The sequence below is a fragment of the Alosa alosa genome, chromosome 21 (genome assembly GCF_017589495.1).
Source record: "Alosa alosa isolate M-15738 ecotype Scorff River chromosome 21, AALO_Geno_1.1, whole genome shotgun sequence".
NCBI lineage: Eukaryota > Metazoa > Chordata > Actinopteri > Clupeiformes > Clupeidae > Alosa > Alosa alosa.
The window spans coordinates 18472717-18544805 of NC_063209.1; the positions used below are offsets into that span (position 1 = coordinate 18472717).

Genomic DNA, 72089 nt, shown 5'->3' on the forward strand with positions numbered 1-72089 from the left:
CAAGAGGCCGCCGGTAGGGTGTCATAATGGAGATTGGCTGCTGAAGGCATGGTAACCCCGATCACCCAATAGATCAGGGGTCTCAAACACCCGGCCCGCGGGCCAAATCCGGCCTGCGTCCTGCCCAATTCTGGCTCGTGTCGTATGTCAAAATAATAATGTAATCCGGCCATTGAGACTATTTTTAATTGCAACAAACAACGATACTGATTAAAATAGACGATAGTTCCAAGTACAGTGACAAATCTCATTTGTACTCTGCTCCACTATGTGCTAGACATCCAGAGCTTCATTCAAACCCAAAATCGCTGCGCAAAGTTTTCAGGAAATACTTGTATTACACGTGAGAAACACAAAGACGTGCATTTGTAATGACGCGGAAGCGATGCAGGCCATAGTGTTGCATAAATTGAAGCAGAAATAGGCCTACACCAAATGTTGAAAAACGTTTACGTGTGATGAAGTCTTAGGTAGGTTATGTTATTAACCTATTCTAAATAAGACGTCTGCAGTTACCCTGTATGAGGCTCCGCATGCCAACCAATAGATGGTGACCAACACCTCCATCTCATGGCTCCACCCATGCTGCTTCTTGCGGGGCAGCCTCTCCAGCAGCAGCTCAAAGATACGTCTGGAGAGCCGGAAGGCTGGCTTCAGGTCACCACTATCAAAAAACTTGGCCAGGATGGGCACATAAACATTCAGTTGTGCATACATCTTTGCTGGACACTGCTCCTGTTTTTTTTTTCCCGTCATCTACTTCTTTTTTCCCGTCATCTACTGAATTTTTGGTCAACGATACCCGGGACACCGAACCCACCGGGGCACATGAAATTTGGTGAGTATGTAGCCCCACTAGACTTTTACTGAAAAATGTTGTTTGGTCCCCGGGGGCCACTCCCCGCCCCCCGCGCTGGGTCCCCCGAAACCCAAAAAAATGCAGTTTTTCCTAAATAACTAAACCGTGGCACCGAGGATTAAGAAATTTGTATGGTATGTTGGTCTCAAGGGCCCACATCAACCTAGCCCATAATCACTCATTTGTGATTTGCACCCCCCGGTAAAAAATGAAAATGCAATATCATTCTGCTTTAATCCCCCCTCTCTTCAGTTAAAGGAACACGCCACCCAATGTCAGTAGTAATATATGTTCTTACCTTAACTTTCACAAGTTGAGTCATACCTCTCCCGTGTCGGTACGTGCACTCAAACGCTCTGGTGCGCGGCTGGACTGTGTTAGCATGTTGCTATGCTAGCGGGCTTTGCCGTAGCCAGCCGTAGAAGTAATCAAAAACATCCACGTTTTCCCGACTTAAATACAGTTGCACGAGTAGTTGATAGAAATGTCTTCGGCCACACAACATGAAACGTGGCGATTTTCCAAGCGAATAAACAGGAGAACTACAATGTGTGGCGCAATAGCACTGGGAGTACTTCGACCTAGCGTAGTAATATTAATTAACACCTAATTGTAGATCCTATCCACCAGAGTTTAGAATCCATGCTTGATCGACCCCTCAGCCTCCCCCTCCCCTCTGAGCGAGAGAGAGGCACACACACTAGAGATGCGCTGATGGGCTATTATTTCAACCATAACCGCATAGCAAAACTTATCATCCATCAGCCATCCATCAGCACCAAAGTTTTTGGACCAATTTTCAAAACCGCACCCGCTGGTTGTTTTAATTTAGGCTATATGGGTGATGCAGCGCTGCTGACGTGAGGCTAGAAAGCCCTTGCCTGTTCTAGAAAGACTGATCCAATGCAGCAAATATATTAAAAGGCTAAAGTCGTACATTGGCTATGTTGTAGCCTAGAATATCAGGCTATTCCCCAGAATATCAGCAGCAAACTCAGTCTCTGTCTCGCAAAACAGTCTCCAAATAAAACGCACATAGGCCTTATGCCTATTCTGCCAGCTTGTGACAATATATCGTCCAAAATGCTTGATTGCATTGCATTCTCCACATTTTTAACTAAATTTTCATGTAGGCCTACCACATCAGCATTTTTGTTCAGTGAATCTTTTTCTAAATTGCTTTATAATTACCGTCGGGCCCTTGTCAGCAGCCTTCGGCTTGCCTCTTGCCACTATTCACTCCTTGTCTTCCGATGTCATTTCTGAGTCATCTACAGATGTTTCCACACATTCACCTTCCTAAATAGAACCAACTTGATGTTGACTTCAACCTGTGTTGATGGCCAGCACAGCCCCATCACTATCTACTGCCGGTAAGCCTTGGTGTGACCCTGGTCGGCAGCATGATGTACATGTAGCATCATTCGTGTGTCTGCTTCATCTTCCTGACATGGTGACAATGCTTCTAGGTCAGTAGGTTTGTCAACATACCTCTGCCAAAGAAGCTCAATGGCAGAAGTTCCTCAAGGACAGTCAAAATAAAGATGAGCTGTTTCAGTACATCAGTGAGGAACTTCAGAAGACCACAGCTGGCTCAAAGTACCACCTCCTCACAACAAAGACTAACTTGGTCCTGAGCAACTAACCTACAGTGGGCAGTGCTTTGACTTGGCCAGCTTCACTCGTGGTCCGCGCGTGGGATCACGCGGTATCACGCGACTTTAATTTGAATTTTTCCAGTGAGACGCTGCAACAACCCAAACAACCGGTAGATGGCTCAAGTGAGCAGGGTGTCTCGTAAAAAGAAATGGAGCCTGGAAAACCCTACACAGACTTCACTAGCAGACTGGTTTAGAAATAATGTAATAGCCAGAAATATGCCTGCCCTGCCCTAATAAAGAAATATTTGGTTAACTGCGAGTGAATCCCGTTTGCAGCCGTTAGAGGCAGGGACAAATGAAACATTCTGGTTTTCTCCGAAAGTGCAACGATGATAGACAGACATCATTTGGACAAAATATAGAGTATTAACCTCCGTTGCTCAGCCAAATGCCTTCCTGTTACGTCCTGTTATCACGGGTTACAGGCCATAAACCATTTTTGATGGTCACAAGTTTACTTCATTAGGGACTGTTAGTTATTTATTTAAGGGGCTACGGAGGAGTTTTGGGAGCATTAGTCCAAAAAGACGTGACCCTCCCTCGCCAGCAATACATTTTTCTATGACCCTCCAAAGTGATTATGAAAAAATCACTGTCAACTTTTTTTCGGGTTTATCGCCTACTGTATTTTAACGTTTTCACATATTTGGCCATAAGCCGTTTATCATAGGCTATCCACGAAACCAAACTACAAAGGCGAACACTTTAACAGGGGAATTAATTGGGCATGAATCATGCTGAACGCTATTTCGCTACCTTAGAATAATAAGGTTCTATCTGCGTTTTTGAGTAGGTACAACCGGACGATTGAAACGGGGCCGAATGAAACATTCGGTTTTCTCCGAAAGTACAACGATGATAGACAGTCATCATTTGGACAAAACATGGAGCATATTAACCTCCGTTGCTCAGCCAAATGCCTTCCCGTTACGTCCTGGTATCACAGAGTTACAAGCGATAAACGATTTTTGATGGTCACAAGTTTACTTCATTAGCGGTTTATTTTTTTTGGATTATTAAAGAGTGTTTTTCATTTAAAGGTTTGACTTCGTGCTTATTCAGTAGACCATTTAGTGCTCTCCCCAATCCCAGACATTCACATTGCATGTTTGTTTGTAATGGATGCAACCGCGAGATAGGCTATGCGTTTGAAAATGAGTTGTTAACAGAACCAAGACATATAGCCCAGCAGCAATCTAGGGACTGATCGTTATTTATTGAAGGGGCCACCGGAGGAATTTTGAGTGCTTCAGCTGGAAGTTGCATGACCCTCTCTTGCCTGCTAGAAATTGTTCAATGACCCTCCGACAGAATTGTTAAAAAATACATGACCCTCCCCTGCCAATTGTCTTCCGCCCAGCGCCACAGCCACACACTTTGTGATAACGTTCTTAAATCAATCTTTCCCCGTGAGCTTGCATGCTACCAGTCCTTCCTTTTCAAATGTGTTGCCTGTATGCACAATTTCACAAATAATCATATGTGATTAATAGTATGACAAATAATCCCTGTGCACGGGGGACCCGAACAATGCATGCCAACTTTTTCTGTGTTTATCACGTATTTTAACTTTCCCCGCTGTCTTGCCGTTTTAATGTTTTCCTGTAGAATATCCCATATTTTAATACTCTCATAACAGCCCTGCCATCGGGCCTGTCTCTGTGTTGCCCTGTTGCTACCCCTTGCCCTTCCAACGAAACAGATGTCTTCAAATCATCGTTTTCCTTGCTTGAAGGCAAACTTTGAGTGATGTTAACCTATTTAAGTTTAACAGCGCGATTGTCGTGAGAGCACGATTCATTGGCGCTTGCATGTTCGGCCTTATGTCTACGTGCGCACCTGAGGCTACTCAGCTGCAAGATAAAGAATTTCTCCTGTTTGTATGTTCACTGCAGGTTGGCCTACCATAACTTACCAACTCTGCACTGTAGACTGGCTATTTATATTTTTCTGTGAAATCAGCAAATGTATTTGTTCAACTTTATGAAGCAGAATTACGCATAGGGTACTTGGAACATAATACATTTGACAAAGGACAGATGAATGTTGCTAGTGACAAAATATTAACTTTCAGTGTTTTATGATGTCTTTGTCATGGGGAAGTGTTTTTCCCCATGCATTTATTCTAGGTTACTGTCAGTGACTGCCGTGAGAGAAGCGGGTTCTGTGTTTCGCTTCATGTCAGTGACTGGCCGCCTGAGAGAAGGGGTCTGTGTTGTGTTGTGTTGCGCTATGTTAATTTATTTTCATTGGGCATACCGTGCGTCCCACAGCTCTTCAGTTCTGACAAAGCCAAAATTACTCCTTTTGAAACAATGAGTGCAGGAAGCGCGTTTGTATGGTTATATTGCTTGGATGGGGGTCCCAAGCAGCTTTCTGCCATAAGGCTACTTTGAGAACATTTCAATTCACCCGACACTAATATTCAAAATGTTGAAAACTATTTCGCATAGCCTATAAAGCAGTTTAATTAAATGGAATGTTAGTTGTAAACAAACGAGCTACTTGGTGAGGTTTGGCCTCACAGATGCGCTCGTGCCAGGAAAAATCTTCACGATAGGCCTATTAACTAACCACCCGATTCACGTTGGCTGGGGGGAAGGGGGGCCATCAGACAATTGTGCCCAGTTAATCCGGCCCTTCCCCCAAAAAATCACACCTTCCCACCTCTGACAGTTTAAAAGAAGTCAAGAGGACTCCTTACTCACAGACCTATTCACAAACCTGCGGTTTTGAAATCCTATGCAGCTACAGGAGCTTCCAATCGCGAGGAAGCAATTTTGCATTGTAGGCATAACTAACATGCAATAACGCCGCCAACAACAACCAAAACTAGGCTAATCATTGTCAACATGTAAATTAAATGTAACATTATTGTGAATCAAATTAAAATGTTCTCTTTGCAAAACGTAGGCATAGTAACAGAATAATTTAATAATGTTACAAAGATACTACATCAATCCATATGTTTCATTGGGCTACTAGGCTATTTGTTTTGCCTTGATTCATTTAGGCTAGGCCTTTTTTATTCAGGGGCCATATTCACAAAGAATTTTAAGGCTAAAAGTAGCTCCTAACTGGCGAATTTAGGAGCAACTCCTAAAAATAATGGGCGTGTCACTCCTAACTTTAGGACTCCTAATTTTTTCACAAAAAGTAATTCATGAAGCATTTTAGACCTAAAAGTAGCACCTAGGTCTGGGACAGCTTAAATCGAGAGGACTCCTAACTCACTAAGACCTATTTATAAACAGCTTTTTTGTGGCATTTTACGTTGCAATGTTTTGCAACAGGAGCTTCCAATCCCGAGGGAACAATTTTGCATTTATAAAAGGGATGCAATAACGCCACCAACAACAACCAAAACTACTCATTGTTAACATGTAAATGAAATGTAACGTTTCATTGTGAATCAAATTAAAATGTTCTCCTCTTTGCAAACATAGCCTAGGGATATGGTGACAGATTAATTTAATAATGTTGCAAAGGTAGGCTACTGCATCAATCCATAGGTCTATGTTTCATTAGGCTACTAAGCTATTTGTTTTGCCTTACTCTTTATTCATTTAGGCTAGGCCTTTTTATTCAGTTATTAATCATCTTCCGTCCTTCGCACTACTTGTGTAGCGCACGCATTCTCCAACCTGTCACCTGTCAGTCATCATCGGAAGAGAGGTGTTTGGAATTCCCGCGTTACAATCGTCAGCCAATCAAGGTGGTCACTTCAGTCAAGCTCGTGCATGAGTAATGACGTCATCCATAGCCATGAAGACTCACTCCTAGTTTAGGAGTTGTCTGAAAGGCTTTGTGAATAACTTTTAAGAGAAAACTCCAATCTAAAATCTTTAAGTGCGATTTAGGAGTAGCCTACTCCTAGTAGTAAGATAAAAGCCTTTGTGAATAGCCCACGGCCCCAGTTATTCATCATCTTCCGTCCTTGTGTGTAGCACACGCATTCTGAGACCTGTCACTCATCATCGTAAGGGAGGTGTTTGGAATCATGCCCGTTACAATCATCAGCCAATCAAGGTGGTCACGCTTGCCCATTTACCCAAATTAATGGTCGAATATTACTGATGATCATTGTTATTTAAGAACATGCAGTGTCGTGGGGTACCAAAACATCTTGCTCATAAAAAGCATCATAACGCACATTCTGGCGGGTCTGTTATTTACTGTAGGCTGCGCAAAACCACATGCCTTTATTTTGGGCAAGCCTGCATTCATTCATTCATTCAACCTTTATTTATTCTCGAGGGTCATTGAGGGAAGCCCTCATTTTCAATGAAGCCGAATTACAGAAGCCGGCAAAGCTCCACAAACAAGACAACATTCGAGGCCTTCTGTTGAAGAATTTTATATAAAGCCTGCGCTGACAGTAATCCTCCTGCCCCTGATAGGCCTACCACAGCTGTGGATTGTGTGGAATGTTCAAGTAATAACACAATCCAATGTGTGTCTCAATTGTCCCCCGCTGACCACCTCACACATTTCTTACATGACACAATGCCATAAAATATGCCAGTTTTAGGACACAGAATAATGTTTGTAATGATACCAGGTAGGCCAGGTATTGTCGAAGGTGCATGGTGAAGTGAAATTCTTACTTTGGAAAACAAACATTTGCCGATATCATCGCCAATCATCAGAATATTGCAACAGATTCTGTGTTCTGGACTGTAGGTAACTTGTTAAGCCAGTGGTTCTCAAACTTTTATTTCATTCCCCACTTTGATCAAGGGGCATGACTGATGATAGTGGAGATAACGGGTTATCCCGAGGCTTTTGCAAGTCAGCATCTTCGACTGTAGTCTATTAAAAATATAAGTTTTCAATGTCCCAAACGGAGAGCCATACTTTATTGTTTTTAACGATCTCTATGCTACTCACAAAAATGTAGGCATGGGGACATGATGAAGTAGGTTATCCAACTGTCGTGTGTTAAATTATTGTGATTACGAGCCAGTGGTTTTCAAACATTATCATTGACTTCGGACATCTAACTAAATGCAATAGGCTCATATCGTCCTCGCATTCGCAGAATGAGGACCAGTGTTTTGTCAAATTGCAAATAGCTATTCGTTTTAACTATTTTTTTATGATAGTAGCCTATACAAAAAGCACTTCATACTATCTTAATCTTGGAATATGGGGAGGGAAGTGGCGCGTCTGCAGTCAGCCAAATATGAATGTAATTCTGCGGCATAAAGCAGATGTAATTGTTTATTGTACAGAAAAATAAAAATGACATGTCAAGCAGTCAATTGACTACATTGCAGTCAAGAAGTAGGGCAAATTAATTTACGAAACCAAAACGTGGGTCATAGTTGTCTAAGCCTCTATTGCGTAGCCTGTTAAAAAACGTCGCCAGATAGTATTAAATCGGCAACAACATTGTTTTCTGCAGAAGCCTACCCAAGGCTACAGATTAATTCTGAACAGTTATTTCTCTACTGGCTCAATTATCACACCACTGTTTTGATTTATGAAGTTATGCGTTAACCCCAACACTGACAATAATGTAGAAAGCAAATTTCGATTTCGATTTTCGTGTAGTCAAGCCTTAAGCCATACCCAAGTAGCCTAAATCGAGGTAATGTTTAATTATGCATGATTTATTTTGTTATTGAATTCGTAGGCTGGGATTACTCTCAGCAACAATTATGTAAGGGACGGCAGGCAGAGCGATGTACAGTGGCAGAGCGACGCACAGTGGCTGAAAGTGGTACTAAAGCTTCACGCCGCGTAATGCGCGAATGAAGTGGTCATTTGAAAGCGATGCCCACTGTATTGCACACTGCCCTCTCCCCACATACACAGCACACTATCCCATCTCCCTTGTCATCCCCCCAACACACACACCAAGACCCCTGGCAGTTGGGTTAGCCCCTTGAGCCATGGATCTGCCCAAGGTTTCTTCCTTGGTAAGGGAGTTTATTCTTGCTCCTGTTGCTCTTGGGTGCTCCTTGTTGGTGCCCCCAATCCCAATCCTCCCCTACCTTTCTTATGCAGCCCTGGCCACTTAATCTACTAAACCCCTCTTCTACTGCACCTTGTATTTGGTATAAATCAATATTTTAAATTGGCTTAAATTAAAATAAATGCATGCATTTCATGCAAACTCTTCAGAATTTGGTGTAAACTAAAAAATTTAATTGGCTTGAATGGAAAGAAAGCTTTTTAACTGACTTGATCTTAATGAAGTTTTCTTCAATATGAAATATGTATTTATTGTAATATAAAAGGCTCTGTAATTGGCATAATCTAACCATTTAAAATTATCTCAATATTTTTTTTCCTAAAAAGTCAGTAAGACCAAACGTTCTTTTAAATATTTATTAAATGTATGAAAAGCACTGTTAAGATTACAGCCATTAACTTTTTTGGCAGAACAACAAATACATTGTTTTATAAATACAAATTCATTCAACAGTAAATTCTGTCTTACAATACAATACAATACAATACAAACACATAACATACAAATACATACAACAGTAAATTCTGTTAAGACATATATATATATATACATACATATCTACAAAAGATTAAAGCCACAGCATCAATTGCAATATCACCACATCCAGTGAACAAACAACTACTGAATTTCTATTACAAAAGATATAGTGGAGACTGGGAAACTTCTCCCATCCTGTGTGTGTGTTGAAAATAAGAAATGTCAAAGATCTAAAAACAAGTGGTCTGCTGCCCTCACAGTAATACTGATTGTGGATTAACAAATATATATATATATAAATACAAAAAAAGATTATCCTGTGTGTGTGTGTTCTACAAAGCTAACATGTTCAATAGAGGCTGTCATTGACTGTGCAGCAGAGTACAGAGGCGACCATTTCAATTATTTTGGATACTGAAGATTTAGCACATATGTCAGTCCAAATAACATTGACACAGCAGTTGCTGTTGAGGGCAAGTTATTGAGGACCTCTGTGCCCTCAATGAGAACCCTGGTGTCCGTGTCCCTGATGAAGACGGCCATTCCATCCAGCTCCAGTCCATCACCTGGCATATCCTGGCAACACAAAACATAGTAAGGAATGCTGACCAGACTTTCCAGGCACCAGGAAATAGGCAAACCAAGCAGCAGCATCCCTAAAATTCAAACATAAAAACAGTTTCAGTTTTTCAGTTTCAAAGTCTAAATGCATTTCCTCTTTCACAAATTAAAAATTTAACATACAACAAAATCCGCGTTCATATTGGCATTGAACTCCCCGAGCGGAGCCAGTATAGGAAAAAGTTACCCTAAACTCCGTGAACACGTCACTCGCATATTGAGGTGATTAATTTAATTGTCGGCGGAGAAATGCAATATACTGCAAACTTTGGTCATGAAAACTTTTTTTTACAACATTGAGAGGGTGAAACTATTTTTCCCCTTTCATAATGTCCGTTCAATCAGTCTACGACCGTTAGTAATAGGATTTCCCAGGTAGACAAATGGTGCAATAATGCCACCTAGTGGCCGCATGTGTTTACATCGCGGTGAACACAAGGCGTTCTGGAATCTTCCATGAACTTAACTATACACGATATCTTAAACATACAATAATTCAGAATCTTATGGCAAAGTAACATTACATCCACATGTTAAAATAGGATAAATGTAAACCAATGTACATTTAAACCGTTTAGAAGCATTTAATACAAAATATTAAGTCAAGATGAACGTGATCCAAGCGGTTTTGTACACGCAGGCTTACAACACTTTTTACAGCTCTTCTAGTCATGGTAAAATGAGATTTTTGGTGCATAGCTAATTTATATACACTTATGGTGTGGGTGCTTGCGGTTCTTTATGAATCCGCCGTGTTAGTGTGTATAGAAATATTAAGTGACACACACACAGGGCGATAATACGAGACGGGCGATTTATAACGTCTCGTTCAGATAGCAATCTTGGCCATAATATTATTAACAGCATTACAACTTAATCTTCTACAAACAGTACTGATACACATTTAGGTGTCAACATCAAAACTCACGTTTTATAAATTACGCACGAGGCACAAAGTCTCATTCTCACTCCACTGCTTCAACGCCTGCGAGAACATTCTGGCGGTCTTTCTAACAGTATCCGAACCTTAAGTGAACGTTAACGTTAGCATGTTCATAGCTGCTAGCTATTATTTGTTAGCTGTCAAATGGCGCCAGGTTAACACTATACCGCTAAAGCCAAAATTGACGTTATAAAAACTTAAAATCTGCGTGTCTGTTCATTTAAATTATTTGACCATGATGCTAAACAAATATTTAAATGATAGGTTGTGCTATCCTGCAAACGCTTATAAGCATATACGTTAACGGTTACTGGCATTAGCTAACCTGGCTATCAGTAAAACGGTGCCAAGGAAGTCACCTTTTAAAAACGTAACTAGTCACCTTAAAATTATAGTGTAAGTACGTTACTGAAATAAAGGGCAAGGATAACGGAGACGTGTAATTTTGGTTAATTCCTCCCTTAGCTGACAAAGTGTCCTCCTGTTCGCCAAACACAACCGTCCACTCAAGTTCTGCCTTCGGTGTCTTCTTCCAGAAGTTTCTCTCGAGTTTTCATGTGTGTGCATGCGCGAATCGTGCTTGATTGATAAAAGTCATTTGATCGAATGTATAATTTGAATTTTATTGTTATGTTATACTTTTATATTGTATCAATCTAAGAAAATAGATTGAAGGACACACACAATTTACAAAATGTAATTTTACTTAACAATCTCATACTTTTAGGCTATTGGGATGAAAAAAATATATCAAATGAAAAACAGCAATGTTTTACTTTTTACAGTGTATAGGCTTACTTCCTTGATGTGATGAGATCAAAGTCCCAACTTGCTTAAAATTAGTTGAATATAACAACCTGTGTAGGTTTTTATAGGCTGTATTGTAATATGCTATCAATGTATTATAATATAATATATTTCAAGTCAATTTATCAATTAGTTTCCACAAAATTCCCCAGAAGTCATCATTTAAGGGGTTATTTTTCAAAATTTTCGTCATGGGGAGCATGCAGGCCCAAAAGTATTTTATCACATGGGGCCCACATTCTCCAGCAGCACCCAATCAATAATTAGTATTTTTGTAAAATGTGACCACCTATTTTTGAACGGGATACCTTGACTGGCAAAGTATATGAGACAGCAAGGGTGTGTGTGTGTGTGTGTACTGCATATGGTCGTGGGCCTATTTGGAAGAAAGTCCAGTAAACCTTTTCTGATTTTCATTTGTCATTTTGTCTTGATTGAGAATGATAGTGAAAGACTGTAGTGCTGGAGAAATGGTGTGTGCTCTTCCTACACATAACAATGAAATAACTTTTTTATCTTGGGTTAGGATTAAATAACAAATAATTGCGTATAGGCCAGTGTTTTTATTGAAGCAAAAAAGGAACAAATCCAGTAACTGTAATAATAGATACTTGATTTGAATTGTAAGCATTGCTACAATTTCGAGAGGTTGCCACTAGTTGCAACTCGAAGTTGTGTTGGTATTAAAAAATATTGTGAAGGTATTAAAAGGTATTAAATTCAACTTAAGAATTTCTGTATATACCCTGTATTCCTATATTAACTCTATCTATCCTGTAAAGACGCATCCCACAATCCCCCTTACCTGTCTGTCTTACAAATAGTGTAGTAGGCATGCAATGTAGGCTATTTTAGTGACCCCCCACCCCAAGGGCCGCTGGAACTTTAAGGCCGGTAAAATGAAGTGTCCCATTCCGACCCTACTTGTCCTGGTTTTATAAATCAGTCGAAGTGATTTTGTAATTTCACAGAAGTAGCTTAACCAGTTCAGAGAACAAGTCATTCTGGAAAGTCAAGTATCTATTATTACAGTTACTGGATTTGTTCCTTTTTTGCTTCAATAAAAACACTGGCCTATACGCAATTATTTGTTATTTAATCCTAACCCAAGATAAAAAAGTTATTTCATTGTTATGTGTAGGAAGAGCACACACCATTTCTCCAGCACTACAGTCTTTCACTATCATTCTCAATCAAGACAAAATGCAGAAAATATAATTAATGTGTACATTGTTATGTCTTGATTAATGCACTCTCACTACAAGAATGGTCTCAAGTCTCATCAAAGTACTTCTCATGTGACCCAAAATCAGCTGACCTCCAATCATGTGATCCATTTCAATGTAACCAACCACAAACTATATAAACTATTTAAGTGAGGTTCACAGAGCATTCTAGTCAGAATCTCCCACACCACTCTGGTGTGTAGCCATCATCCTCTGAGCTGGTATGTTCATTCTCTGATTGCTTCATATGGTTTCCTAAATGTTCCTTTAACCTGTTTTCGTAACTTTCACATTATTCATTTAGATGTACCTTCTATAATGTATTGGATGAATATCTTGTATCTGACAAATAAATTGTTATGCGTTGACCCGCATAGGTTTCTATATCTTTCTTCTTTAGATATCCCTCAACGTTTAAGATGTGCCCCAGGAGGAACGGCTAGGATTAGTCTCCAGGGCCGTGGGGGCTAAATCAGTGAAAGTGTAGGCATGCTACCAGGAGAACTGGCCGTCGTATTATACTGTGGTGGGTCACTGATTTTATTAGTAGTCTGGGATTAGACAGCTAACCTTAGCACACCCTGAACCCTCTGTAGCTTCGGTAAGATGTTCTGTCCAGATGAGCATAGTGGTCCAGGTCAGCACTATAGCCTCTGACCGACTTTCACACTAGGATCATTACTCAAGTAAAGGTGCCTCCAAATTAATCGGCCGAGGAGGGCCTCGCACACTATTCTTGGGGAAGATGCGTCTAATTAAATAGCTAGAAGGCATTCTTGTAACAGCATTGTGGTTATGCCTACATCGGCCTATTATGGATAGTAATATTACTTTGACTGAAACTTCTCCATATCTAGCGGGGTCAGAATCATTAGGTTAACAGGGGTTCTATAATCAATTGTTATTTCCAACAGCGCGCAGACTGCTTCACGATTTCCTTCGACCACTCCCAGTTCCCTCATTGGTCCTGACGAGTGACGTCTTCAGGACGCAATAGCCGAATATAAGATAACCCTTGCCTATCCCGTTTCAATTAGGCAGCACTACACCACCATGAACAAGCTGTCATTAAGTTGTTGCGTTTAGTAGGCCTACAACTTTTATGACGTGACGTTTCTTGGGCATTTAGCTTCACCATCACGTCAAGTTGTAACGTACGCGCAATGCTCATCTAGGCTATGGATTTAAGTGGCTTAAAGGCAGCAAAAGTGGGATATAGTGCAACTGCTTCCCCAAAACAATTCCTCCATAACTGTGTATTTAATCGTTTGATATGTGGATAACTTTCAGTGGACTAAAGAAAAGGTAAAGATTTTGTTATCACAAGGCTATTGGTTCGTTATATGGCGAAGCATATAGCCAACTTTGTTTGCAGCAGTGAAGCTGAGTTTGTTGTTAACATTGTTGGTAACTGTCAGGGAATTTAACCCCAACATATAGATACAAGAACCACAACACATAGTATGGCTTTGCCCACAAACTCTGGTACCAAGAGGAGAGACTTCTAATGTAAGGAAGAATTGCTCACACCATCAGTCTCTGAGTCTGCAGCCCAAAAGCTGTGTCTTTTATTGTACAGATGCACACAGAAAATAGGAAGCAAGACATAGCGACTTTATTGTGACATACTCTTATCTCACCCGGACACACACAAGACAGGGTGCAGTTCCTGTTTGTCTGGGTGCACACTTACTGTAACTTGTACTCTCTGTTCTTAGAACTCAGCAAAACAACATTTAAGTTGAACTCTCTGTTCTTAGAACTCAGCACAACAATATTTCTGCTTACACAAATGGTTATACAATGATCAGGGTTCTCAATGGGCGTGAGACACACGCAATTCAACAAGTTCACATGCTTACACGCCACACCGTGCATTTCTCATGCAGAAATATTACTAAGGATGTCAAGGTATCGGCATAATTATTAGTGGACGCGCAGGGATACGAGAGGATATCTCGCAGGGTTCAGAACTAGCGCACCACTCACCAGCCAAATCAAAAAAAATAAATAGCCACCGACATCCAATCAAAAAAAAATGTTCGTTGTATCCGGGTAAAATTCCAAAATAGGACACCACGTTATGTTTGTGCACTTATGTGGGGTTACATGTTTAAGATGTCAAAACTGCACCAACATTATTTTTATTCAGAAATTCAACTGTCTGTCATTTTGGTAAACCAGCCTACTTATGGCACTTTAACAGTGTGAGTAAATCAGGCCTTTCTGCAAACACTTGTAAAGCTGTAGGCATAGACATAATATACATAGACGCCGCATTGGCTGCTGGATACAAGAAATGCGGCCGCCATCTTGGACCGGTCATACTCCTCGTTGCGTTGCAGCAGAAGACACAAGATGACAGCACTGTGCAGCATGTTCCTTCTCAAATCGGCGGACCATACTCGGGGGATTTACTTTTCACAAGGAAGATTTTTTGTATTTTGTGAATAGAATATTACCAGAGAGCTGAGAAGGAGCAATCTTTGATATTACTGTATGAAAATCGTAGCCATCTAGCTAGGCTATGTTTACTCGGTGTTCACCCGGCCATGAACTGAGACTTGATAAGTCATATACCATAACACTGACTTAGATTACAACTGACACAAGAAGGCTATTGTAGAAATAAATCATACTAGATTTGGCGGCTTAATTTTACACAAGTGGCACAGACTAGCCTATTGGGCAATCGCTAGCTGCTACTTGTAGCATAAGTGTGTTGGTGGTAGCCTCACTATTTCCTGAATAAAGTAACTTTTCAATAGCTCAACTTCTTTATTTATCAAGTAGCTTAGCCAGACAAGCTACACTTTTCTTGTCATGTGAAATTAGCACAATTTAAAGTAGCTTCCTATGTAGTGAACTAGCCTACTGCTGTGTTTGTGTTAGGCTACTAATACAGTTGACTGGGTGGTAGTTTTGTGTAGTGTTTTATTCATGGCAGAGTAACTGATAGTTTAGCTCACTATAATTTCGAAGTAGCTTGCCCAACACTGTATTATTCACATGTCATTTACCCTGACAAGAATAAGATGCCTCTCAAATTCCTTTTCATTCATTTATTTATTATTTTATATCTCTCCAGAACAACTGCCTTGTTCAAGAAGACTGTGAATGAACTGAACGGTCTCCTCACACCCCTGGAACTGAGGAAGGTGCAGCTCTTCATTGCAGTACTGCAGGGCATCTGCTACACTGTGACTGAATGTTTCATTTATGAGCTCCACCTTCATCACCTGCAATCGCCACTCTGTGTCCCATTTTCCCATCATCTGGTTGACTCAGTCCTCTTTTATGGAGTACCCAGTTTACTATGCCATCTTATTTGCCCACCTGCTGTCTGAAGCACTTTTGTTCTCAGCCAAAGTGTACCCAAGCAATTTTAGCAAGGTGGGAACATACAAAATGACATGTACCAGTTGTCGAAATCATAGAACCAACTGCATGACGGTAACTCTGTCTCACTGAGCCTGTGAAGACACTCCCTGATTCTTTACTGATTGCAATGAACGGGTTGATCTTAGCAGTTTCTAAAATGTTTCTTAATTCCTTTTTATTTAATCTCTTCATTGGGGCTGGAACCTTTCTGTGAACTGTAAATAACAGATGCTGTTGATGAACCCATTGACACTGTTCAAGTGACAAGTCACCTTTTTGTCTTGAATTGATGAACTGTTACACTTACTATGCCAAACCAATGTCTGTTTTTTAAGGATCAGAAACAAACCTACAAACTTGCACTTTACAATATTTATGGAACTTGTCTAACAAATGCTGTTGATTTTGAACCCAGTTACTCCATTTCCTTTATGCCACACCAATGTCTGTTCATCACTTTATTTTTGATGGCACTGAACTGAAAATGTTAATGGATTTTTTTCTGTAAATTTAACTCATTAAAACTTGTATCAAACCAGTTTTTGTCTATGCTGTCAAACGTGGATTAGTTATGTTCCCAGTTTTTATATTGGATGTCATCACTTTATAATATATCATATATCAGAATATTCTATTACTGTTAAGCCCACTATGAATATTAAAATATACACAACCATGTTTCCTGTATCATACAGCTTTTCTACTGGGAAGTTTACAACTTATTCTGAGTCAATTTACCCAAGTTTGTCACTAAACCACATAGGCCTACTTGGAATACCCCTCAGATGTCTGAATGGCACTGATCTCACTTAAATGTTTATGGAACCTTTCTGTGGACTGAATAATGCTGTTGATGGAACTTTTCTGTCAACTGTGAACTATATTTAACTCATTAAACTTGTATCAAACTAGTTTTGTCTATGCTGTCAAACATGGATTATGTTTCCAGTTTTGATATCGGACGTCAGGTCACTTTATATCATATATCAGAATATTCTATTACTGTTAAACCCACTATGAATATTAAAATACGCTAAATCATGTGTCCTGTATCATAGCTACATGTATGACCTTTGCAGCATAAAAAAACGCGTGAGAATCTGTTCGGTATTCAGTGACATATGATTAATTAAGTGCGCTGACAGCTCATCTCACCGGCCAAACAGATTACACTGAGTGGAGTGGATGACCGGTCCAAGATGGCGGCTCCAAATCTCGTCAGCGCTAGTAAGGAGTAGCGGTCGATGCGGCGTCTATGTATATTATGTCTATGGCTGTAGGCCTAGCTTACATTATGGCAAAATTATTTTCCTATTTATAAACTAAACTAAACTGTCGGTCATTAAGAAAACATAATGAAGTGTCGTTGTAGCTTTGTGTAACCCAGACATCAGCAACGTTCATTTTATACGACCTATCACTCTCGTGGCTGCCTGCATTTTCCCTGTCGTCACAGCTGCAACTTGCACTCGTTTGTGCTTTTTAGCGGCGTGTTCATCAGGTCCCGGGACACCCGTCTGAGCCTCTATGGCTGGACCATGTCAACAATGAATGAAATTAGCTTATTATCAATGAGTGTTATCAATTTGAGCGAGTATTCTACACATACATTTTTTTCTAAAGATACAGGACTGCTACAGACAATGAGCTGCCAACGAACCACCATAATAAAAAATAGAAAGTTGGTCTCGGCATGCCCATTCTTGATCCAATGGTTGTGTGGCAATAGACTACTCAAGTGAATAAAGCAATTAGCCTAATAAATAAAATATTTGTCTCACTCAGTACATATATCTCGTAAATTGGTGAGCCATAGAATATCCCACCGTCAAGATTATTATATTTGAAAATTCCAATATATCCCACCTAAATATCAAAAGTTATTTCTACTGACATGCTTCCTGGTGACAAAAACACAAATGGTTTCCCCTTGATATAAAGGCTGACATAAGAGACATAAGCTATGCAAGATACAAATCCCAGACTGTCCTGAAAAAATAAACAAAAACAAGAGGATGTATACAATGACAAATTCAAGGTCTCAAAGTGTTAATGCTTCTTTCCAAAAATCTCACCAGAAGTTGTTATTTAAGGGGTTATTATTATTTTTTTAAATGCAGGTTGTCTGAATCTCAAGCTCTTTAGCCTATCATCTTAATGCTGTAGGCCTATTCACAGCACGGTGAATGACAAACGGTGACAAAATGCTGTTGTTTATGAGTTCATAGCCTGGTTATTTATCAAGGACTATATCACGTTTTATATGTTATTATGATTACTCGCATCGCATTACCATGGGGTTACTGTAGGTAATGCTACGGTTAACTTAACATGCCCACCATTACACTGGAGAGATGTTAGAAAACTTTTAAACTTTTTTTTATTCTCCCGAGACGCTAGCTACTTAAGGTAGTTCGCTCATTATCTCAGATCAGTGAAGAACTACCAGAGAAAACGTTGGGGAGAAAACTAAAACAATGTTAATGTTAGACTTAGACTAGCTGTGTTACAGTTTCTCGTTGCAAAATTAAAATCTCCATGCGCTTTTGTAGGCTACACGCAGTCTCAAAAACACTGTTTACAGCTCTTGAGTCACGTACTAGATCATTTTTTTTATTACGATAATTTAGATAGGCCTAGGCTACACTTATGGGGTGGGTGCTATTGCATTTTCTAAAGAATCTCACGTCTTGGTTTTGTACAGAAATTAATATTAAGTGACACATACGTAAAAGGGAGAAAAAAGCTTCCGATATTTAGCAGGCTACTGCCTCGTGAGTATGGCAAGCGATTTTAACATTTACCCGCTAGACTGGATATGTATTGCAGATATCTGTAATTCAGTTTTGCCTAGTCAAAACGAACATTTTAGATATCCGCAATTGAATTCTTCCTATCCATAATTGTCATTTCAGATGTCCACAAAGACATTCTTCCTAGGACAATTGACGCCACATTTGCCATTCATTTCTATGGGGGTTATCATTAGGGATATCTACAATTCAGTTGCAGATATCCACTATGTGAATTACGGATATCTGCAATTGAATTGTAGATATAATTCCAGTTAGAGATATCTACAATTTGATTCTGACTAGTCATAACTCCAGTTGAAGATATCTTTAATTCACCTCAATTCAAGATATCTACATGTTCCTTTTCAGATATCTTGAATTAAGTTTTGACTAGGCGAAATGACATTGTAGATATCTGTAAATGGAATTATGACTAGTCAGAATGACGTTGTAGATATCTCAAACTGGAGTTAGGGATAGTCATAATTTGATTGTAGATATCTATTATCAAGTTATAGATATCTTGAATGAGTTTTGATTAGAGATATCTGAAATTGGAGATATCTATAACTTTCATTCTGCCTAGTCAAAATGTAATTATAGATATCTTGAATTAGAGTTTTGACTAGGCGAAATGACGTTGGAGATATCTGTATTGCTATGCAAATTAGGCCCGCATCCCACTTTAGGCAGGAGCAGAGCGTGTTGTTGTTCAAGTCATCAAATCACATAGCACCTGTTAACTGTTAACTTTGTAATTAGCACTAATTAGCATCATGTCAGAGCAGCCAGAGGGCGAAGGAGTTTTTAATCGTCTTTTTAATGCTGCAGCCTATGCAAGACAGGAGCTGGCAGCAAGAATTGATGATTCAATGTTGCTTTGATTTTTTCGATTAGCCTACAGCCAACACCATTATGAATGGAGTTTCCTGTAGATAGTGCTGGTGCATTTAGTAGCCTAGGCCTACTAATTTATGTAGGCTACGAAACAGAGATCAAGCCAGTTGATAACGTGCAAGTCTAATAAACCACACGGTGTCCCTGAGTTTTAGTTATTTTAGATGTCAACAAGACATTACAGCCATGACTGCTTCTTCTTCTTCCATTCATAGAAATAAGGAAATAAGCCCACTTCTTCTTCGATTATGTTGGGGAGGGGAAATTAGCCTATGGACAGAGAGTAGCAGGCTCTGCTACGGATCTAAAGAGCAACGTCTTGCACAATAATTTGCACTAGTCATAATGACGTTTGAGATATCTTCACCTTTCATTCTGCCTAGTCAAAACTGAATTAAAGATATCTGAAATTGTCATTTAAGATGTGTGACGAGTTCAATGTTTTTTTCAATGACGTGATGACAGATATCTGTAATTCAGTTTTGCCTAGTCAAAACTAAATTACAGATATCTCTATCTGACGTTTTGACTAGTCACAATTACGTTACAGATATCTTGAATGACAATTCCAACTATCCAAAATGTAATTGCGACTAGTCAGAAAAAGACGTTGTTGATATCTACAATGTTAATTCCAGATAGTCAAACTTAGCGGGTAAATGTTAAAATCGCTTGCCATACGTGAGACCATCCTGATCTCGCGAGCTTCAGGGTTTCACTCGCAGATCAGTCTGGCAACTTTTCGTTCGAATTTGGAGCAGTTCACCAAACGAATGTCCAATCAGCGTTGGCTTTGAGGCGGGTTGAGGTGTGATGCAACGAACAACATGACGGCATCCACAGATGAGATGAGCATAGCTATCGCGCAAGTTTTATTCAAATTAGAAAGTATTCCTGGGTAAGCTGTGAAGCTATGAGTCTCAGCCATGCAGCTGGGAGGAATGAACGACACAGACATCCTCCACGGCCGATTCCAGTTCATAATGGAGGAATATACTTTCTTCAGAAGTGTAGGGCCTACCGTGAAAACTTGATGGGAATTGTCGTTGATTAGGTTCATGTCACATACAAATGGTAAGTTAAAACATCTTAACGTTAGTTACGTTACCTAACTTAATTGTATGTTAAATGAAGGCATTAGAAGAACACTTTGTTCATCTAATTGGTTGATTTGGCCCGTCGATAACCAACAAAGGTGGTGATAGACAGATGGTTTATCCAATCAGCTAACCAGTATTTCCGCCCCTTCCCAAAAGTTCTTCAATAAAACGTTTCCAGATGGATATGCGGAGCAAATCCATCTGGCGGAGTCAGGTTAGCAGGCTGCGGTCTGGAATTTAATTTAATATTGTTGTAATGGTAGGATAACTACACAGTTTACACAATAATTACACTGTGTTATAAATATTGTATATCAATGCATTTATTGTCTGTCAATTGCCCAAAATTGTGGCTCTGTGTCTCATTGAACAGTAGCTCAATTTAATGCATTCTAATCCATTGTCAATCACTGCCGGGAACTTTTTGAAGTTTACATGAACCACTTGACCTTAACGAATTTTGAACACCCATTATCGCAACTCTACCTTTATATGGCTCTGGATAGGACCAAAGTTCAAAGAATTCTGAACGGAATCAGTTCAAGAACGCATTCTCTGTTGGTCGAAAAATGCCTTGAGTAGTCAAGAGTAGCTGCAAGCACAAAATGGTCTAACTACAAGAATGTAAATGACAGACACACCCAAGCCTCTACTGGCAGACACAGAGCCCGAAGCCAAAGATGGTTGATTACGAAGATACTTCATGAGAGGCCCCGCACATTTATGCAGTGATCGGGCTCTCTTTTTAACATTGAGGTCTATGGCAGAATCCAAGAATTTCCCAGAATTTGTCAAAGTCTTATTTTTCTGAGCAATGGATGCACATTTCGGACATGGTATCATGATCTCCAAACCCTCCTCCCTATTTCAGTAGAATGTCGTGATAGTATGACCCTCCAGTCGGGAGAAAATCAACATTAAAATGAAGGTGTACACCAAGTTTATTTTGTACTCCGACTTGTCTGGCGTGGAACCGAGGCGTTCAAACGTAACTCATACGTCAGTGACACGCCCCTGTGCAGGCGGGAACTGAACCAGAGCCCGTCTCTGACTGAACTCCACTTTGCCCTCATAGACATGAACTAGGACGACCCATCTTGCTACGCATTCATTATCTTTGCCGAAGCTCATTGTAGAGAGGCCAAGCACCTGTAGTGTGCTCTCATACAGTCTATGTATTGTGCCCACCACATGTATTGGCCCTCCTAAGCTGACTAAAACCAGGTATATGGACCCTTTCAAGAGAGTTCCATTATCAGCATCATAGTTGGCCCCACAAGGCTTCCTTTTTAACATTCCATATGTTATCTTAATGTAGAGGAAGTAGATTGGGGCCCAAATAGAACGTTCAAGCATTGTTTTTGTTTTTATTGATGAAAGGGTCTATAAAATAAAATCATCTTTTTGCGATTTATCTTAATCTCAGCGATGAGGAAAAATCAAACATTAAAGGGAAGCAAGGAATGAGAAAAAGGAATGTCTCATAAATATATTTAACAAAAACAAAAAGTGCCACATTTATTGGTATCCCCCAGAAAATCGTATAAACAAAATGCAACACAAGCTTTTTTTCCATTTATATTTAACCCTTACGACCCTTAAAAAAATAACTATGAATCTATGGTATTTTGGGACAAAATATTAGTAATCTTGTAGGAATACCATAGTATTTTTGGAACATACTATAGAAGTAGGCCTACTATACGATTGTAGAATTGTAGAACTCTGTAGAAGGTAAGGATATTATGGAGGTATTATACTACCATATAACTACTAAATCTTATAGTATTACTGGAGTTCTTTTTCGTAAGGGAAGTGAGGACCTAGGAATCTGAACCACCCAGTTTGAGAAAATGCTAAGAAGTGATCTAGGGGTTGGGTTTTGAGAAGGGGGCGGGAACATTCACTTAAGCTTAAAGTCATGCACTACCTGCCTCAGACTGACCCATCTTTCAGTGTTAACATTAGTATAAAGGACACAACACACATTTTACAGTCTGCTTATCATGGACAGCTTTTTGCCCCAAAGCTACTCGACCTTGCAGCAAATATTATGTGAACTTGCTCTTCCCAAGACTAGAGACCGTACTCAAAACCCTAGAAAAGGTAAGAGCTCATTTATACGCATGTACAGTATAAAACGAGGCATTGACCAATATAATTTGTAGGCTAAAGATAGTGTATTAAAACGGACTGTTTATACAAACAATGGCTTACTTTGAGTCGTTTGCCGGTCATAGTTGGTTGACCGAGTCACTTAGCTGACAATACAAACTAAAACCAAACAAAATAGCCCTATATGACATATCAGAGTCAATTGTATCGATGTAAAACATTTGCAGGCTAGGCTACTCAGCGGTTAGATGTAGGGATCGACCGATATGGATTTTTTAGTGCCGATACCGATTTTTTTCCATCAGCCTTAGCCGATGACCGATACAGGCTGCCGATTTTCTTGAGCCGATATTTGGAGCCGATACTGCTTTTATTTTGCTCCCTCAATTTACATCAAACAAATGACACATAATTACACAAATGATGATAACAAATGTTAAGTCTCAATTTAAAAAAGGAACATTTATTGAACTTATGGATGGGTGCACTGGATATGGTTAACTGTGCAAAATGCTTTCATCAACATCTTACAGCCTTGATGATGCATTGCTTGCTGACTATAAGACATAATTCAGGTCATCACAAAATGTCCTTTGTCAACACATTTAAATAATTAAAAAAAACAATAAGCCTGAAAAGTAGCTATTGAAATTAAGTGCTTGATTTGTAATTTAAGACTGCATGGTTTCAATTTTTCTATGTCTATATTTTTCTAAAAAAAGCTGCAAGATTTGTCAATCACAGAACGTTACAGAAAATAACGTGGTGTCAGATGTTTCTGTTCTAAACGGCATCAACGTCAAAAGGTATAAAACATATCTCTCAAAGTTTTAAAATCTGTTCTTCAGGTAGCGCAGCACTCTCATATCGCTGTGATGCGTGCGTCTCACAGATGCACACACAAACTTCTGTTTGGTAGCTGACGAACCACTATTGAACTGGATTGATAATGATAACGTTAGCAAACGGCTCTAAAAAAGTAAGGCATACACGGTATGTCTGGAACATGGTAAACGTTAACACGAATTAAGTCAACTACATATAACACGTCTCTCATTATTAAAGCTCTTATATCACTGCGATGGCAACTCCGCCCAGCTCGAAGGGAGAAGGGGAGGGAGACGCACACACCACACGCGTCCTCATATGATTGACCAGTGTTCGTAACAGCTACCGCAAGCATATACGGATAGCCTACAACTTAGCTATTTACAGCTCCCTAAATACAATGGCAAGCAGGTTTATAGAAGAGGCATTCAGGGAAGGAGACACACACACCACACGCGTCCAACACTCAGCCAGGTGGTCGCTGAATAAAACTCACACGGAATAAAACTCACACCATAAATACCACGGAACAACGTTGGCATTACTTAGTGACCAGTGTTTGTAACAGCTACCGCTAGCCTAGCCTACAACTTAGCTATTTGCAGCTCACTAAATACAATGGCAAGCAGTTCTATAAACGAGGCATTAAGCATTAAATAAAGTACCTATCTATCCATCATTCGCGTTTTCCATTTGGACCCACAAACTTGCTTCCACCTTCAAAGTGTATGGCAATATTTCAGCTAAGTCAAACAGTTAAAAGATGCTTTGAAAGTTTAAATTTTACTGTTGTCTTGAAGAGCAGGCTTTCAGCAGTCTGCTTGTCGGGGAGGGGCAGTCAGCACGTGAATTGCAGCTTCTCCAGCAACACAGAGCTGCCTTTGGACGCCTGTATGTAAATAATGCGGGGAAAAACTATCGGCGAACGCAGCCGCTTATCGGCTGATGCCAATACACGTAAAAAAACGTAAATATCGGCCCGATATATCGGCCGATCCCTAGTTAGATGTCCATTTCCCTCCGGTAGCCTATGGGTCTCCGGTTCCAATTAATTTTTGGCAAATGAAACGTTTCCAGATTTTGCCAGGTTTACAAGGGAGGGAAACACTTCAATTGATGCCACACAACGTGTGTCTGGAGTTTCATTGCGCAAAAGGTCCCACCCCTGGCAACAGACACTCCTGTTCAGCGGACATACACAGCAGCGGCAGGTACACCACCAGTTCCCCTAGGTTCGAGGCGGTCCGGCGCTTTTGATGCTTGCTGTAGCCTACATATCCCCTTGCAAAAAATAACTGCAATAACTTTTTCAAAGTAGCCTACAGTTCAGATATACTACAGTAGGCTACATTGCAGTATTGTATTTTCATGTCCAAAATAGTACAGTACTATGCAGTTTTTTGCCTCTAAAATACTGCATTCCCTGCATAAGAGCTGCAAATATTTTCTCCAAAACTGCGATTTTCATACTCAGAAATCTGCAGTTTGACACTTGAAGTAATGCAGTTATTTTTTTTTTTTGTAAGGGTCTGGTCCCCACTAACACATATTAAACGTAGACTATTTTAAACAATCATTTGAATACTTCATATAGGCCTAATTTACGATGTGCATCTATTGTCCATGCAGCACAGCGAATCAAAGTTAATACAGACTACTTTCCATTTTGCATAAGTTCAGTTGTAGGCTATCTATAACTAAAGCTTGACTGAAATATTGTAAAACAATTTAGTTATTTTAAAAATGTATGGGAAGAGTGAAATCACCTATTAGTTTAAATGGGTCCTTGCAAGTTTCTGCTGAAAAACTGCTAACCCGAGCTGCACGTTATTATGAACGCATTTAATGATGCGGTTATTTAAAAAAAAATGTAGCCAGTCGGCCGCATTAAAAAAACAGGATATGTAATTATATTTCACAACTTTACGAAGTACTGTGACTGGAAAAGGCTGGCAAGCAAGCCACAGACAGATCAGGGGATTCACTTCCCTGTTAGGTAGGCCTAGGCTAGGCCAGCAACAGAGATGCATGTTGGAGAGATGCATGTTGACATCAAACCATGGAAGGAACGCAAGTTTCCCCGACCGCTGTTCCCGTTTCTTCTGTTTTTCATGCCCTGAATGGTAATTCGGTTTCATGTTCACCTTCTTAATGTATGAGGCACTGTCGCTATAACTGTATACTTATCTGTCACTATAGCTTGACTCAAGGAGAGACGGGGAAGGGGGCCTTTATTAACTTGCGGGGATCTACGCAACTTGTGTTAGTGTGCGTATAGGGAGTGCCAGCCCGAGCCTTTTGGGGGCCCTATACTAAGCAGAATTTGATTTGGGGGCCCCCTCCCACAACGCGGAGTCACCTGTGCTTGGTGATTATTGACACAAATGTCACGCTATAATGTTACATTATACATTAATACAGTGAGGTTATGTATTAATACAGTGATGGATTATTAACTGTCTCCTTGGGTACATATGAATAAGGACCCTAGTGGACCCTATTTGTACAAGTGGGTATAGACGGGTCGGGGGTTCTGGGGGTACTCCCCCAGAAAATTCTGAATTTGGTAGATGTGATTTCCTGTATTCTGGTGCATTTTTGGGATGGTCAGCAGGAGAAGGGCAACACCCAAATTTGTTCAGATTCATAGCCTTTTGCTTTTTGACTTATAGAGGTAGTGACTTCACGCAACTACTTTGGCTTCTTGGGCTCGGTAGACTCATTCAATAATCCATCATTGCTCACATAAATTCACAATTGTAATTATTTAAGATTAGATTGTTGCGCCGTTTTTATGTTTGTTGGAAGATAAATAAACATATTAGGCTTAGGCTACTCGGTACATCGGTCATGCCAGTTTTTTGCTACTTGTGAGAGTCCTACTGTGTGTGCTGCCTGTGCAATAATGTTTCGGGGTGTCACTTAAGAAGACGTTTAAAGGCCGAGTAAGAAAGTGAGGAAATGTGTAGGCTTAAAGGAATTATCCGGAGTAAAATGCACTTTAGATCAATTTACGGATGATTGGGAGTACGTTGAGTTGACATCAAAATCATGTCATTCAGATGTGTTTTGAGAGTTCGATTTTACCGTTTTTAGTCAAAACTCGTTAGCCTGGAAGTGACCAGGGCATGTCATTTCGCCGCTACAAAACGCTATTTTTATACCTCTTCTACAGTTCCAAACAACATTACACTTACGTGGTAGTGAGTAGAGGGTCCCTAAAGCCAAACCGAAGTATCCCGAGGTCTTTATGTGGTCGGATAGAGAGTCCAGAATGAATTTCATCAAGCCAGTACCTTTCCAGAAATGTTGCTGCTGCAGCTAGCATCTTTAGGGGAAAGTCTGTAGGAGTCGATTGCATCACGTTGTTGCACGACATCACGTCACATGACATTTCAAAATTCCAACCTGTTAGCAAGCTAGGGTTTGCTGTTGCATACAACTTCATTTCAATTTCGAAAGAAATACTGGACTATGTTTTTTTTCTTTTTTTTTTCTGATTCATCACAAGGAAATACAATAAAGAATGGGAACGTAGTTGGATAATTGTACGTAGAATAGGAAGAATGGGAACGTAGTTGGATAGTTGTAATTCCCCTGTATGTCCTGTTGGTGACCTCAGTGAGAAGTTCCACTCTTAGCCAGTATTTATTTAGTTTTTATTTTGATCCGTTATATATCAATAACCTTAGATCAAGACCAACTAGTATGATTTACCAAGAATAATCATACTAGTTCATATCACCTATTCAGTGTAAGTAAGAAATTGTTGAATAAAGACATAATAAATGTGTAATGACAATTAATACAGATCTTATTGAGCACCAATAAATACAGACGTTACTTATGTATTAATGGTTAATATCGTGTTCCCTAAACTAAAGTGTTAAATGCTTTTTCAGTTAATGCAATACACATGACATAGCCTCACATTGGATGTATTATATGAAGTGTATTCTTTTTTTTGCAGATGTTGGCAGGTGTGATGTAATAATCTGTGTCATGGCATCTCCTGATAAATACCTCTCACTTTTGCTGGCTGGTGGCAAGAAATGCCCAGGTAATTGACAATCTACCTTAATTGCAGAAATAATGACCACATAAGGGTATAATTTCATGAATACCTCGTTTCCAATGGCATGATATTCCAACAGAATATCATGCAATTTCACTGGGGTAGATTTCTATTGTCTCTACTAGTGATGGTATCAGATTGGTATCGGTCAGGGATGGGCAGAAATACATTAACCCTGATCTTAAGTCTATCAAAATAAACCACAAAATACAGTAGCCACACCATGTATCAAAATAAAGTAGGCCTACTGTATTTTAAAAATACTAAAATACTCTTTAAAAGGAGCATGAAATCACTTTGCAAACCTTCTGTCTATTTAATCTGTTCCTTCATACCTGACTCTGTTGATTAAGTGGACAGTGTTTGAGAGCAACAGCTTTTCTCTGCCTTTTCATGCCATAAATCTGCAAACTGTCAACAAATATGTTAGGTGATACATGGGGCAACTTTTTGAACAATATTGCACATAACTGGTTGCATGTGTTTCGATTTCGAAATGAGAAAGTGCTTCCCTACCCTCTAGCCATTGTGTAGCAATATGCAGTATATTGGGTCTTGAAATATCCACAATAATCCATAGAAATATAATATTCATGTTGTTTTATCCAATATAAGTTGACAAGAAACTTCAGTGTGTTACCTTTCATTTGGGACCATGATTATGCTTCTACACCAAGGGGTTCATATACAGTAAGCCTTTTATTGTCAGTATGCATTTTGGATAACCAAAAGTCCTATGGGGAGTCTGTCGCATGGACATTTGGACATACCTTTACAAATAATTGTGTAAACCATTCATCTTTTCTTCTATATTGATCTACTTTTACACACAGCTTCACAAGACCTGGTGCTAGGGCTGAGTTGTGTTTCTCAAGTGACTCAAGTGACTTAGATGGATGAAATGTGGTCAGTTCATAGATGTTTGTAACCCGGTAGAAAGAAATTATTTTTTTATTTTGATTGTTTCCTAAGAAATTACAGGGTCTTAGCGTTCTTAAGAGGTCAAGCATTTGATTGTAGGCAAAAATAGGTGGGAACAGTGCCCTCTGAAGTAGGCACAGTGCAATTTCGGGGGGAAAAAGCCTAGAAATGGCATATCCCATACGGGGCCCTATTTTGACGATTAGAAACCTGGCGCAAAGCTTATTCTTTTCCCGACGCAAAGCTTTTTCCTACGAGTGCAGACACGTGTGGCATATACTCTGCTAGTCACAAACAGGTTTTAGTTAAGCATGGTTTAGTGGAATACCTGTTCCATACGGTCTCGTGTGCAAGCAGATTCCTTCAAATGCGGCACTGACTGTGATCAAATGCGCTACCAATGCGCTGTTTGAAGTTGTGCTGCTTGATGTTAGGAATAACATATGTCATTTTCATTGGTTTAAAGGATGTTACGGCCAAAACACATTAAAGGAGAATTCCGGTGTGACTGCACTCCGAAATCTGTGATTTATTTGCATGGCTAGGCTGATGCTCGAGGCACCCCCTTTGAAAACCTGTTGGTAGCACTGTTGGTGCCAGATTTCGGAGTGCAGGGGACAAGCCGAGATGAGCTATGAGACATATGTTCACACTCGGTATCATGTTTCAACACACTTTAGGTCAATATCACACCGGAATTCTTCTTTCAGTAACATAAGAACCTCCTTTTTGTGCCAAGCGCCCCAAGTTTGATAACAAAACCACCCTGAATGTGGACTGGACACACCCCTAAATGTATTTAAGCTTTTCTCTAGTGACCATGCGTTTTAGATCGCCAAGATAGAGCCCATGAAGTTAATTGACCTATTGATGATCAAGAAAAATGAGGGAACGTGCCAGAACAACAGCACTTAGGAACTCACCAAGACACTACCTGCTGCTCAACGTCAGCAAAACCAATGAGTTGATTGTGGAATACAGGAGACAGCAGGAAGAGCACACACCCATCTGTATTGGAGGCACAGCAGTAGAGAGAGTCAGCTGCTTCAGATTCCTTGGAATTAACATCAGTGAGGATCTGAGCTGGTCACACCATATACGTATGGTCACAAAGTCAGCAAGACAACGACTCTTCTTTCTTCGGCGGCTGAGGAAGTTTGGTAGAATTTCATCACTTATAATTAATTTTATAAGTACATGACAATAAAACTACTTGAAACATTGCCCAGCAACATGCTCAGAAAGAGAGAGAGTGTATTGTGTCTGTGAGCAACCTACACGTTACTCATCTTTCACTGGATCATCTTCCTGAATCTCAATATGAATAAGTCTGTGCAAATGACTAAGCCAGGACCAGTCAGAGGCTACATTCATTGTTTTGCACTTTTATGATGTAATCAGATTAGGGCTGGGACAACGCGTCAACGTAATCGATGACGCCGACGCAAAAAATACGTTGACGCAAAATATGAGCGTCGATTCGTCAAGCATAACGTGTGCTGCTAAATATTTTTAATTTTACACCTTCAATGTTTTCCATACGTTGACTAATCTGTGGCTGGGCACCACGAAATCAAAACCGGCCACCACACATTGATGTTCTATGTTGTAGGCCTACTATTTAAATTTCAGATAAGATAAAATAATTTCATTGACCTGCACTTTTTACTAACACAGCCTTTCCTCGCCCCGCCCGCTCTCTCTCCGTAACGAGCCTGCTGCTCCTCCTCTGCATGTGCATTTAACAAAATATTCACGACTGTTGAAGGATTGTTGTTGCCACATAGAAGCACTGCATAGAACACAGTGGGCTAAATTGCTACTAAATCCGCTTAGCATCGTGACCATGCTGCGCAAATTTGTTCAAAACTGCTGCATTAAAGTTAAAGTAAACTCTGGTCTTATCACAACATAGTACATTATCTCAAAGCTAACATTAGAATACTGTTTGGATGTCAAGTTTAGCATGCTTACTTGCAGCTGCTTGTAGCTATTCGTTACTGATGGTCATTTTATTGACTCTGAATGTTTGCAAAATCCCGATGTAAATGGAAAAGTGTTTTCCAAGACTCAGAAGTGCTTGTCCAAAGGAGAAGTACGAACCGTTATTTGAGCTAAATACGTTATGAATTGCATCCACATATCAACAGCCTTTTAACTGTGTTAATGTTAATTGCAAGGATTCCCACACAAACGTCTTAAAATGACACTCAATTAGACATACACTACTGAACTTTATTGAATGCTGCCTCTGACTAAGAATGCATTACTTTGCACTTGTATAGGCCTAGTCTTTTATTTTTGAATCTTAAGAGCAATAAACATATTGCAATGTTAAGAAATTCATGTTTATTCATTCAGATATGTAAATAAACATGTATAAGTTATTAGTGAATTAATGGGGAGTTAATCGATAATCGAATCGAGTTGAAAAAATGAATCGTTAGATTAATCGATGCATCGAAAAAATAATCGCTAGATTAATCGTTTAAAAAATAATCGTTTATCCCAGCCCTAAAACAGATCACCAAAAACTATTGGTTTTACCAAAAATATTTGGCAGCATTTTAAACAAAATTACACACCAAGTATTTTGATATTTTGAAGTAACATGTTATCTGGATTACACGGATCACAGATTACACGCCCAGATTACAATAAAAATCAGATTATAGTTACATTGTTGGGGATTATTTGATTACATTTTATCTTGCAAACGTTGCAACTTTTTTATGATAGCCTAACTAATGTTTTAATTTGACAAGCAGTCCATTCGTTTGTCCACTAGATGTCACTATCATCCAATAGAGCTGGTAAGTCCCGCCCATCCGCTAAACCCCCAGTGGACCTCTAGATTGAAAAATCGTCAATGCAAGTGAATGTGAGAAAATAATTATTTTCTGGTCCCGTTTGAATTGTGCCATGAATGTGAACATATGTTGTCTGTGAATTTTTACTATAATTTTTCATGTTATGAGTTTGACAGTATATTATGATTCTTCGGCTATCAGTTGTGGAAAAGACATAACGAGAAAGACTACATGTCGCCTGTGACGTGAGCTAGCTCTAATCGTTAACATTAACTGAGATGCTAGTTTTTGTAATGGCAGGAATAAACACACATGGTAACAAAAATATTCGAAACATGTCTAGCTTCACACACTATGATACAGTGTGATTGTAAAGTTTTATGGTTCACTGTGTTCAAAGTCGATCTTAATAACCCTCTACATCTCGACCAACTGATGGTTGTTATGGGAAACTAGTTAGCTGTCGTCTAGCGGAAAGTTGTAGTCCACAAAGTACTCTCACACAAAGTTTAACCGCATCAAACTTCTACCCGCTCAATTGTAGCAATCTTTACACGAAAATTTATATTAAAAATTCACAGACAGCATATGTTCACATTCATGGCAAAATTCAAACGGGACCAGAAAATAATTATTTTCTCACATTCACTTGCATTAACGATTTTTCAATCTAGAGGTCCAGCGGGGATAGCGGAAAGGGCGGGACTTACCAGCTCTATTGCCTGTGTAGTTTCTTGACGAAAAAGGTTCAAATCAAAACCTAAGATGGAGGAGCCGTTGACGCTGACCGATAGACCGGTTCGAGTCCAGAAAACTGCATTCAGCACTTTGCAATATCACATCTTAAATAATAAAGACTGTGGAAAATAAGAATGTGTTTGTCGTGTGCAAGTTGTGTAAAAAGTAAAGTAATCAGATTATGTTACATGTTTTGGGTAATCCTATTGATTACGTTACTGATTACAAAAATTGCCATGTAATCTGTCGTCAGTAATGGATTACATTTCAAAGTAATCTGTCCCAACCCTGGATATAAAATACACAGTCATTTTCTTCAATCCAATAAAATACAAATGACAAAATACTATTTTGTATTTGAAATACTGTCCATCCCCGGTATCGGTATCGCCAGATATTCAAAGTTATATCAGGAATGAAAAATATCTTTTGTTGCTTTTGTTCTCAGGTCGAATGTTGCTCTGCCTGTGCCCCTCCTGGGTGTGCAGATCCCCCTCCAACACCCAATCAGGCCTGTTCTCCCTGTTTATCCTGAAGGCTGTTACCTTTGAGGCTGGGGGCTATACTTACCTGGACACCTTCGGTTCTCCCTGTCGTGTCATGTACCTCCTAGAAGATGGCTCAATGGGCCCCTCTGTGGGGGAGGGGCTGGACTGCCTGACCTGCAGCTCTCCCCAACTCAATACCCTCACTGAGGATGTTCTGTTGAACTACCAGCTCTTGGGGGGGAAGGGGGTCCCTCTCCCTCCTATGCTGGCCCTCTCCTATCGCCCTCCAGAGGGGTTAGTCTCCTCTCACCCTTCCCTCATGCTCCACCCTACACAAGAAAAGGAAGATCTACAGGAATCTATGGAGAAGGTCATCAGTGACTTTCTTCAACAGCCGGAGGTACAAGGTTCTGACAAAGTAAGTTCCCTTTATCAAGATCGGTAAGTAATGCCATTGCTGTGTAATGAAGTGATACTTAAGTAACACGTCAATATATTGTTGTAGGCCGTAGCCATAAAGGCAATATTGTATGTGCCCCATATACAAATTCATGAACAGATTTGTTTATATACGTTTTCTTTTTACAATAGCGTTTAATAGTATTAGTCCTGTTCTTCCCCTTTTCGTATTATTCTATCTAATGGCATTGATTAGGGATTAATAATTACAAAAGTCACTATAATGATATGAACAAAAATTGTGCTAAGAAGAATAAGTCCAGATATTAAGGCAAAGCTTAACAAGGTGTGTTTTGTTTTATTTAGAAACGTGGGCGTGCAACAATTGCATGCTTGCTCTGCTTCTTCAAAACATTAGAGGGATTATCAATAAAAAAAATTCTTGCATGAAGTTCAGGAATGGACAACTAATACATAGCACACACTGCATGCATGAAAACATTTACTGACATGGACATGACCGTGGTTAGATCCTCATTTCCTGTATGATTACAGCCTTGCCCCCTTCTTTATTATAACTAACTAACTAACTAACTAATCCACACACACACACACATACACATTTACAGTTTGATTAGCCTGACGAGCCAGAACCACATTAAAATGTAGGGTCTGGGCACTCACCGTTTGCAGCGCTCAGTCCGAGGGGCGGGATAATCAGTTGTCTTTCAAATTCCCTCTGCAAGCAATAGGACAGCGGCAGCGCTATGAGTCCCATGCGTTTCCCACCAGCGGAGCTAGTTGGCTAGTTCAAACGTTTGCCAACTTAATAAAAGCTTAACTCGTGTCACACTGTTCGCCAGCAGCAACATCCATCTTATTTGTTTTCAAGTAGCAGGGAATTCAAGCCAAACCGTTGCAACTCTGCCATCAATCATTATGTTAAGCCCACCTAACGACTCTATACACGATTTCATTGGCCTGATTAAGTTTCGATTTCTGGAGCTCACAAGCCAACGGAGAGTTGCTAGACTAGCCCTGCCAGCAAATGTAATTTGCTGCCGCTAGGGGCGCGTCTAGATTTCTAGGCTAGTATTTGATGGTATTTCTAAAGAAAAAAACCCAACACAAAATCTGATAATCTACCAGATAATACCAGTCTATGAGGTTCACAGAGACACAGGGTGTCCTATAATCGCTCATCATCTCTGTTATGAGCATTAGGCAGGGTTCTCAATGGGCATGAGACAACACATTTCAACCAGTTCACACCTCACATACAGTACCACACCTTGTATTTCTCACACAGAAAAACAGTGTCTAAGCACTCACCAGCCAATCAAAAAATAAATAGCCACCCAACAGCCAATCAAAAAATAGCATTTGTTGTATCCAGGTAAAATTCCAAAATAGGTGATCCCACTCCCTGCAACCACATTATGCCTACATCCATGCAAAAACACACAGAGTGCTGTCATGTTGAAAGTGAAAGAGCCAGATTGGATGACCTTAATTTTGTTAATTTTGATTTTATATTTTCTGAACAAAATTACTCACCAAAAGAATAATGAGAACAGACTGATGTGGAAGAATATAGCCAAATTTGTGCTATTCTTTTCGCAAAAATAAATCACGCTTGTCAATTATGTCTCTGTTATGTACCTGTTGGTAATTGATCGCCCCCTACCGATGAACGGGTTATACATGGAAAAGTAGGCTTCTATCAGGTAAATAGAAACATAGAAACATGTAGTTCAGCAAGTGGTTTGACTCAGTAAGCAACCTACGGTCACCCGCGGGTCGGGCGGGTGCGGGTAAGCTTCATCAGAAAATATTGCGGGCGGGGCGGGTCAAAAATTGACAAAGCACTTCTTCTCACAAAGTTCTTACTTAGTTATTAGTAATGTATACTACAGAACATTAAGTGCAACAAACCTCCTCCTGCATAAAATAGGTTAAGATACGATTAGCCTACAAGACCTTAAGGTTACTCCCGTAACCCCCGGTTCTCTGATAGCATGAGTGAGGTATCTCACTATGGGACACGCCCCCCTCGCGGGTTCCCCAGAAGCCATATTTCATCCTTCCTCCTCCCTTATATTCTACGGCGCAACATCATTCAGTCTAGCTAACCAACCAATGGAACCAAAGCTGTTCCATTTTTTGCAATGCTCTAACCGGACAGAGCGCATTCAGCCGCTCCTGCTCCGGGGAGGTGAAAGGCGGTGGGTTAAAAGCAAATACTTTAATCGGCCGGCACGACAGTGACGGATTGAAAACCTTCGGAATGAACGCTGGGTTGGGTTTTAATACAACCCTCAAGTCACCCGGGAAAAATTGCATACAGGCTGTATTCACAGATAGGGCATGAATATCGCTTACGCATTTAGCCGTAGCCAAAGCCACCAACAAATCTGTCTTGAGTGAGAGCACTTTAAGATCCAACTGTTGTAATGGCTTGAAGGGAGGGCGAGACAGAACATCCAAAACCATCGGCAGATCCCATGAAGGGGCCAGTGGTTTAGAAACCAGGCAGAGGCGTCGAGCCCCTTTTATAAATTGTCGTATGAGAGGGTGCTGGCCCGCTGTTTTGTCTCCAAAGCCTACATGACAGGCAGAAATGGCAGCCAGATAAACTTTGACAGTGGAGAAGGACTTGTTTTTATCCAGTAAGTCTTGCCGAAACGTAAGGATAACGTCCACAGAGCACTGGAAGGCTATCATCCCTGTTTTAATACACCAATCATTAAATACACGCCATTTGCTATCATACAACGTCCTAGTTGATGACGCCCTAGCGCTCTGAATGGTCCCTATGACATTGCAGGGCAGTCCTGCAGCTGTCAGATTCAGCCTTTCATGGGCCAAACTCAGAGGGCCAGGCGCTCTGGATGAGGGTGAAATATTTCCCTGTTCGCATGGGACAGTAGGTCCCTACAGATGGGCAGCGGCCACGGTTGGGAGTGGATTAACGGGATTATCTCTGCAAGCCAGGGTTTCCCTGGCCAGCGCGGGGCTATGAGAATGAGTGAGAGGCTCTGTTCCCGCACCTAGGGGTGGGCGATATGGACAAAAAATAATATCTCAATATTTTTTGTGATTTTGACGATAACGATAATTAGTCGATATCCTTTAAAAAAATGTTTTGTTAAAGTCTGAGTTACTTTGCAGCTCATTATTTATGAATAGCATCATTACAATAATAACCAATAACCTAACCAGTGACTTTTTAACCAAATCAACCAATGCATTGTCACTCTGACACATTTCCAATTCTGCCCCCACTTGTGTGTGTGGCAATGACATGGTCTAGCCAGCTACATTAGAGAAGATGAATAGGCCTAACAGTTTCCCAAGAGAAAGTCTGAAGCTGAAGTTCCTTTCAAACCTTTACATAGGATTCACTGTAAAACTAAGAGCAGACCAACAGAGTAGCCTACATCTCAGTTATTTCCTTATATGTTTTGTTTTAGAGCAATCACTTAGGTTAGCATTCCAAGTTACAGAATAGAAACTAATGCGTTAGCTAATGGCTAATGTATATGAGAAATCCCATAGAGATGCTAACGGTTAGCATAATCGGTAAACGTAGATATTTAGAGCGAACTTCAGTCCATTTACAAAAGAGTTACATGAGAATAGTTATTTGTTTACAACTGACTATTAAAATACTCAAAGGCTAATGTTTTCTCTCCATATAATGTCTCCATATAACGTGACTGTCTCATCAATGCTACTTGAACAGGAGTAGCCGCATAAAATCCCAAGTAGGCTACTTTTGTTGCACAAAATAAACATTAGGCGTGCGTGGGACAACGTTGTGACCCACTAGTGATCACGTGACACTTGCTCTGCTGCACTTCTCCCGCATAGCCTACCTCCTGGGAATGTATGAGTCTTCAGTGCGTGATTTCGAGTGTTTTTTCCCCATAAGTAATTTAAATACTCGATAATGTCAATTTGCACATCGTTAAAACAACAATCACGATATTATCGCAGACGATATATATCGCCCACCCCTACCCGCACCCTGGCAAGTGTTGGAGTGATCAGTTCCAAAGGAGGGAAGGCATAGAGCAGGACGTGTGGGCACTGGTGTGGCAATGCATCTCTCCCTAACGGGGCTTTCTGATCGCGCAGGGAGAAAAACATCAGACATTGCGCATTCTCCCCGGAGGCGAATAAGTCCACTTTCGCCCGACCAGTTCGCAACCAGATTTGAGCCACCACATTGCTGTGGAGTTTCCAGTCTCCGTAGCGGGGGTTGCCCCTGGAAAATAAATCTGCACCCAAATTCAATACACCGGGGACGTGCGTGGCTTTCAGTGACAGGAGCCGCGTGCTTCTCCATAAAATCAGTCTGTGTGCCAACGTGTGCATATGACGAGACCTCAGTCCCCCCTGCTTGTTGACATAAGCCACCACTGTGGTGTTGTCTGTTATGATCAAGACATAATGCTATCAGGACGGGCAGAAAATGTCTGAGTGTGAGCCAAACCGCCATCAGTACTAGACGGTTTATGTGCAAAGATTGCATGTGTGAGTCCCACAACCCGTTTATCGACCTGCCCTCGTGAGTAGCTCCCCAGCCACTCAGCGAGGCATCCGTCGTCACCACTTTCCTGTGTAGGACAGCGCCCATTGTAGTTCCCTCTTTGAGGAAGAGTGGGCGTTTCCAGGGCCTTAGCGCAGCAGGCTGCTGAGATTGCGACGGGGTGATGGCCGTGACGCGAGGTATTCAATCCCAGCGATGCCATCCATCGCTGGACAGCCCTCATGTATAAACGGCCGAGAGGTACGACCACCAAGGCTGACGCCATGAGGCCCAGGAGTCTGAGGCAGACCCTGAATTTCACCCCCTTCACCCCCCTGCAGAAAAGCGTGACAGGCGTGCTCTGAATGAGACAGAGTTTAGAGACAGCCCTATAAAGGTGGGGGTCTGTAGCCTAGTAACAACAGGTGCTCCGTTAGGAGAGCCGTATGTTGCCGCACTTCCTGGTATGAGTGCGCGGCCACCAGCCAGTCGTTTATAAAAGTAGCCAGACGTAAACCCTTTTCCCGGAGCGGCGCGATAGCCGCTTCGGTGACCTTGACGAAGCCTCTGGGGCTGAGCGCAAGGCCAAATGGGAGGGCAAGCCACTCGTAGGCTACACCTCGAAAGGCGAACCTTAAGGAACTTTCTGTGGGGCGGATAGATCGGGACGTGTAGGAACGCATCGGTCAGATCCACTGAGGTGAACCAATCGCCCGGGCGCACAAAGCGCATTAATGCGTCGTTGCTCGATAGGGATTACTCTGATCGCTTGTTTGTTTAACAAGGAAATTATTTCCCCCTGTAGAACACGGGCAGATTCCCCTGTAGCGTGGGATTGTACAATCCCATTGAACAGGGGTGGGGGTGTAGTGAACTGTAGACGGTAGCCTTTCGCTATAATCTTTATTATCCAGTCTGACTTCACATGCATCCGCCAGTACTGGATGTGCTTGGTCAGTGGCAAAATGACTCCATCTAGTGGCGCTAACTGGCGTGACCAAGCTGGCGTGGGCTGCAACAGTGTTAAACTCAGGTTTTAAATTTGCCTCCAATATTTCCTAAAGGATACCATTAATTTAATATTTCCAGCCTTTGTAAATATTTACATCGAATGTCACTTTACTTTACAAGTTGTGAAGTATTCATAAACACTGAGTTTAATACTGGGAGGTAAACTAGCCTACATTCAGCTGACTCGTATTTGTGTGCATTTGTTGGAATGGTTGGACAATCCCAGTAGCAAAAGATGAGAAATCATCTGCAAAGGTTACATCATAAAACAAATAAATTTTTATGAAACAAATATTATTTGCTTGACCATGTTCTGTCTTTTTGGAACTGGACTAGCCCATTGACTCAGATGTGACGTGATCAGGTAACAGGTTTGGAACAAAAACGGCAATGCTGCTTTGCGGTTGTTGGACTTTTATTTTGACAAGTTGTCGTCGTTCTGTTCATTGAAAACGCATGCCTAAGGCCTAAGGTTTTGGCATTATGAGACACTCGAGAAAATTGCTCACTGATTTTCTAAAACTACTCGTTGACTGAGAACACCACCTAAACCAATCCATCACCTCTCTTTTTCCTTCCTTCTGTATTCCTCTAAAAGTTCTGGGTTGGTGTATATCTTTTCTCTGTGCTTCCTACAAACTTTCCTTTGCTGCAGCTTTCTTTTGTGCACTTTTTGCCAACCAGGGGGGTGTTCAAGTACGTGGTTTAGACACAAACCTGGGTAAGTTAACTCAGAGTAAGTGGTAAGCCTCCTACAACAAGAGCCCTATGGCATTGCTTTGTTAGGAGAATGAAGCCATGCAGCTTTTCTATTAGGAGGTTTACCACTTACTCTGAGTTAACTCACCCAGGTTTGTCACTAATCCACATACTTGGAATACCCCCTGGCCAATGTGAATGCAATCATGGAAAGAAAAACACAGATAAGGAACATCATAGTAATCAATCTTTAAATTGTAAACATGCACTCTCCATGACTACAATAATGTGACATTTTAAGTCTATGGCAGTAATCTACACGTGATGTAGGCCACTCATTACTATGATATGACCATAGCAATTTTCATGAGATTCAAAGGGGGAAAAAGGGTAACAGGGTCTCTGATACAATGTATCTACTTCATTAAGTGCAGTGTAACAACCCAAAAACGTTTATGATATTGATCTCATTAATATCCCTCCAAAACATTGAGGTTGTCTCTTATTAAAAAGTAATTAAAAATGTCATGAACGACGTTGAAAAATGCAAAATCCTTGAATATTTTCATTACCGAAATTAAAATTTTCGACACCGAAATTGGCTTTAACTATTGCGGTAATGATAAAGTGCATTGCGGTATTGAGACGACCTAACACAAAAATGCTAATTTTAGATTTAGCTAGCATGACCTAGCTAAAAAAAATACCTCCATGACATTATGTGATTTATTACCTTATTACTAAACAAATTTGAATTAAGAAAAAGGTTTTAACACAAAACTGTTACTAATTTCGGTAATGAGAATCATTAGTGTTGTGTTTAGACAGTTTTTAGACAAATCATGGAATTTCAACATAAAGACAAAAGGAGACATGCTTACCTTGACGCCATCTTTGATCTTCTGTTATTACTGATGCACGATGGGAAATTCCATTTCATGTTTACATTCCTACAGCTTTTTATTGCAGTACTCAAAAGTATTGCGGTAATGAAAACTATGACTGATGACAAAACATTTTAAATATTATAACCGTTATAATATTAATATTATTGAAACACACATTTTGATGAAGCATTGAACTTAAAACAATATATGTAGAACTTTATTTTATTTTAAAGTAAAAGATAAGGATTTTCTTAATGATCAAACACTTGGGATTTGAGCCAGGACACATTGCGGTAATGATAATTTACTCATAAAACGCATAAAAAATACAAAATAACAATAAAATATGGAGTGTTTAAAATTATCTTGTGTGCAAGTTTAAGCACATGTACATATATTGTTAAATAGTGTAATCAGTGGGATTTATAGCATATTTGTCCATCAAATCCTTAGTACCGTAAGATTTTGGGGTTTCGCAAGAATCACCCTTATCGCCACCGGTGGAGCTTTGGCTCCGCCTAGATAGATAAATACTATATTGATCCCCAGGGGAAATTCAAGGTCTCAGTAGCATACAGACAACACACACACATTCACTAACAGCAGAAAAAGTAATTAAAAGTATATAATATAAAAACACAACTAAGCAATAAGGACAGTAGAAGATAAAGAATATACTAAATATACTAAAATACAAATTATACTAACTAACACTTAATCTAAATAAATTCTAAAAACAGTATCCACATAGTGGTGATTAATCAATCAAGAGGCGCTTGCAATGACTGAGACAGGGACTGAGCCTGTGATTCTCTATGCATAGTAAGGTAAGGTGCCACGGTGTGTCACGGTGATAGTGCAATGGTGATAGTGGTCACGGTGATACTGCAAATGAGTAAGTCCAACAGTGCAACAGTGTAAGAATAAGTCTATATATCTATATATATATAACTATTTTAAGAAAAGGTAAAAAGTGTGGCCACAGTTCGGCTGTGGCATGGAGGGAGGGGTTATGCATATGTACTAATGTGCTAATATAGCACGCAAACAGTGAGGCAGAAAGACAGTGGTAAAAAGTGGCTAGTGGACAGACAGTATCCAAACATGGAGGGGGTGAAGAGCAGAGGCGATTCTAGAGTCTGTGGGGGCCCTAAGCAAAAATTCCAAGGGGGCCCTACCGACCAGTGTTCATGTTAGGCTATAAATAATCTACCAATGGAAAATGTATGAAATAAAACCTTTTTTTATTCCAAATGTTCCAAACATGAAAAACCTTGTTATTTTGAAAATATAAATGTAAAGAATAAAATAAATAAATAAATAGAATAGAATAAAATACAGTAAATTACTTTAAAAACCCAATATAAAGTAGTTTTATTGGGGTCCTATACCCAAAATTAGTAATTAATTTATCTTGATGAACTCTGTTTTAAGTCCCCTTTCAATATTGTGAATAGTAAATGGGGGCACTAATAACAGTCTAGGCTAGGCTACAGTAATTGTGGCATTGATGGACAGTTTAACACGGAGCCTGACTTATTCTAATTACTTCTTTGGATAAAGTCTATCTTTTATTCTTAAATAAGCTGCTTGGTTGACCCATCTCCTGACAATGTTACAATGTTACAATTGTTTATTGATTGCTTACAAGAAATATTAGCATGCAGAGTGAGAAGCAAACTACAGGAGTTGGGAGCTGGGAGAAAAATAGCTGGGCCTAAAAACAGGAGTGGAAAGAAAATTTTGCGTTCATCTTACCCGGTTTCACAAATGCAAAACCTGTGTATCTGATATGCAACAACGCTGTTTGAAAAGAATATCATACCACACTACGAAACGCAGTGGCACCTTCAAGGTGGCCTATCTGCTCCAAACAGAAGCACAGAGGTGCAATATTGAAGCGCTAGCCGAGGGCTATGCACAGCTAGCAGGATCCAGTGCATTATTTGTTTAAGCACCAACTCGCAGTCTGATTGGTGAATAGGCTATTTGTAAATTGATATCGTAAAAATAAACGATTTTAAAAAATAGGACTGCCAAAATAATTTGACTGGGCCAAACAATATCAGTGGCGGCAGCTTTGGCCGCCTGTCGCCGACCCATGTCGTAGATTAGTCCTATAGTTTAAACTTGAGGTGTTTCAGTGATGTTTTAATTCCATGTCGACTGAGCCGATATAACGGCCATTCAGCCGACCGGGAGTTCAGAACTGCGTTAGTGTTTAATATCTTCATGACTAGGCCTACAGGAGGAAGGCAGACCGAAGTATAGCCTACTGGGTGTCTGTCAGTTTGAGGACAAGAAACGGTGCATCAAAGGGTCAAAATATTGGCAGCCAAAGAGAATCGTTGATAACAGAACAAGTGACGGTGTAATATTAAAAATCTTTGGCGGCACACATTAAAAAAAATTACGCGTATGCTTGGTCCTTACTCGCATCACGATTAACACTGTATTAGGGCTGTCAGCCATAACACAAACATAACGTTAACCATCTACTTACTTAACTAGTTGTAGGCTAACTGTCGCTAGCCAGCTGAAGTTTATTGTATTATAGATGTAGCAAACCATGTTCAATCTTTCTGCAACATTAGCCTATAACTTCATTGAGTAAATGCCAAACTCCGATGTTGATCCGTCATCACTGCACCCTCGATTAACGTTTACCATAGTAGCCTAAATATATGCGGATTCTTTGAACTCACTCTTTTAAACACAGAACCGCTGTTTATAAGGCCATAGCATAGGGCCTACATGTACAGATGTAAGTTACTGTTTGTAGCCTACAACAGGAGAGGAGCACGCAAAATCTCGCTTGTCCCACCGGCAAACGCTGAGACCAGCTCGGGGGCCCCCTAGCGGCTCGGGGCTCCAAGCAGTTGCTTGGTTTGCCTGTTGACAAGGTGCGCCTCTGGTGAAGAGGCAGACAGACTATGCAGAGAAGTCTATCTCTCTTCCCTTAAGTGAAGCATTGAACAGTTCAATGACCCTGTTGTACAAGGCAGTGAGCAAAGTCTCCAGATGATCAGGCTCTTCTGCTTAACAATAGTGTTGTGAAGTGGGTGACACTCATTGTTCAAGATGTTAATCAGTTTGTTCAGGGTCCTTTTGTCAGATATTGAAGTGATGCACTCCAGTTCAGCTCCCACTACAGAGCCAGCTGTCCTTACCAGCTTGTCAATTCGCCCCGCATCCTTCTTCTTTGTGCTTCCTCCCCAGCATACCACTGCATAGAAGAGGACGCTGGCAACAACAGACTGGTAGAACATCCTGAGGAGCTTGCTGCACACATTGAAGGACCGCAGCCTCCTCAGGAAGTACAGCCTGCTCTGCCCTTTCTTGTAGAGTGCATCAATGTTGGCTGACCAGTCCAGTTTATTGTCCAGGTGGAGACCCAGAAACTTGTAGGTGCTTACCACCTCCACATTGACCCCATCAATGGGGACTGGTAGCAGAGTGGTCTTAGACCTGCGGAAATCCACCACCATCTCCTTTGTCTTTGAAGTGTTGAGTTGAAGATGATTGAGTTTGCACCATTGCACAAAGTCCTCCACCAGGCTCCTGTACTCCTCCTCCTGCCCGTTCCTGATACACCCCACAATTGCAGTATCGTCAGAAAACTTCTGCATGTGGCATGTGAACAGGTGAACAGGACTGGAGAGAGTCTGTGGTCGCTCGGTCAGGTAATCTGTAATCCAGGTTACCAGGTGAGCGTCCACACCCATCTGCAAGAGCTTGTCTCCCAGTCTGAGGGGTTGGTGTTAAAAGCACTTGAGAAATCAAAGAACATGATAACGTGAAGTCAACAGTACAGTATTTGTCTTTCAAATGTAGTGGAGTAAAAGTCACTAGTTTCCAAAAATCTTAATACTCAGTAAAGTACAGATACTCAAAATGTAAGTATAGTAATCAAGTAAATGTACTTAGTTACTGTCCACCTCTGATAACAATGCATAGATTTTTGTTCAGATCAAATACAGTTATGGTTGTAATGAATTCATCCTTAATCAATGCCATTAGATAGAATAATACAAAGGGAAGAACAGGACTATGTAATATTACTATATACAATAAAAACATATATAAGCACATAATTCCATTTGTTAATGAATTTCTATATGGGGCATTTGGTCCCCCACCCTTGATCGAATTACATTGTAATTCATACAGTAAATGGATTTACAGAATGTTTAACCTTGTTGTGTCTCAGGTGTTGGTGCAGCTCTCCACCTCTGGCTGGGGCTCCCAGGAGAGTGCTGCTGTTTTGAGGCGAGAGGACAGGGAGGGGTTGCTGAGAGCTGCAGCTGCCCTGGTCCCACAGATGAGAGAGGGAGAGGCCATTCTGCTGACAGCCTGCTACCCCTCCATTCAACCTCTCCAAAGAACTATGGTTAAGAACTCACTATTCAAAGGTAAAGATAACATCCTCTTGTCTGAGTCTAAAATTAAGATGTATCCTTCAGGACTTCAGAGAAAATGTGTTTATTTTTATTTTTTTAAATTATCTCTATGTTATATAGAACCCACTGTGAAGAAGGAACAGCTCTTCCTTCATATCAATGCCCAGGTGTGTCGAACACCAGATGACCAGCCTCAAGTGACTCAGGTATATATTGGTAACTGGGGAATCAGGAATCAGAATGTTCAAAAAAAAAAGTTTAAAAAACTACACACACACACACACACATAAACAAGCTGTAAGTAAACATGATATTGTGTTATTTACATATTTAGCTGACACTGTTATCCAAAGGGATTTATATAGACCAGCTGTAGGGACAATTCCCCTGGAGCAATTCGGGGTTAATGCTGTGTTCATAGATTCCCTCAGTAACATGTTTGCATTTTTGTGTTGTCTTTACAGAGGACGCATGAATAAGTTATTCAAATTGCTTTTTGTGTTTGAGCAAGATTGTCATGTCAGGTGAATGTTTCTATTTGTAGTCTTAATTTAGTGATAAACAACTTTGCCAGATATGTAATGGGAGTGAAGTTTGCCTCTTGTGTGAAACAGAAGCCGCTGCGATTGGGCACAATATTTCCATGCAAGTCGGAGGTCGAGATTTGCGAATTTTCGACATGAACACAGCATAAATGCCTTGCTCAGGGAGCACCCTAGAATCAAACCCATGACTTCTAGGCTGCTTGCTTCTTTAGCCAGTACAGTTGGAGTGGAACAGGAATGGTGGGATGTAACTTTGAATAAGGCCTCTCCTTTCTTTGTTCCTCTCCCATAATTTCTTCAAGATGCTGTGTTGGGTTGACCGAGCAGAGACCCACCCGAGAGCTGGTCCCAGCAGACTGCAGAGCCTGGAGGAAACTTTAAGAGACTGGGGCTTGTCTCAGCTTGATGACATAATTTCATCCCTTGAGAAATGGGCAAAGACAGCCCTGCAAGCTATTATGGACCACCAGTCAGAGTTAGAGGTCACAAAAAAGGGGGGACTTCATGCAAGGACAGATTTGATTGGTACATTTTAAGATAAAAATCCGATTCAGTTCATATATATGATTTTTAATCCACTTTTTAGTCAACTTTAGCATGGGTTCATATACAGTGGGCATTACTTTGAAATGGCCACTTCAGTCGCGCATTACGTGGCATGAAGCTGTGTGAAACTTTAGTACCACTTTCAGCCACTGTGAGTCGCTCTGCCACTGCACATCGCTCTGTCAGTAGCCTGCCTGCTGCCCCTTCTGAAAAAGCAGGAGGCTACCTTTAAACATAATTGTTGCCGAGAGGAATCCCAGCCTACGATTCAATAACAAAATAAATCATGCATAATTAAACATTACCTCAATTTAAGCTACTTGGGTATGGCTTCAGGCTTGGCTGCACAGTGGTAATGAAAATCGAAATCTGCTTTTGATAGCCTACCGGTGCCGCTCCACAAAACAAAAAAATATCTTAATTTGCTTTCTACGTTATTGTCAGTGTTGGGGGTAACGCAACTACGCAAATCAAAACAGTGTCTTGTGCAAGAACTGTTCATGCAGACTACAACTGGCTCGGTGTAGCCTACACAACTTTGTTCAAAATTGATGCATTCAAGTTAACTTTGCAAAGTTAGTATTATAGCCTACTTATCACAACGTTGTCAATCGCAAACGCTAATTTATTCTAATGTCTCTATACGGAACTACCTGCTTCATTTGCGGAATATGAAGAGAAAGCACCTTTTTGATAATTGAGCCAGTAGGGTAGGCTTCTGCAGAAAACAATGTGTTGGCGATTTAATACTATCTAGCGACGTTTTTAACAGGCTAGGCAATAGAGGCTTAGACAACTATGACCCACGTCTTGGTTTCGTAAATTAATTTGACCTACTTCTTGACTGCAATCTAGTCAATTGACTTCTTGACAGGTTATTTTTATTTTTCTGTACAAAAAACAAATACATCTGCTTTATGCCGCAGAATTACGCACTTGGCCAGCCAATAGAACGGGCACATTTTGGAGAGAATAGAGAATGTACGCACCCAAGAATCTGTAGGCTATTTGTGGCAGGTTACCAGCAAACAATGTTTAATGCATTAACTCAAGACGTCAAACAATAAAAACAGAAAGGATGCAGCAGGCAGCAAATGTAGAAGAGTCATTTCCAGTGGAAGAACAAAATGTTGAATGAAGCCCAAAGATATGAAGACAAATCTGGCAAGTTGTTATTTTATAAAGACGTAAATGGTTGCACTATAGGCCTAGTCAAGTTTGCAAGGAGACATAACGCATGAGCATGCCACACTATCCACAGCTGTGGTAGCGGGGGTAGGAGGATTACTGTTAGTGCAGGCTTTATATAAAATTCTTCAACAGAAGGCCTGCCTCGAATGCAGGCTTGCCCAAAATAGGCTAAAGGCCTGTGGTTTGCGCATCCTACAGTAAGTAGGCTAAATAACAGACCTGCCACAATATGCGGTATGATGATTTTTTACGAGCAAGATGTTTTTGGTGCCCTTGGTGCACTGCATGTTCTTAAATAACAATGATCATCAGTAATATTCAACCATTATTTTGTGTAAATGGGCTATGCATTGGGTTAGACACCAGGGGCCATATTCACAAAGCCTTTTATCTTACCACTAGGAGTACTCCTAAATAGCAATAAAAGATTTTAGCTAGGAGTTTCTCTTATTAAGTTATTCACAAAGCCTTTCAGACCTACTCTTAGTAAGGAAAAATGACAACTCCTAAACTAAGAGTCTTCGTTGCTATGGATGACGTCATTACTCATGCACGAGCTTGACTGAAGTGACCACCTTGATTGGCTGATGATTGTAACGCGGGAATGATTCCAAACACCTCCCTTACAATGATGAGTGACAGGTGACAGGTCTGAGAATGCGTGCGCTACACAAAGACAGAAGATGATGAATAACTGAATAAAAAGGCCTAGCCTAAATTAATCAAGAGTAAGGCAAAACAAATAGCCTAATGAAACATACGGATTGATGCAGTATCTTTGTAACATTATTAAATTAATCTGTCACTATGCCTATGCCTACGTTTGCAAAGAGGAGAACATTTTAATTTGATTCACAATGAAACATTACATTTAATTTACATGTTGACAATGAGTAGCCTAGTTTTGGTTGTTGTTGGTGGCGTTATTGCATGTTAGTTATGCCTACAATGCAAAATTGCTTCCTCGCGATTGGAAGCTCCTGTAGCCGCATAGGATTTCAAAGCATCGCTTTGAAAATAGGTTTGTGAATAAGTCTTAGTGAGTTAGGAGTCTTCTTTTAAGCTGTCCCAGAGGTGGAAAGTTGCGATTCGTTGGGGGCAGGGCCGGATTAACAATTCATAGACCCCTGGGCACAAATGTCTGATGCCCCCCCGTCCCCCAGCCAACGTGAATCAGGCGGTCAGTTAATAGGCCTATATCGTAAAGATTTTTCTTGCCATCTAAGGCACGAGCGCATCTGTGAGGCCAAGCCTCACCAAGTAGCCTGTTTGTTTACAACTAACATTATATTTAATTAAACTGCTTATAGGCTATGCCGAAATAGTTTTCAACATTTTGAATATCAGTGTCGGGTGAATTAGGAAATGTTCTCAAAGTAGCCTTATGGCTGAAAGCTGCTTGGGATCCCCCCTGTCAAGCAATATAACCATACAAACACGAGGCCTGCTCACTCATTGTTTCAAAAGGAGTAATTTCAGCTTTGTCGGAACTGGCCATTGTAGGCTACGTAAAAATAAACTTCCAAAACTAACGAAAAATATTTATCTCCTTTCAGTTAATTCAAAAGTTTCCAAAAAGTTAAAAACAGATGACATGATGCGCGCCACTGACATAATGCGCAAATAATATAGCCTAGATATTCCAATATATTCAAATACATGTGTTTATTTTAGAGGGAAAATTCGAACGTCATTTTTGAGCAATTTTGACAGCCCTAGTCTACTGGCTATGCCAATCGTCTATTAACACCTTGCACCTAACCCCGGTGAGTGGGGGTCGCTATAATGCGTGTAAAATATGGCACCATTGAGTAGCCTATGCGAAATAGCTTTAAAATCGTTCCGGCGCCACTCTCTTGACAGGCTATGGACAACAGGCTGGTTGAAACAATAGCAAAGTATGCATATGTTGCACAGAATTTACAATTAAATTGAGCTTTTGAGCTTTTACGGTAGGACTAGGCAGGCATGTTGCTAGGAGCTCAACATTGGAGACTTAAGCCCAGACATGAAATGTCCTATGTAAGAGGGGATTCAGGGGTTTCTCCCCCGAGAAATGTTTAAAAGTTGGTCACGCAACTCCTAGGCCTACCCAAAATGGACAGGATGTGGACAGGAAGGAAATGAAAGACTGTGTTGACAAGATCAACGAATTACTGCGTACAACACGCAAGACTTCCCAATCCCAAGGATTCTCTCTGCTGTAAATTTAAAAGCCTTTAGCCTTATGAACATTTTATTATTGTCGACACTTTATTATTGCCATTTATTGACATTTGTACTTTTGCATTGTTTACTTTGACACTTTGTAGGCTACTTTTGTATTGTTTACTGGACCAAATAAAAGTCCTCTTCCTTTTCACACCAACCTCTGCTTGCTTAAAATAGACCACCAGTCACGGTTACCCTTTAAACCTGAGAGAGGAGGAAAAGGGCGCGCACGGGTAGGCCCGAAACATTAAGTAATAGATTCAAAATAGGATTTCGTTCCCTTCCAGTAAAAAAGTAATCCAATGCAGATGTAAATTAGGTAAATAATGCAACTTTAACAAAACCGAACTCTGGGATTTATTTGAAAGTTTATTTTGAAGTGTTTCAGATTTGCATGATTCAAATGTCACTACCAAGGCAGGCTACTTGCTGTAGGATTTAATATTTTTTATACAGAATGTTCTTTCTATCCATAATCATAAGTCTTTCTTCAGTGAATTAGCAAGATACCATCAGAAGCCAACAATCATAAAACACAACACATGTCTTGCCATCTCTCTCCCCCTCGCATGAAGCTGTCTGCGTGTTGTAGGCTAGATTTGCATGAGTTCTTTCTATCTGCTTTACTTTTTATGAAGTTAAACGACCACCTAGGCTATGTTATAGGCGTTCTATGAGGTACCAGTGTTTAGCTGTGTCACAAAACAATAAGCTTTGTCAGACTACTTTTAAAATGATATTCAGGGCTATATACATTTTAAACATTCGGGGCTGAAGACCCGACAAGGCCTTGCGTTAATTCTTCAGGTGGGAAGTGCCAGGAATTTTATTACGAGAGATGCTCTCATTGGTGGTAAGGATATGGAGTAGGGGATTGACAGCAACATAGCCAATCACATTATGAGAGATGCTGAATTTAACATCAATTGCCATGTTTGATTTTAAATTAATGTAAATTTAGCTGGGAATGTAAGCTGGCACACGTGGGTGCTCGATATTTTCTGTGGGTGCTCGAGCGACGGAGCATCCACGGTATCGGCGCCTATGAGCCAGAGGGAAGAACCGGGACGAATTAAACACTTTTTAATTAAACGTAATTTACAAAGACATCGTAAAACACTGAAAGTTAATATTTTGTCACTAGCAACATACATCTGTCATTTGTCAAATACAGTAGCATGTATAGCTCTGAACAAAACCGTTCAAGAGTTATTTAAGGAGAAGTCAAACGTGTGTTTTGTTTCATTCGTCCCTCCTGGCTGGGAGCCTGGGACAAATGAAACAGCATGGGGGACAAATTAAACATCCTACAGCTTAAATCATGTAAACTTCCCACAACTTCAATATTTGACAACATATCATAAATGGTACTTCAAGTATGTGTCATTTTAGATAGATTGCTGCTGGGCTATATGTCTTGGTTCATGTCTGTTAACAATTCATTGCAGTCATGGTGAAGCGTAGCCTAGAAATCTAGACGCACCCTAGCGGCGGCAAATTAATTTGCTCAGCAGCGGCGGCAAATTAATTTGCTCAGCCTGTACGTCTAGTATCAAACCATAGGGATTTCTATTGGCTAACACCGTGGATGTTATTCAATCACAGCGCTCTATTTTATTAGAGAGTCTTAAGGCGGGCTTAACAGGATAACGACAGTCCTGCGACGGTGAACAACAAGGAAGGTGGCTATGGCGAACGAAGAGCGGTTGTTTGAATCGGCGTTGGCGTCAACTTTGGAGAAGTTGGACTTGTGCTTTTCTTTGAAAGTTGAGCAACACAATGCACTTAAGTCATTCCTTTCGAAGAAGGATGTATTTGCCGTTTTGCCGACCGGATAATGGATATGGTCGTAAGCGCTGGCCTATTGCATGCCTAGGTAGTTTGAAAGACAATTCTCTGCCCGCCCCTTGGATTAAGCAAGGTGAATGGTTCGATGCCAGACTATACATTTCAATGATATAGGATGGCCCGCCAGGCTAGGTGAAGCGCGTAGCCGTAGCCTATCTCGCGGTTGCATCCATTACAAACAAACATGCAATGTGAACGTCTGGGACCCTGTGACGTAACAACAAAAACACGTTGCTCGCGTGCGCAAAAAACATGGCAGACATTTGTTTTTTTGTCAGCAGAAAGTGAAGAATTCTGAAAGGTTTTGGTACTAATATCTTTTCAAATTAAGTTTCGGGTGGAAAAGTTGTGTTTTATTTTCATAATCTTTGTTCAGTGAAAACATCCAACCGTCAGTTTGTTAGTTAACAAAAATTTCATGATTATGACACTCAGGCCTATTAATAACTCTAATCTGAATGTAAAGCAGTCCTGTGTAAAGCATTCTGACAGAGGTGTAGGGTGTAAATAGCACACATTACCAGACATAGGGAGACTCGAGTCACATGACTTGACTCGAGTCAGACTCGAGTCACTTTTTTTAAGACTTGAGACTTGCTTGATCAACATGTATAAAAGACTCGACTTGACTTTGACTTGCTATTCATGACTTGAGACTTGACTTAGACTTGAGACAAATGACTTGAAATTACTTGACTTTTTATTTATTTCATAGATATTAAGGAGTTAACTTTACGATTTTAGAAAATCTGCTTAGGTGCTGTTGCATGCGTCACACGAGCAACCTGTCATTGTACCAAGTGATGCGACAGAGCAACAGCAAGTGGCAGATCAAATGAGACAGACTGAGGTAGGCTAACTTGCAAATATGGAAGGCTCTACATTTATACCGAAACATAATAATGTTTGGCTTCACAGATGATGTAATCTGACAAGTCAAAGGAGAAATGAACAGCAGTCTGCAAGTTTGCAAAATAGCGACATAATCACCACCACGTTGATTTTCATCCGAAGTTAGTCGTGTTAGAAACCTAATGTCAAATTTGAGGCATGTTAAGGGTTGGCTTTGAATCTATTATGCTTTTTAGTTAACACCATATTAGGTTAAAAAGATTGAAATAGCAAAGTGAAACATTTTCTTGTCTAAGTTTAATCTATATATATAGCGAAAATGTTCCCAATGTAATCTAAAGTAAGCGCCTCTCTTTCTCCCTCCCTCAAACACGTCCCTGTTTCATACGTTACAGCCTAGTAGTAGGCTAACAACAGTAAGTAGGCCTAGCTAACAGCCAGCAATTAGCATAGAAAAGTAGCTTATTTCACATGTTAGGCTTATGTATAATATGATATAGTATTGACGGTCCTAAACCCTCCTAAAACCCATTGCGCTGTCGCGCTTGTCAAAGTTTGGCAGTGACGTCGGCGGCAACGTTTGATGACTTGACTTGCTTGACTGTCACAAAAAATGACTTGGACTTGCTTGAGACTTGAAGGTTAAGACTTGAGACTTGCTTGTGACTTGCACATGTGTGACTTACTCCCACCTCTGCACATTACTATATACACCAGAGTAGGAATAGCATCCATTTCTAATTATACAGTGATGCAAACAGCATACCTTATTCAGAGTGTCTATTTGCACCCCTGGTACGAATAGCAGAGTCCACACAGCTTAATTATATGGTGTGATCAATATGCTAGGGTAAATGCACAAAGGTGCAAATAGCATACACTGATATTTGTACCAGACAGGGTATTAATAGAACACATTGCTGTGTGCATCAGGGTACAAGTACCGTACATTGATATTTGTATCAGACAGGGTATTAATAGAACACATTGCTGTGTGCACCACGGTACGAATAGCATTCACTTCTAATTGTATAAGTATATATACTCTTTTGATCCCGTGAGGGAAACAGCACCAGGGTAAGTATAGAATACACTGTTAATTGTACCAGGGGTGCAAATAGCCTCACCCAGTGCTTAAGACACCCTTGGCCTTTTCTCATATCTATAAGAATAAAATAGGCATACATATCACTCTGGGCCTATTTTGTTCCAACAGTAGACTTAATATGCAAAAACCTAATGCCAACAGTCTGACTGAATATGAATAGTATTATAACAAAATAATAATAATTTGTGCATCGTTTTAGCAGCAAGGGCCAACTTATTCTTTAAAGCAACACCAAAGAGCTTTTTGTACCTTAAAATAATGTTTCCAAAATCGTTTCAGTGGTTCATCAACTTGTAACTTCTGCATTCGCTTCGCAGCCCTCTATCGGCTATAACCGCACTATGTGCCAGATCGGGTAGCGGATCTGTAGTCCGATGGAATGAGACATAAGAAACTACAAATTTGACTTGCGTTTGATGTCGCAATACATCGTACTTTCATAAATCATGCAACATATTCTACCTTGTCTGTGGACATTGTTATTTGCAAAGCCGGTGCTGGATAAACAAATAGCGTGCGTGCGACAGAGGGGAAGTTCTTTGGTATTGCTTTAACAATAAAGGTTTTATCAGGGATTTCAGGCCCAAAAAAGGCCCAAACATAAATGATCACATTCATCTAATCTTTCCTAACGATCCGCTAGCTGTCTGCCCCATTAGGAGGCTGTCAAAAAACTGCGTCTCTGTAGGCAGCCGAGGCTCCGAGATCTGTACACAAAAACAATTGCTACCATCAAGGGTTGGCAACCCACTCAAAGGCAAAAGAAAGTGTTTCAACCAATAACCGACGAGATGCGCGTTTAGGAGAGTTTTAATTGCACAGGAGGGAGGGGGAGGGAGTAGCGAGCTAGCTCTCTGTTTTGTTTGAACATCAATAGAAGTGACGTATTCCCGCTATCGCTGATACAACCTTTAAAGTGATGGTTCGGAGTAATTTCACCCTAGGGTCCTTTGCACCAAGACCTCGAGGCAAACACCCTCCCAGAAGCTCTTTTCCCTTGGTCGAACATTGGTCGAGTAGCGCTGTCAGGCGAATACAGAAATGAATGGCTTGTGCATTGTGAGTATCTCGTAAATTACTAGAGATGCACCGATAGATCGGCTGGTGACCGGAATCGGCCGATTTTCACGTGATCGGCCATGACCGGCCAGTCAGTCTGAGACATGCCGATTTTATGCGGTCAAATACACTTTCGTCGCGCCCGCAATTGTAACAACACCCAGCTGAGTTTGCAAAGTTTGAAGAAGCTAGCAACCAGGCCAACACTCAGGGCTGGATGTAGGGCTACAAAGAAAGCGCTAATAGGCTACTGAGTTTTTCTATGCAGCAAACGCTGTGCTTTACCATTGGCCTACTGCGTGGAATTTACTAAGCTGTCACTTCATTAGGCTACGTAAACATCGCTCATCACCGCCCGTCACTGCCGCTAATTGCGTGCCCACAGCTGAACCACAAGCCTGCTGAACGGAGATAAACAACTGCGACATTAAAAATAATCAAAGATGTCAACAAGCAGCGACATACAGTAGCCCTAGTAGTTCTACTTAACTGAAAAAAAATACTCTAACTATTTACTGCACGTAGACTAGGGCTATGTCTTAAAATACCCTAGTCTAGCAGATTGAGAAGTGGATGTCGTGAAAGTGAACAAACGATAGCCTATTAGAAAGGCAAACAAACGTTAAAGTTGCTTTTGACATAGCCTACAATGAAGAAAACTGATGCTCTGAATACTGAATCAGTCGTCTCTGAAAGTTTCTATAGCCTAATTGATGCATTTAATCGGAATTTGGATTTAAATCTTTCACCGCAAAACAGACGTGCACTGTTTTCATATGGTGGAGCACCTAATCGTTATTAGCACTTCTCCCCTGTGTTTGCGTGATAGCCTAGGCTGCTACCACTTTTCCCTCGCCCTCCCATAAATTCATCAATGCATATGAAAATATGTTACATGGTAGTATGTTCAAATGTATCATGAAAATTGTTCTTAAATCTTTAGTTGGATATTGGATGTGAGAAGCATAAAATGGGTGTTCCATAACTTAACTTAATCCATAATTTGATACTGCATCTGAAGTTAGACTTGAAAAAGAATCTGTCTGCTCACCGGTTCCATTTTTTTTAACAGCCATTTCATCATTGATAAGTTGATTACATCGCCTATATTAACATGTTCTATCAAAGAAAAGATAGAAAATAACTATTTGTGTGTGTGCTGTAAAATGGTTAGAAGAAATGAAATCAGAATCGGCTAAAATCGGTATCGGCAGGTCAAACTCTATGAAAAATCGGTATCGGCCCAGAAAATTTCAATCGGTGCATCTCTATAAATTATCCTACTAATAATGCCCTGAATGGTACGACACTTCTACAGTAGTACAAATATGTTCTGTACTCATAAAACGAGGCATTGGAAAGTTTGTAAGTACACCAGGAGTTTATTTAAATAACACTTGCCTGATGGCTTCTACTCTCTGCTGCTATTTACCGCTGCGGCGACGTTACTTCCATGATTTGGGAAAAGCCTGTAAAAGTCCTGGCAGGAAGCGATTACATAAAGGTTTTTTGGTGTATCCAGTTTTTTATTTTTTTTAAAAAAGGGTTTACAACTTAGGGTTAAAATTATTGTTGCAAACTGGTACTACAAACAAAACATCCTTATGCATCGGAGGAATAAAAATCATCTTCATGCCTTAATTTTTTTTTTTTTTAAATTAGGAAAAATCCAACCTTTCAGGACACCAATTTTCTTTGTGAATGAATAATGTTTTTTAAATAAATAAATGTTCTTCCTTAAAATACAGGAGACATACACACTATGTTAAATTCCCATAGAGACAGGCAGATTTTTTATTTTTAAAGGCCAGTTATTTCATGGATCCAGGATACTATGCATCCTGATAAAGTTCCCTTGGCCTTTGGAATTAAAATAGCTCCACATCATAACATACCCTTCACCATACCTAGAGATTGGCATAGTTTTATTTCAGGTAGCCTAATAGCTGGTTTGATTTGCATTGAGAGATGATCACACATGAACACACACATTTACATACACAACTATTCTAAGAGTAGGGGATGGAGTAAGAGATGGAGATAAATTGAGAATGTGCAGGACTGAGCGGCGGTCATATTTTGTTATTTTTAGTTCTATTTCATATAGTCATGTTCTTATTTCTTTTTAGGAGTTGATTTTTCCCTGGGGAAGATGGATGGTGAGCTGCTGCCTTTCCTCCTGGGGATAAAAAATGTTTCAAGGGGAATGTTCAGCACTCCAAATAGCCTTCTTCATCCTCAGCTGTCATCCTCAGCCATCGAGCCCCTGCTACAGACCATATGTCATCACTCACACTGCTCCATCCTGGCTGGAAAGACTCTGCTGTTTATCGGAGCAGGGGAGTCAAAAAAACTTGGAGTCTTCGTCACAGCCAAGCAATATGGCATTAAGGTAGATGAAATGAATATGATACTGTTTTTTAAAGAGACTGTGACCTTTACAATATCAAACCTAATTGTAAGTTAATGTATAATATGTTCGAAACAATGAATTTAAACTTAACTGACGCTTTCTCTTACCAGAGTATTCTTGTCTGCAACAATGAGCGACACCCTGCATCCGACTATGTCTCAGAATATTTGGTCTACGACTACATGGATCACACACAAGATGAAGTCCACACTGAGAACATTGTGTCCCTCCTGGAAAAAAAGGGTTTGCAACCAGATGGCTGTCTAACATTCATCTGCAAAAACACAATTCTCTGTGCTTTGGTGAGGGCCAAACTGGGCCTGCCTGGAGATACAGTGGAGGCCATCTCCATTGCCAAGAGGAAGAGCCACACCCAGAATCATCTGGCTGCCGTAGATCAGGGCTGGTGTCACCTCCCTGCCCCTAGGCAGTATACCGTCCGTTCTGAAAACTTTGAGGACCTGACTGATCTCACCAGAACTGCCGAATCTTTTGGATTTCCTGCTGTGGTGAAGCAAGAGTATGGAGCTGGTTCTGTTTCTGTGAAACTGGTGGAAAATGCTCAACAGTGTGAGGAGTATGTCCAAGAAATGACGGCTCTAAAAACCTTGGATCCTAATGATGGCTTTGATTCCAGACCTATGATTATGGAGTTTCTAGAAGGTGTTAAGTATGTGGTGGACTTGGCAATCTTTGAAGGAAGGCTGCTCTTGGCCTTCGTGTCCTGGTGTGGTCCTTCTGTCTTGCCGTACTTCATCAGCTCCTCCCATCTTATGCCCTCTGGTGTCAGCCAGGAGAAGGAGGCCCAGATGGTGGCTGCTGCCTATCAGAGCTGCCTCCACTGTGGTCTGGAGAATGGAGTCTACAATGTTGACCTCAAACTCACTGACCATGGGCCCAAACTCATAGAAATCAATCCACGCACTGGGGGGAACTTTCTTCCCACTTGGATAAAGGAAGTATATGGTGTTGATATCTTCACAGTTGCTTTCCTGATCGCCTGCAACATACAGCCTCAGGTTTGGACACCTCAACCAAGAGGATACTCTGTTGGCATATCTTGTCCGATAAAGCAGCACTTTCGTGCCAAGGAGAAGACACCGGAATTTGATGTCATTCTGAATAGTTTGATTATCAAAGGTCTTGTGAAATCTAGCATGATAACCGATGTTAAGGATTACACTGCACCTGTCGCCACCCTTAACCTGTCAAGTTTCAGTAAGAAAAGAGAAGATGCCATCAACAACATCCTACTGGCTTCCCAAATGCTATGCATAGACTCTGAAGATTATCCTGTAAGGTACTTCTTGGAACCTTTCATGTAGTTTTTCATAGTTTCATAGGGCATTTGTAGCCTGGAGGACCAGACCCAATCTGAAAGATTAAGGGTCTGGCTATGAGTAATGAAAATGGCTCAACTCGAGGGGCAGGGCCCAGCATGAATTTGAAAATATCACTGCACGCAATTGGATAACACTATGAGCAATGTTTCCAGACATCTATGTCACAGCGCTATCGTCCTCTGTTTAGCTCGCCTCTGGCCCGCCTATATCATCTGCCGATGTGATTGGTGCAGCTTGGTTTCATGGGCATAAGTAATGAACATCAATACTCATCGCCAGAGTTACTTGCTGAGCAAATTCAAATTTAGCTCTCGGGAGAACTTTTTTTTTTCCAGGGTAGGACATTTCAGGTTAACTAGGACCAGCTGCAGAACGAGCTGCAGCTCACTGATGAAGAATGCCAAGCACCATGTAATTCAAATGACACATGCTACTTTTCAAAATTCTATATATGAAATTTATATATAGAATTTATATATAGAATTCTTTGTGTTTTTAGACTTCTTGAAGATGAAATATACTGGCATTAATGGAAATTGTGTTTAGCCCAAGTCAAACACTGGGTTTCCACTGCCAAACTAGATGTTAAATATGTATTTGAAGCTAAAGGGGGTCAAGTGGGTGTAGGTATTGAATGTTTTTACATGTAAAGGTAAATAATATTTAGGTAGATGATGGTTGATTATCTCAGAATGTCTGAAATATTAGGTATCCATTATGTTTTAATGTCTGGAACATGAATATATTTGGGCCTGTTATAAAATAATAAAAATGACTCTTTTAATCACACACGCTCAGACCATAATAAGTTCTATCTTGTACACAAACAGTTTGCCTTAACTGACAATTGAATACACTTGCGTTGCGCTTTGAAAGTTGAACCAAGTTCAACACTCAGCTTGTTAAATGCTAGCGTTACGCCAGCGTTGCTACTGTTTCGTTGCCGAACTATAGAGAACAATAGGAAACTTGCCGCTGGCTAATGTGATTAAGGGACCATTCGGTATTTATGGAATGGACCACCGGAGGAAAATAGGGGAGGGTCATGTCTTTTTATTCTTTGTTGAGGGGAGGGTCACCCAACTTTTTTTAGTCTAGGAGGGGGTCACCCAACTTTTGTAATCATGAAAACAGCAACATTTCAAAGTGGCCTGTTTGGTGCATATTTTTCCATGTAGCTCCCAGTCTCAGTTTTCACACTTCGGGCACCCCTCTCTGCACACCACGTTTACCCCTCATTTCCTTCTTTCTTGCAGAGTAGCAAGATAAAGGAAGGCCTCGCGCTGCGGCTTTCGTAGAAACTCAATGGAGACTGAGCGACATCTAGGCACTAGCAAAGGTTCTAGAGGGAATGTGATTTCTGGCGCCATATTACGCTCTCTTTCGTTCCATACTGTAGGTGTCAACATTGAACATTGAAAATAAGGGAGATGACCTGGGTTTCTCACCCAAAATACAGGAAAATGTCAACATTCGTCCCCATTAACGTTGGAAGGGTTGCAGTTGTAGCAACAAAGTAGCCTACTTTATTCACGCCTAACAGCCTATATTACAGTAATTTGGTCAACTTTACACAACCCTAAAAAGGCTACATTTACCTTTGGTTTACTTTTAGTATACCGTGTAACGTTAAACAGCGTGCATGCTTAACATTAGTAAAGCATGCTTGTGCTTCATTCATCCACATCCAGCCCCTAACGTTTTGATAAGCATATCTACCAATTGACCTTGTTCCTGTCTCCATCCTTTCTGTTTTTGTTGTTTGCAAAAATATATAGTATTTATTGGTAAACAGCAACATGTGCAATTTGTTAATCGCTCTCCTGTGCAAACAAAAATGTGTTACGTTGCCTAGTGCGTAATTCTGCTTCATAAAGTTGAACAAATACATTTGGTTATTTCACAGAAAAATATAAATAGCCAGTTTATGGTCTACAGTGCATAGTTGGTAAGTTATGGTAGGCCAACTTGAAGTGAACATACAAACAGGGGAAATTCTTTCTCTAGTAGCTGAGTAGCCTGATGGTAGGCAGGTGCGCACGCAGACATACGGCCGAACACTATGCAAGCGCCAATGAATCGTGCTCTCACGACAATCACACCGTTTAACTTAAAGGAATTATCCGGAGTAAAGTCCGTAGGAGTCGATTGCTGAGTGTGGAGTAACACGCTCTGGAAATTCACAATTTCGTCGTCGTTTTAAAAAAAAAAAAAAACATAGAGGTATAAAAATAGCGTTTTGTAGTGGCGAAATGACATGCCCGCGTCACTTCCAGGTTCAATTAAGTTGTTTCAATTAAGAATCTTAGTCCTACATCAATATTGTAAATGGTGGTCTGGACAAATGTATACACGTTGTGCAGAGCCTGGTCATAGGAGATGCCCAACACATACTGTAGTGTGTTTTGAAAAGTTCGTCGAAGGCAGAAAGTGGCGACTTAGCCTTACAGGGAATCAGCTGACCATCCACCACAATGTAGAAGTCATGGATGTTGTTTCTTGTCGTCCCAACTGCAAGAATGTATTGTTTACATGTTTTTCTGCATGGGTAGCTATCATATTGTTGTTTGGTGATTTACTCCTTTACTACACCCACTTCTGAGCAAACAAGGCATATAGCTGTCATATACTGTTCTTTCTTACAGTAAATAACGCATACCTGTCAACACTCCGTTTTTCCCGGGTTCCTCCCGTATTTCAAGGTCATCTCCCAGCACCCTCCCGTTTTGTTATTTCTCCCGGAAAACTCCCGTAATTTGCATGGCCATCAAACTTAATTTTAAAATCATTGATCCATTCAGGTTGCCAGATTGTGTATGAAATACACCCTACACATACACGATCACTTAGTTTCAATTTCAACCGTTTTGTCATAGGCTAAAACCTGGCAACCCAAAACTCAAATAAGGAAGCGGGTGCCGACTGCGCAGCCTGAGTCTCGTCGTAAGCAAGCGGGCTAGTTGAATGGCCTATTCCAGAACTAGCTGTTGTGAAATTGTTGGGAATTTAATTGATTAACACATCACTTAAACTGTTATTGAGTGTTGTTGATACACTGAACTTGTGCCCTCGGAACCAAATCTGACAGCAAGCAGCTTTGGAGTTTTGGAAGTAGGCTGCAGGCAGGCAGCTGGTGGATACATAACTGGCATGCGTAAGGTAATGGTAAGGTCAAAGCAACGACCGAAATGCAGTGTTGAAACACGTGTATGAAACGTATTAAATATGCAAACACAGATCCGGTATAAACACCGACACCCCCCCCCCGAAAAAACATCTCCCGTTTTTGGAAAGCTAAATGTTGACAGGTATGAAATAACAGTTCTTTCTTACATTAAATAACAACATTTCATATTAATTCATAAGGTTTACTCTATTGTTCTCTCTAGCCCAGATAGCAAAATCAGATTGTCAGATAGCGTACCACTGGTGAAATGCCGCCGGTGGGGTGCCACTTGTGGTCCGCCGTTGGACCACCATCTCTTTAAATTTAACTTGTCATGAATATTAAGAAAAGTTAATAAAAATGATATATGGAGTATAACTGAACAAATGAAAACGATTTTAGACCAATAGTGGCAACATATTGGGCAATTTGTATGCAACCCGCCAGAGCAGAGGCGATTCTAGAGTCTGTGGGGGCCCCAAGCAAAAATTTCAAGGGGGCCCTACCGACCAGTGTTCATCACCATTATGTTAGGCTATAAATAATATGATGCCAACAGAAAATGTATTAAATAAAACCTTTTTTTTTTTTTATTCCAAATGTTCCAAACATGAAAAACTTCTTTGGATAAAGTCTATCTTTTATTCTTAAATAAGCTACTTGGTTGACCCATCTCCTGACAATGTTACAATGTTTATTGTTTGCTTACAGGAATTATTAGCATGCAGAGTGAGAAGCGAACTAAAGGAGTTGGAGCTGGGAGAAAAATAGCTGGGCCTATAAAAAGGAATGGAAAGAAACATTTGCGTTCATCTTACCCGGTTTCACAAATGCAAAACCTGTGTATCAGATATGCAACAACGCTGTCACGATAAATAATATCATACCACACTACAAAACGCAGCTATTTGCTCCAAACAAGCACAAAGGCACAATATTGAAGCGCTGGCCGAGGTCTATGCACAGCTAGCAGGATCCAGTGCATTCTGGTGTTCTTTCTCATATTTGTTTAAGCACCAACTCACAGTCTGATTGGTGAATAGGCTATTTGTAAATCGATATCGTAAAATAAAAGATTTTAAAAAATAGGACTGCCAAAATAATTTGACTGGGCCAAACAATATCAGAGGCGGCAGCTTTGGCCGCCTGTTGCCGACCCATGTCGTAGATTATAGTTTAAACTCAAGGTGTGTCAATGATATTTTAATTTCATGTCGACTGAGCCGACAGGGATTTTCATTGTTTTTTTGTTTTTTAAGTATAACGCCCATTCAGCCGACCGGGAGTTTAGAACTGCGTTAGTGTTTATTATATTCATGACTAGGCCTACAGGAGGAAGGCAGACAGTAGTTAGTCAGTTTGAGGACAATAAACGATGCATCAAAGGGTCAAAATATTGGCAGCCAAATAGAATTTTGGATAACAGAACAAGTGACGGTGTAAAATTAAAAATCTTTGGCAGCACACATTAATGTGATTAAAAAAATTAACGTGTGTGATTGGTCCTTACTGATTGGTCCTTACTCATTAACACGTCATGCTGACAGCCCTAATACAAACATGACCTTAACCATCTCCTTGCTTAACTACAGTGTAGTTGTAACTGTCGCTAGCTAGCTGAAGTATATTGTCGTATAGATGTAGCAAACCATGTTCAATGTTTCTGCCAATTAACATTAGCCTATAACTTCATTGAGTATGTCAAAATCCGATGTTGATCCGTCATCACTGCACCCTTGATTGACGTTTACCACAGTAGCCTAAATATGTGTGGATTCTTTGAACTCTTTTGAACACAGATCCGCTGTTTATAAGGCCATAGCATACATGTACAGATGTACTGTTTGTAGCCTACAACAGGACAGGAGCACGCAAAATACATCATTCAATCTCTATGGACGAAAATCTCGCATTAGCATGCAAAATCTCGCTTGTCCCACCGGCAAACGCGCTGAGACCAGGTCGGGGGCCCCCTAGCGGCTCGGGGCTCCAAGCAGTTGCTTGGTTTGCCTGTTGTCAAGGTGCGCCTCTGCGCCAGAGAACCGATGAGCAAAATGCCAGCGGACCGCGAGCTATGCCCCCAATGGACCGACAGTGGTCCCCCAGCCTCTTTGCTATCTGGGAGGCTACTTATCCCTCTAATCATGTAGCTAATTTTGGGCTCATCATTTTCAGCGGGACTGCTCAGAGGCTACTTTTGTTTTTAGGCCTACTGCTTACACAGATCAAGCTTGAGTTGGGTTATCAATATTTGCATAATATTTGCAAAGTCTATGAATCGCCATATTGGACGATACAAAAAGGCCAATATTTTAATTCATTTAATATGTTGCTTGCGAATAGGTTGACAACGCTACAACGTCCAATATTAGCCCAATAATTATGCCGCTAAAAATGGCTATATCTCTTTACCAGTTGCCACTTATGTCTGTCCTCTTCAAAATTACATTAACGTGGCAAATGTCAATATTTTACCCTCGACCGGTCCAAAACTGAAGCGGCCCACCGGGAATTCTCCTGATTCTCCCGATTACCCACTCCGGGCCTGGTGGTGCCCTGGCCAGCACTCTGGCCAGGGCCGGAGTGGGGCAACTTTTCAGCCCGGGAGTTTCAGGCCCAAGACTGGCCCACGTTTTCCATAGTACCATGGTTCAACAAATGTGTTATATAAAGGTTATATAATAATTCACTTCAATTGAGAAGTTAATATAAAAATATTCCACTATTCCACAAGTTAACAAAAACAGAAAGACAGAAAGAAAGAGAGCCTTTGAAATGTAGCCTATCCCACGCTTCCACAAAGAGGCATATTGAACTAATGTTTAGGCTACATGTTTTTTGCATGGGTAGGCTATATTGTTGTTTGGTGATTTAGCCTACTCCTTTACTACACCCTCTTCTAAGCAAACAAGGCATATAGGTTCATCATGTAGCATAAATATTTTGCTCTTTCTTACATGAAATAACTTTAATTTATCCTTGTCCCTGTAGTCATGGCCTCCTCATCACTAATTTCGGGCTCATCATTTTCAGTGGTCGACTGGTTGATCTGCTGCTCAGAGGCTACAATTTTTACCGCATAGGCCTACACAGATCAAACTTAAGTTTTGTTATTAATATTTGCATACTGCAAAGTCTATGAATCGGATACAAAAGGCTAATATTTTAAGTAATTGAATATGTTGCTTGCAAATAGCTTGACAACACTACAAACGTCCAATATTAGCCCAATAACTGCTAATAATCATTGCCTATAGACTATCTCTCTTTACCAGTTGCCACTTTTGTCTGTAGGCCTAATCTAGAAGCTTGGCACATTTAGCAGCTTCTACCTGGCCGTTCAGTCCCTCCTGGCCTCTTTCTACCATCCATCCTTCCTGCCGCTTATGGCTACTGAAGGGCCGGCCCGGCTATTCGTATCTGAGAAAACAGTTTGGAAAAGACGGGCTATATGGACCCAACCAACTCTTTTTGGGAGGGGAGAACTCCCTCACATGGTAGGCTACAACCAGTGGTGGAATGTAACGAAGTACAAATACTTCGTTACTAGTACATTTTCCACGTATTTGTACTTTACTAAAGTAGAATTTATAGTGCATACTTTTGACTTTTACTTCGTTACATTTTACAGCAATTATCTGTACTTTTACTCCGCTACATTTCTATAACACCATCATTACCTTTTTGATACATTTTATGATCAGTTTTTTTTTCTCTGACAAACCGTTTGTTCTACCAGAGGCGGGGTTACTACCAAAGATTCTGGGCGCTTCGTGCCCAGCTTCTAAATCTTTGAAACATAAGCTTCTAGTCTAGACCAGGCAAAGCGTGAGCTTGTAGCCATCTGCATTCGGTAGGCTATATTCACCAGACCCATGGCTACACTGGACATGCAACTGTGTTCTGTGCCTTTCTGTCTGTTATCTGCAGCGTTAGGGCCTCCTCTCCGATGAGATTGCTATCCGAGAATCAGCTAAGTTACAGGCTATGCCCATGCTTCTGTCACACATCTGTTCATTTGCGACACAAATGAATGATACTGTTAATGAACCACTGGCCGAAAAAAACGTAACATTTTCCAGATTAGGCAATATTTCTTAATTGTGTGTGATCAAATAAAGATGCATAGCCTACAATTGGGGGGTAATGTGAGCGCTCATACAATGTATGTGTGTCTGCGCAAGTGAAATTGAACCTAATCATAAAGACACTTTTCTCAGCAACTTTTCTGTTCAATCAGCAGAATTGGCATTACAATCCACCCGACGTTTCCCTTGTCTACCCCGTTAAACTTCAGGCTCTCGTGTTTTGCTGAATTATATTTTACTTAGCAGATCACCCAGATATCCAGAATTTCAGTCTCTAGATGTAGAAAAGGCTATGGACTTTTAGTTTGATAAGTAATTTTCCCTGGTTAATGCATTTCCTGAGTTTAGCTTAATGACTCTTATTTTGACATCGCTAGTTTCAGGATATGACATCACGCATTCCTCCATCTTTGTGTAGTTCAGATGCCATGATTCAGTTATACCTGACTTCAGAAAGTTTTTAGCCTGGCTAGCGCCACCACTTCTCAATGAGACGTGGTCTGGGAACCAAACGTTCATTTTCTCGTATTTGAAAAAAATGCCCAGATCCGTTTATTAGGTGCCACGGATGTCTATCAAATGCGTCTGTGCATAGCTCATCATTGTCTTGCTTTCCCCCCTGTTCTGTGATTGGTTCCCTATCTCAGGCGAAAATTTGCTCCATGGTCTCCAGGCTGCCTTAGCAGCGTGAATCAAATCGCGCGCAAGGCAGCATGGGAACACCCAGGCTAGAAAGTTTTCTCTTTTCATCTGAATTAATCCTTGAGTTTGTGTGCATAAATGACCAACCTAAGTGACCGAATATTGCAGTTTAGATAAAGTTAAGTTAGTATTGATGCATATTTGGTATATTTGTGAGTAATCCTGTAGTTATTTGGTAGATTGTGTCGAACCTGCCTAGATCACATGCTGCCAATGTAAATCCAGTTCATCTACCTCAGTTATGTGTATTAATGATTGGAATAGTGCTTAGTGTGGTGTGAAGAGATTAGTAGCATACAGACAGCATCTGATTTATTGTATTTATTTCTGTTGTGTTTTTAGGATCAACCTTGAACACATAAGCATGAATCAAACCCATGTATTGTAAATACTGCAGTTCAATAGAAGAAGTCAACTTTACTCAAACCACCTCGCGTCATCCTTTCCAACCAAACCCCCCATTCAACATCTTCAGGCCTTAAGTAGTGCTCTGGCCGGCACTCCTTGATTGTGTTAGATGAAAACTGAACGGCGCAACCTAATAGTCTAATATACAGTCCAACCACCTGCTATCTCCCCTACATTAATGGTCCTTCGAGCCGGAGGTACATTGTACTCAATCAAGATGGATATGAAAGATGTTGAATTCCCCGGTTGCGCGCCCCCTGACGCCAGACACGCCCTCCTCTCCGTTATGAAGATGATGAAGTAGACTACAGGGGGCTTGGTGCTCATTGGCTTGAAGAGGAAAATGTACGTGGTCCCAGTACTCCTCGTCATCATCACCTGAGTCACTCACCTGTTAAGAGCACAGCCTATGACGCAGAGCTAGAAGACATCCAGCATGAGAGGCGTGTGTTAGAGCACATGTTGGAGCAGTCACTGCAGTCCCAGCAGCGCATGTCAGCAGGCCTGGCAGAACTGAAAGCAGTCCGTGCAGACATTCTACAGCTGGTGAATACTGCACGCAGTCTACAACAACCGCATGAGGCACATGGCTATCACCCTACCACAGTGGATGTTGATGGAGGATGGCCACCACCACCACTGTGGTTAAGCAACACCGGAGATGTGCCACCTGCGAGTGAGCAGCCCACGGTCGGCCGCCTCGACCGATTGATGAGTGAACTGCAGCTATTAAGAAATGAGACACTAGCAGCCAAGCCGAATGTGGCGCCAGTAGCCCAGCCGTTGTCAGCACCACCAACTAGCCAACCTTTCGGGCCCACCTACCCCAGTAATAGCCACGACCCTACAGTTACCCAGCGACAGCGCCCTGCATGGTCTAGTTTGCCCCCACCTCCACCGCAGCTCACCTCCACACCATATGGTGTGCCTCTGAACCCCACTGCACTCCGCCCTCCGCCAGTGCAATGTCCACCACCTCCTCAGGGTCTGCCATATGCAACCAGGCAGGCGCCAACCTACTCCAGGCCATCATACCACACCTCCATCGTAGAATCAGCATATCGTGGCCCCCGTGCTACCATACCCAACTTCTCTCATCGAGACCCTGGTGAGTTTACTCACCTCAAGATTGCCCTAGAGAACCTGCTACCTGTTGATAGCACCGAAATGTTTAAGTATCAAGTCTATCACCTGAAGCTAGAGGAGGCCAAACTGATAGCTGATGCCTACATCCACTCCCAGACACCGTTTACTGACACAATGATGGCCCTGAATGAGAAGTTTGGACAGCCTCATCTGTTGACTATTAAGCGGATCGCTGAGGTGATGGACACACCTGACATCAGACGGGGCGATGCAGTGGCCTTCGACCAGTTCTCCCTTCAGATACAGTCACTGGTGGGAATGTTGAAGACACTTGGCCCTGATGGTGAGGTGGAGCTCCTATGCGGTACCCACGTTGCAAGGCTGCTCAGCAAGCTACCACCAGAACAGCGAGCTGATTTCCGCAGATGCATGTTCAGCCAGTCTAAAAGGAGTTACACCCTCTACGACCTAGCTCAGTGGCAGAAGCATGAAGCCTGGTGTCAAGACTTCGATGGCCAACTGTTTTCCAGAGGGGTGAAAGCCAAGCCCAGTGCTAAGCCTAGCATCAACCCAAAGAAGCCCTCCGTCACTGTCCTGCATGGAACGGACAGTACACCTACAGTGGGTCCCAGTTAAGTTTGGACGGGTTCCTTCAGGAATCACACACCCCATTTTCTCAGCAGAAATGGCACAAACTGCAGTTGACACAAACAACCGCAAGGTGTCACTTTGGAGTTCTGCCACTACTATTTTTGATGCAACTTGACTTACTGCTTCCATGTTTCCAAGTCAGTAGAACAATCAGAGAAAGCTGAGCCATTACCAAACATATATGATAATACAATAGTGTGAGTTTATATATCTTATACCCTATTTGTCACGGTTACTTATAGATTTGATAGTGTAACGATAAGCGCATGAGACTTTCAGCGGGGGCACGGGAACTTAAATTGATCACGTAGTTTAAGCTTACACTTGACAAAACATTCTAATATGAAAATGTAGATGCAATTGTTGTAAGATGGTGCAGCTCCTTTAAGAAAGCACCGTGCGCAGGGATGGAGAGAGAGAAATGCGTGTGGAAAAAGTAGACGTGCTGTTGAGACTGGAGCGAGTCATATTCAAAATAATGCAAAAAATAAATCCGCAGATAAAACCAATTATCCTCATTCATTGCAACCGCAGCATGCCTGCTTGCCGGCGTTCAAATGAAAAAGATATCAAAAGCACCTTTTGCGTTTGAATGTATACGATTTTTTTAAACAGCTAGACAAATGATTTAGCTAATTGATTATAGCCTGTACACCAGCAATTGTTGAACATTTACCTGTACAAAATTACATTGACAGTAGCCCAGCCTAACAAGCATGTTGCATGTTGTAGGCCTACTGTAGAAATTTTACTTAAATTGCAACCGCAACATGCCTGATTGCCGACGTTCAAACGACAACGAAAAAGATATCAAAGCAACAAGAGGGTTGAGTCTGAATGACATGGAGTTCAGACTCATATTGCTCTTCATAACCGTCTATAAAAAAAAGTGTTTTTTCTTTTCTTTTGGAGCACGTCCGAATCCCAGGACATAACGCACTGGACCTTATAATAGGCTCGAGATATAATTCCAAAGGGGCAGATAGGGGCCTACTGCACTTACAACTTAAAAAGTTCCGCAACAATTGAAGGTTCTAAAATTCTATGTTGAATTCAATAAACCCAGATATTCTTTAGAATGTTCATTTCTCAACATTCCCGTCACACCGGTGTGACGGTACTCCTTTAAGGGTTAAGCATACAAACTGGCCCTATTAAGACTACACATCCTGTTCAACTGCTTCCTCTGCCAAAAAATGTTTCAAAATAAAAGTCCTCACTACAATATTTCACTGTTAAACAATTTAACCCTTTAAACTACTGAACTTTTTAACTGTTCAGCCATTGTAACTGTTACTTGTCATCAACTATGACTCCTACCCACTGTAGCTAGTTAGCTAAGTTAGCTAAGTCACATGGTTAGCATAGTTAGCATGCTAGCATGTTAGCATGCTAGTTAGCATTTTTAGCAAAACTGCTAAAAATGATTAGCTAAGTTAGCTAAGTCACATGGTTAGCATAGTTAGCATGCTAGCATGTTAGCATGCTAGTTAGCATTTTTAGCAAAACTACTTATAATGATTAGCTAAGTTAGCTAAGTCACATGGTTAGTAAAGTTAGCATGTTAGCATGCTAGTTAGCATTTTTAGCAAAACTACTTATAATGATTAGCTAAGTTAGCTAAGTCACATGGTTAGTAAAGTTAGCATGCTAGCATGTTAGCATGCTAGTTAGCATTTTTAGCAAAACTGCTAAAAATGATTAGCCAAGTTAGCTAAGTCACATGGTTACCATACTTAGCATTTTAACATTGTTAGCATGCTAGTTAGCATACTTGGTTAACATTATTATCTTTGTTAACATAGTTAACATAACTGCTAGCAAACATTAGAGCCATTCCAAGTGTCAGTTATCGTCAACTATCTACCTAAATAATTTAACCATTTAAACTATCCACTTATTTAACTGTTCAGTCATTCCAACTATATTAAACCTCATCTACCTAGCAACCAATATAGTTTGTTTTTTTACTCTGTATGATATTTTACATCATATTTTTGCATTTTCATGCACTGTATTTCCTTCAGGAAATGCTTTTCTAGTTCTTCTTCTTCTTCTTCTTCTTCTTCTTATTCTTCTTCTTCTAACGCAGTTAATGCAGCTTAAACCGTGTAGCGTTAGAAACTTCATTCAAACTATGTTTGCGTGGGTCTTACTTAGGACATGTGGGCTTTGTATTTTTCAACTTTGTAACTTTTATACTTTTAAACTATTAATTAAAAACTAGTCAAAATTTCCCCATAGACTTAACATGGGCTGATGACATCACAATAGAGCCGTTAAGCAATTAGAATCCTATGGCAGGTGTTCGGACCACCTGGACCAACTGCCAGTCTCAGGCTTTAAAGCATACAAACTGGCCCTATTAAGACTACACATCCTGTTCAACTGCTTCCTCTGCCAAAAAAATTTTCAAAATAAAAGTCCTCACTACAATATTTCACTGTTAAACAATTTAGCGGCTTTAAACTACTGAACTTTTTAACTGTTCAGCCATTGTAACTGTTACTTGTCATCAACTATGACTCCTACCCACTGTAGCTAGTTAGCTAAGTTAGCTAAAATAACATGGTTAGCATAGTTAGCATGCTAGCATGTTAACTGTATAGTTAGCATTTTTAGCAAAACTGCTAAAATGATTAGTTAAATTAGCTAAGTCACATGGTTAGCATAGTTAGCATGCTAGCATGTTAGCATCTTGGTTAGCATTTTAGCAAAACTGCTAAAATGATTAGCTAAGTTAGCTAAGTTACATGGTTAGCATAGTTAAGCATGCTAGCATGTTAGCATGCTAGTTAGCATTTTAGCAAAACTACTTATAATGATTAGCTAAGTTAGCTAAGTCACATGGTTAGTAAAGTTAGCATGCTAGCATGTTAGCATAGTTAGCATAACTGTTAAAAATGATTAGCTAAGTAACATGGTTAGCATAGTTAGCATGTTAGCATGCTAGTTAGCATTTTAGCAAAACTGCTAAAAATGATTAGCTAAGTTAGCTAAGTAACATGGTTAACATAGTTAGCATGCTAGCATGTTAGCATAACTGTTAAAAATGATTAGCTAAGTTTCTTTAAGTAACATGGTTAAAGCATAGTTAGCATGCTAGCTTGTTAGTTAGCATAGTTAGCATAACTGCTAAAAATGAAAACATTAGCTAAGTTAACTAAGTTAAGTAACTTAGTTGACAATATTATCTTTGATACCATAGTTAGCATAACTGCTAGCAAACATTAGAGCCATTCCAACTGTCAGTTATCGTCAATTATCTACCTAAATAATTTAACCATTTAAATTATCCACCTATTTAACTGTTCAGTCATTCCAACTATATTAAACCTCATCTACCTAGCAACCAATATAGTTTGTTTTTACTCTGTATGATATTTTACATCATATTTTTTGCATTTTCATGCACTGTATTTCCTTCAGGAAATGCTTTTCTAGTTCTTCTTCTTCTTCTTCTTCTAACGCAGTTAATGCAGCTTTAACCGTTTAACGTAGAAACTTCATTCAAACTTCGTTGCATAGAATCTTACTTAGGACATGGGGGCTTTGTATTTTTCATCTTTGTAACTTTTATACTTTTTAAACTATTAATTAAAAACTACTCAAAATTTCCCCATAGACTTAACATGGGCTGATGACATCACAATGGACTAATTAACTTGATTTGCACCTGTATCAACTTCTAGCTGCTCACTATTAGGACCCATCAAAGGGCCAGTTAAACTGATTGCACCTGTATCAACTGCTTTCTGCTTACTAGGCCAACTCTCTCTGTGTCTCTCCATTCTACAAGGATATAAGGCACATTCCATCCAACTTTCTATCCATTCATCCTCTTCAAACCATTCACTCATCCACCCATTAAACTATCCATCAACATCCATTAAACAATCTGCCTATCAACATCCATTCAACTTTCTGTCTATCAACATCCATTGCACTTACTACATTTTTTAAACTATATACTCTGTCTCAGGCTTTAAGCAACTATAAAGATGTAATCTGCCTGTTCCCAGGGATGGGTAGTATTTCTGAAACATGTAATATGTGTTTCAAATGCAAAATAGTATTTTGTCATTTGTATTTTATTGGGTTGAAGGAAATGGCTCTGTATTTTGTATCAAAATACTTTATTGGTGTAATATTTTTTGTATTTTAAAAAATACTGCAAAATACTAAATGTGAAAAACACAAAAAAAGTAGATACTACAGAC

The 72089-nt window shown here is 40.5% G+C and overlaps 1 protein-coding gene across 1 annotated transcript; it reads left to right on the forward strand.

The window, feature by feature from the left end:
* The first annotated feature begins 22704 nt into the window (after positions 1-22704).
* Positions 22705-58557, forward strand: LOC125286064 (carnosine synthase 1-like). The gene is made up of 8 exons (XM_048230755.1): positions 22705-22853; positions 27661-27750; positions 32683-33140; positions 44463-44664; positions 44773-44858; positions 45500-45722; positions 56142-56404; positions 56536-58557. Exons 1-8 carry the CDS (start codon positions 22754-22756, stop codon positions 57748-57750), a joined length of 2637 nt encoding a protein of 878 aa, XP_048086712.1. The 5' UTR covers positions 22705-22753; the 3' UTR covers positions 57751-58557.
* Positions 58558-72089: the final 13532 nt, after the last annotated feature.

Coding starts and splice junctions, on each gene's coding strand:
- LOC125286064 (XM_048230755.1), top strand. CDS start 22,754: ATGGACAGCTTTTTGCCCCAAAGCTACTCGACCTTGCAGCAAATATTA. Junction 44,665..44,772: donor TAAGAACTCACTATTCAAAG/GTAAAGATAACA, acceptor TATGTTATATAG/AACCCACTGTGAAGAAGGAA. Junction 44,859..45,499: donor ACCAGCCTCAAGTGACTCAG/GTATATATTGGT, acceptor AATTTCTTCAAG/ATGCTGTGTTGGGTTGACCG.